Here is a 61,649-nt window from a genome sequence, read left to right on the forward strand (position 1 = left end):
AAACCCCAAAACCACTCAAAAAATTGATGTCTCCATGAGCTTAATTAGATGGTTACATGATCATGATCATTGCATTAAGGACCATGTAATAAAGATCAAATATGATGCAGACAGATTTATATTTACAGAAATCAAACACACATCAACTATATAAAACTTGAGAATAAAATTAATAACTATCCGGGCCAGATCCTAAGGGGATATGTAAGAACTGAACCTGTTTCCTATAATAAACTGAATTTAGGTAGTAATTAGTACCAGACAGCATTAACTGTGTTCTCAGCTGCTCAAAGACTTTATTCCATTATAAAAGTATAACAGTTCTACCAAAAGCATGCATAAATTTTGGAACTTTTCTAGTTTGCTCAGCCAAAGGGTCCAGAACCAATGCCAGAGCATAAAACCAGTCTTTGAAACCCTTCTTGAGACTTTACAAAGAATAACAGGAAGTAAATGTCAGAGGAGGGAGTTAAGAAACATCTCTCCTCAACTAGCCTGGTGTGCATGTTTGTAATTCCAGCACTTGGGAGGCTTCATGCCAGTCAAGCACTCTACCACTGAGCTATTCCCTGTACAGAAGGGAAGACTTCTTCTTCTTTCAGCTCTATGATGGATTCAAATCTTTAGTAACAAAGAGGACCCACCAGCCATTGCCATAGGAAACTATTAATGAACTATTAAAGAAACTACTGTATAGATATACGATCACATGGAAATGTGGTACATTATGTATTCAATTGAAAAGCTAAAAAATATAAATAAGGGAAAAAAGCAAGCTCACATATTATTTTCACTATGATCTTGTTGCTGTAAACAAACATATATATATGCACACAACTGCACCTATCTCCACATATACAAAGATACACGCTGAACTATTGTCTCTAAATTGTTGCTTATAGATTTTTCTACATACTATGATTCCTAATTTTATTTTATTTATTTATCTATTTGTTTATTACTGTTTTGGTCAGTCATGGGGCTGGAACTCAGGGCTTGGGTGCTGTCCCTGAGCTCTTTTTTGCTCAAAGCTAGGACTCTACCACTTTGAACCACAGCACCACTTCCCGTTTTTTGAGTAGCTAATTGAAGATAAGAGTCCTTGGGACTTTTCTTCCCAGGCTGGCTTTGAACCATGATCTTCAAATCTCAGCCTCCAGAGTAGCTAGGATTACAGGCATGAGGCATGTACACTCAGCTATTTTTGTTGTTGTTGCTGTTGTTGTTGTTGTTGTTGCTGTTGTTGTTGTTGTTGTTGCTGTTGTTGTTGTTGTTGTTGCTGTTGTTGTTGTTTCAGTACTAGGGCTTGAACTCAGGACCTGGGCACTGTATCTTAGCTTTTTCCACTCAAGGCTAGCACTCTTAGTACTGTGCCAGTTGAGTCAGAGCACTACTTCTGCTTTTTTGTTTATTTGTTTGTTTTGATGGTTAACTGGTAATAAGAATCTCAAGGATTTCCAGAAAATTCCAGTGCTGGCTTGGTACTGCAATCCTCAGATCTCAGTCTTCTGAGTAGCTAGGATTAAAGGCATGAGCCACCGGAGCCCAGCTCCCATTCCTAATTTTAAAACCAGAAACTTTCTTTGCTTTATCTCATTGAAAACATTCAATGTTTTTAAATCCAAGAAATACTATTTTATTTCTGCATGGACATGGTGTCTTCATTTAAAATAAACATAAAAGGCTTTCCTTCTTGTCTCCTAAAGTGGGGAGAGATTGGTAAGCAATTTAGTAATCATTCATGTGTCCATGCCTCAGGTGTCAAATGTAGGAACCTAGGCTAAATAAAGCTGAACTGCACCCCAAGTTTTTCCCTAAGGAAGACTGAGGAAATTTCTATAGGGCCAAGCTGCCGGGCAGAGTTTCCAATGGCAGTAGAGGCTACTGTAGTTCTTTTTATTTAGCTCTGGACTTGTGTATAATATCAAGCTGTCCTTTGAGGTAGGACAGTCCTGGTGGCATCTCTTAGGTCATTTCACTGGGTTCCTGCTGTTGTTGGCCACTGGGGCCAACTCCGACACTTTAAAATTAGTTACTGGCACAGATTCCTGAAAGCATCCACTGACATATTAAAGTCCTTTCTGAGAAACAAAGTCAGTGCATTCTGAAGACCAAGTTAAGAGGTTGTGAACTAGCAGACAAAGATTTATGTAACACTTTGTCTTTGTTCTTTGAGCCTTGTGTGACCTTTCTACTCCTTCCTGCTGTCACCATCTCCAACAGAAAAATTGAATCTGTTTAGCCCAATGTTCCTCCTTTCCTCCCCAGCCCTAGTAAGAGAAGAATAGCTGCAGCTGCATGACTTTTACATAATGTAAATACTTTATTTACTTTGGTATTTAATTTATGCATGTGGCCAATGTTTGCACAGCTGTTTGATGTCTTGTATGCCCATAGATTAGCCCTTGTTGATTTCATCTCTTAAACTCTAAGCCATTGAGAACGGGAGGGCCCTCCCTCTTGGTTTTTCTTTGCCCAGCCTCCTGCATGGTATCGTGCAGATGAGAACTCAATCGAGAAGGATGCTTTGCAGTGAGACTTATTCGGCTCCCTGAAGACACCATTCTCCTTTGGCTAAAGAAGAGGCAACATGTCCTGGTCTGTGCAGGGAAAATAAGATCGTTGGCTTTGTTTTCTCTGTTAGAGGACATCTGTGATAGATCAAGGTGATACTTGGGAGGATTTTATCTGTTCCAAGAAACTGTACCAGGAGGTTGTAGAAAAAGGAGAGACTTTCTATTTATTTATTTATTTTATATATATATTTTTTTATTATCAAACTGAATTACAGAGAGGTTACAGTTTCATACATTAGGCACTGGATACATTTCTTGTACTGTTTGTTACCTCATCCCTCATTCCCCCCTCCCCTGAACTGTTCAGTTGTTCAGTTCATTTTCACCAAACAGTTTGTAAGTATTGCTTTTGTAGTTGTTTGTCTTTTTTTACCCTGTGTCTCTCAATTTTGGTATTCCCTTCCAATTTCCTAGTTCTAATACCAGTATACCCGGTTTCCAATATACTCAGATAAGATACAGAGATAGTGTAGGTACAACCACAGGATGGTGATACAGGAATATCATCAATAATAGAGGGTACAGTTACATATGGCACGTTGAAAGTAGTTACAACTGTGATATAACAATCATTTCCATAACCTGGAGTTCATTTCACTTAGCATTATCTTATGTGTTCATAAGGGCATAGCTATTGGGCTCCTGTGATCTCTGCTGTGACCTGCCTAAACCTGTATTAATTATTCCCTATAAGGGAAACCATATAGTCCATGTTTCTTTGGGTCTGGCTCACTTCACTTAGTATAACTTTTTCCAAATCCTTCCATTTCCTTACAAATGGGGCAATGTCATTCTTTCTGATAGAGGCATAAAATTCCATTGTATATATGTACCACATTTTCCTGATCCACTCATCTACTGAGGGGCATCTGGGTTGGTTCCAGATTCTAGCTATGACAAATTGTGCTGCGATGAACATTGTTGTGCTGGTGGCTTTAGTGTGATTATGTTTGTGGTCTTTTGGATAGATACCCAAGAGTGGGGCTGCTGGGCCATAGGGGATCTCCATGTTTAGCCTTCTGAGGAATAAGGAGAGACTTTCTAGAAGGGCTGGTCATGGGATGGGCTGGTTGGGAAAATGCCCTCTTAGCTAGGCATTACTTGTACATGGAGAATCACTAAGGATACTTAGTGCGTCACATGCCTGTAATACCAGTACTTGCAAGGCTGAGGCAGAAGAAATGACAGTTCAAAGCCAGCCTGGGCTACATAATGAGGTTTTGTCTCAGGAAAACAAAATCACCCAACCAAACAAATATCTCTTGCCTTTGCAAAAAGCAAAAGGATGGGGCATATGAAATACCAGTGGTTTCCTAATCAGCATACTAGATCTTACCTCGAGTTCTTGTATTCATCCAAATGTGCAATTGGGGGCACAAGAAGAGTCATGGCCAATTGCAGCAGGTGCATTAACAAAAATGGAAGATTTTCTATCCTCTAATGGTAGATGGAAAATGGGTATTGTCTTTTGGTGGGCTTTATTCCTTGAGGTATAGGAAACCAAATACATGGTAGCTAAGTAGCTTTCCATTACTATATTGGAATACTTGAGAGGATTCACTCATTAAGAGAAGAGGTTTATTTTGGCTTAGCTTTGGCTGTTCTAGCCCATATCCATTGGATCAGTAACATTATTTTTATTTTATTTTATCTTTCCTTTGGTAGTGGAGTTTGAGTCTTGTGCTTACTAGTCAAGCACTTTTGAGCCATCCCCGCCCCACCATAGCATATTTTTTGCTTTAGTTATGTTTTATTTATTTATTTTTCTCATAATGTCAGATCATAATCTTTCTAATGTTTACTTACTAGTGGAGATTACAAATGGTTACCATCATGTTCAATTTAATGGTTGAGATGAAGGTCTTCCTGTTTTGCCTTGACTGGCATAGAACTGTGATTTTCTCAATAGCCATCTTCCAAATTGCTAGGATTACATGTATGAGCCATTGCACCTAGCCACATTATTCTTGAAATCTGTTCTTGTTCTGCTTTGTGGGATCTGGTCATCAACATATATTTACCAAGAGGAAAAAAAAATAAGAGATTTCCCTTTGATTATCATAAACTAGGGGCTATTTATTAGACACCTTTTGAATGGCCTGATGCTTCAAACTTCCTCAAAGTCAACTTGATTAAGCATTAAATATGCTGCTGACAGGTACCAAGAAATGACTGAATTAACTAAGTCACAGTTTTCTCACCTGTTTAGCTCTATCACTTTGGTACAATTGTTTCCCAAACTTTTCTGTTGCTATAAGAAATGGTTGGGTTGCTTCTTTTTTATTGTTTAAGGTAAGAAAAAAAATCCATACAGGACTACAGAGAAATACTTTAAAAAAATGAGACCATGACCTGAGAAAGAAGGAGTGAACTAGTAAGTTTGAATCTGTTACCAGCTCTGCTTGAGACTGGCCTTAATATCACCCTCAGGAGCAGTACTATTTGTTTCCAGTATGAAATACTAAGAGGAAAAATTGAGTGGGGAAGAGGGGAATAATATTTTGATAGGATAGTTTTATTGTTTTGTTTGATATACTACAGCCCCTGGCCCCCAGTATATCTAGAGGTCATCTATACTTAAAGTTAAATACAAAATAACTCCCCAAGCCAAGCACAAGTGATTGAAAAAATAATAATAAAATGTCATGTAGGATTATCTAGTACTGTTCTGCAGAAGTTGCCTAGAAACATCCTTTCTACCACATTCACTTTCAGAAACATAGGTAAAATTTCAGCCAATATGTATTTTGAACCTAGAAAGAAAAACGCAGATGTTTTAAACCTTCTGAGATACAATAAGTTCTGGAAGCTTTAAAAGACAGAATCTGTGGGAGGGACTTGAAGAGAGCACCCTGGGAAAGCAGCAGCCCTGGGGAGCTGAGTGACCTCTCTTTGATCTCTTGCTTTCCCAAGTCACTTTCCCATGCGTTTTGTCCAGGCTGGTTTCAGTTCTTTAGATGGAATAAAAGGCTTTGGGGTTGGGAGCATCACCACGTGTCTGAGCAGAGTGCTGATTCTGAGAGCTTAGAGGGAGTACTCAAGGGGTTTACAGAAATGTCTGTATGTGGTGTGTGTGTGTGTGTGTGTGTGTGTGTGTGTGTGTGTGTGTGTGTGTGTTCTAGGAAGAGTAGCAAGATCTCATATCCATCATAGACACCAAGGGGAGACTACTCTCTCTTTAAATATAGCAACATGCGTGCTGGATATACAGATTTAAATATAAGCCTTCACCCTATTTCCTCTACAGATATGTTGCTGCCCTTCAAGACTTATATAGAGAAATGTATAACTAGGGCTGGGAATGTAGCTTAGTGGTAGAGTGCTTGCTTAGCAAGCATGAAACCCTGGGTTCGATTCCCCAGTACCACATAAACAGAAAAAGCCAAGTGTTGCTGTGGCTGGAGGAGTGGAGTGCTAGCTTTGAGCCAAAGAAGCTCAGGGACAGTACCCAGGCCCTGAGTTCAAGCTCCAGGACTGGCAATACATACATACATACATACATACATACATACATACATACATACATACATACTTTGGAGGATTGGAGGGAAATGGGGGACTGGGGAAGGTGGAGAAAAATGAGCTGGGGCAGGGGCTAAGTTGGACAAGAAATGTACTCACTATTTAATGTATGTAACTGTAACCCCTCTGTACTGCAGCTCGACAATAAAAAATAATATAGTTGCCTTTAAAAAATTTTTTCCCCTGCTGTTAGAGCTTCAACTTAGGGCTGGGGTGTTGTCCTTTAACTCTTTTGCTCAGGGCTTGTTCCTCTATCAGTTAAACCACAGCTCCACTTACAGATTTTTGGTGGGTAATTGGAGGTAAGGTTCTCAGGGTGTTTTCTGCCCAGGCTTGCTTTGAACCTTGATTCTCAGATCTCAGCCTCCCGGGTTGCTAAGACTATAGGTGTGAGCCTCTGGTGTCCAATGATACCAGCTTCTTTGTCCATTAATTCTTTCACAAGACTCCATCTAATTTTGCATGATATGAAACAGAATCAATGCTTTGTACAAATGTTTACATTTCAGGCCTGTTCATTTCATTTCTAAAATGAAACCTGTTGTTCTCATGAATCTACAGAGTATAGAACCACATGTAGAAGAAGATGTGCTTGGTTGATGGTACAGGTTGCTTTGTGTATTAGTGTGTTTTCTATTGCCATAATGAGGCACCTAAGGCTGGATGATATGCAGAGGAAAAGAGTTTATTTAGCTCATGGTTTTGGAGGATGGAAGTCTAAACAGCATGCAGTGGCTCTGAGAAGGGCCCTACAATACATCAGAGTATAGCAGATGGCATCATGGCAGAGGCAGGTACGAGAGGAAGAGATCACATAATGAAACAGGAAGCCAAAGACTGGAGCTGGACCAGGCTTCCATGGGATTCAGGGTACGATCAGAATTACCTTAATTTAATCCTTCCCAAGGGCAGTGTTTCCAATGCCCTAACTAGGTCGTACTAAGCCTCACCCCTTAAATGGCCCAGTCACACAAAGTAGTGCATGTCTGTACTTCCAATGACTCGGGAGGCTGAAGTAGGAAGATCACTTAAGCCTACAAGTTCAAAATGAGTTCAAGATTAGGTGACATAGAATGAATGACCTTGTTTCAAAAAAGAAAGTGTCGTATCATCGCATAATATCTCCACACTGAAGACCAAGATCTCAGTAAATGCACCTCTGGAGGCGCACTAAAATCATATCCAAATCACAGAACTTGGCTATGTTAGGAATTTTTTCTTGATAATTTTAGAAATGCTAAAACAATCATTAACTTTAGCCTTAAAATTAATGTTGAAATTAATTAGTGTCATTAATCTTTTAAAATGTGAATTTCTTCATCATTCTCAAAATGTTACACAAAACATTAGTAATGACTGTTAATTTCCAAACTTTCTTCCAAAGCATTTTATAATAATTACATCATCATATGTTTCTGCTGGTTGTACAGATATAAACAGAGATATTAACTGACTTTCTCTGGCTTACATGTAGGTTAAGATGTAAAACAAAAGGTAGAACTAAAATGTCCTTTATACCTTTTTAACATGGTGATGATTTCATTTGGGAATGAGAAGGCACTTCATCTAATTTGACTTTAATTTCTTGGTGCCTTTATTTCTACAAATCAAAACCTAATTGCAAGGTTAGGTTTGATAAGCCTTAATTACTCATTTAATCTATACCTTTCTACTCAATCTTGATATTTTCTTAGATTTTGGAATAGTTTGTTTTTATTTGATTTTCAAATTATATAATTTTTAAATTTGAAGTTGTTCCTATTTGCAGTAGGTATAAAGATAGTTCCATGGCAGTAATCAACAGCAGAAAAGAAGTAAGTAGTTGGGCTCTGATGGTCACACCTGTAATCCCAGGTACTCAGGAAACTGGTATCTTATTATTATGGTTTGAAGCCAGCTTGGGCAGGAAAGTTCCTAATACTTTTATTTCTAATCAACCAGCAAAAAGCCAGAAATGGAGTTGTGGCTCAAGTGGGAGAGTGCCAACTTTAAGTGGAAAAACCAAGTGAGAACCAGAGGCTTTGAGTTCAAGTTCTAGAATTTACCCCCCACCCCACCCTAGGTGGAGTAAATTAGTTTAAACTTTCTTGGTATTCCTTTACTTAGTAATATGGATACAATGGAGAATAAACAAAGCCTCAGCCCCTGTGGACCTTATATTTTGGTAAGAAAAACAAATAATAAGTAGCAATCACACAACATAATTACATAGTGACTAGTACTATAAGGAAAAGAACAACAACAAGAAGAAGACTAAGAGGGCAGATGAGGTGGAACCATTTTAGATGGTTATTTGAAAGGCCAGGAAGGTGGAAGTGGCTCTCACAGATTGGAAGGGACATTGGGAGGGGGAACCCAGTGAATGGCCAGAGGTAGAAACTGGAGAAGTGAGCCCTCCTGAAGGGTCAGGAAAGGATGGGGAAGGTATTTTGGATTTTGTTGTTAGTGCAAGGGTAGAGCTCTGGAGGGTTTTGAGCAAAAAGAATGACATTATCATGCTAACCTTTTGAAAGAAATTCTCTGATGAACGTGTTGAGAATAAACCATAAAGAGGAAAGAATGGAAGCGGGGAACCAGTTTGCAGACAGTTGGCAGTTGCCAAGAGAGAGGTGATTGGGGCCATATGTGGGTGTGCATAATATCTAAGAGGGAGAGAAGAAATTCTGTTCCGTTCTGTGGGGTAGAATTGTAAGGCTTAGCTGCTAAAACAAATGTAGTGGTTGGGAGAAAGATGTTTTAGTCCTGAGATGGGAAAGATTGAGAGAAAGCCATTTGGGGTTTTGCTTTGAATAAAGACAAACCTCTGCTTTAGATCTGAGGATGCAGCAACATCCTAGCATGTGCAAGGTTTGGAGTTCAATCCCCAGCATGATGGGGGCACAAATATGTATTCCTTGACACTTAGGGGATAGAGGCAGGAGGATCATTTCAACCAAGTTTAGGGGAAAAACAATCAACAAAAAGGAGCCCTGTTATAGACACATACACACAACAAGTTTAAGATATCCAAATGGAGATGCCAGGGAGATAGCTGGATGTATGAGCCTGGAGTCCTGGAAGAGGGTTAAAGATGAGCATCCCTGTGTGGAGGTTAGTTAAGGTTTTAGGCTGGGGGAGGACATGGAAGATGGGAGAGTAGAAGGAGAGTAAGTAGGGGCCCAGGGCAGTGAACAGTTAGAACTGCAAAAACAAAGGGCCCAGTGGAAGTGCCTTTATAGAAGCTGTGGGTTGAAGGATTCTAATTTGACATGCAGATAGATGTTAGGTTTGAAGATAGGTGTTAAGGTTTGAAGACTGGGGCAGAATTGCCTGGGGATTTACACCTTAATCCTAGCTACATAGATGGGTGAGATCTAATGATCACAGTTCCAAGTTAGCTGGGACTGAAAAGTCTGCGAGACTCTTATCTCCAATTAACCAGCAAAAATGCCAGATAGTTTTGTCTTAATTGATAGAGTGCCAGTCACCAGTGAAAAAATTGAGCAGCAGGACAATGCCTTGAGTTTAAGTCCCTCTCCCCAGATATACACTTACTCTCTCACACATACTGACACACACCTGTACTCTCACACAAACACATACTCTCACAACACATACATACAATCTTCATGGGAAAAATACTAAAACTCCTCAGTTGCTATGATAGGACTATTATATATGTTCGTTAAAATGCTAACAATAGTAGTTTTGTTGTTCTTGCAAAGTGTTTGGTTTAGGATGGCTAATCCACGGGCTTCAACATTATCTAAGAATATGTTACAGATTGAGAATGAATCTTTTCCAAAGTCCTATTTCATCATCTTGTTTATGTGTATGCAATATGGTGCTGGTCAAAGGGCCAGGAAAAATAAATAAATAAGCAAGACAATGTCAGTGGTCACACTGGAAAAGTGCTCTATGAAACCTGGACAACTGTCAGTAACTCACGTTTTTCTCAAGCCAGCTGTTGAGCATTTCTGTTTCGACATGCAAATAAGCTGCTTGTGTCTCCCTCACTCAGATCCCAGGCTTTCTCTAAAACTCTAGGTGAGGTAAGGGTTGCAGTCATCTGTGTGGCTGCCCTCTGGCTGGCTTTGCTTGTCTGCACTGTGATTTTGCTTCAGTGCCTAGAAGGGACTGCAGTGCAACAGACCTGATATGCAGCCAGTGAGCCCGATGCCACCTTCCAGAGGACATCCTGCAGCCGCGGACAGCGCCAGAGGAGGGAGGGGTTGCTTCCCTCTCTCTGCCCTCACCTTGTAAATCTTGAATCAAGCCAGCAATATCTAACACGTTCAGTAATTTAGCATTATTTTAACAGTTTAACTGACTTTTTTTTAAAGGAATGTTGGCAATATTTGTGATTTATGTATTTAATCACTAGAGTGTTATTAGGACAAAAGTAATTGATTATCAATATCTGAAACACCCAAGGTCAGAAAGACCGGAGTTGCCCAGTAATGGCAATCGTCTGTTTATTGGTCCTTTGGATAGCTATTCAGTGACAGAGATGGCTGGCTCAGAACAAATTATGGAGTTATCAGCACCAGGGAACATGCTCAAACTCCTCTGGTATTTGGAAAACACACATGAGGCTGGTGGCTGGTGGCTGAGGAAACTGTGATCTGTGGAATGCAGCTCCAAGCTAGTCCAAGCAGGAAAATCCATGAGACTGTGTTTCTCCAAAGAACCACCAGGAAGCCAGAAGTAGAGCTGTAGTTCAAGTGGTAGAATGCCACCCTTGAGTGGTAGAATGCCACCCTTGAGCGAAAAAGCCAAGGGACAGTGCCCAGGCCACAAGTTCAAACCCTGGAACTGGCACAATAAATAAATAAATAAATACATACATACATAAGTAAGTAAATAAGAAAACACATGTGGAATCCATTTATTCTCTCACTAAACACAATATAATACAAATAGAGGGAGAGTTCCCAAAATGTTTTAAGGATCTAACAGGAAAATATCTGTTAATCTATACATAAATCCTAGCTCCTTTACATGCCACTCACCTCCAAAATACCAAAGTATAAACAATTTAACATTCAATTGCTGTAGCAACTGTGAAGACTTTCTGCAAAGAATGAAGACTGTCATGATCTTTTCTCCCCCTTTCCTCCCTCCCTCCCTCCTTCCCTCCCTTCCTCCCTCCCTCCCTCCTTTCCTTTCCTCTCCTTCGTTCATTCCTTCCTTCCTTCCTTTCTTTTTGGTGGCAGTCCTGGGGCTTGAACTCAGGTCCAGGTTGCTAGCCCTGAGCTTCTTTTGCTTAAGACTAGGGTTGTGCCACATAAGCCACAGATCCATTTCTTTCTTTCTTTGTTTTTTTTTTTTTGGAGTTTAGTGGAGATAAGCGTCTCATAAACTTTCTTGCCCAGGCTGGCTTTAAGCTGTGATCCTCGGATCTCAGCCTCCTGAGTAGCTATGATGAAGTGAGCCACCTATCTTTAGTTGTACAAAGCAGCTTCTATTCAACATAACAATTTATGAATATAATACAACTTGACCAATGTCACCCCTTCTATCATTCTCCCCTTCTCTCCCAACCCCATCCATTCCCTCATTACCTGCTTCTTGAGACCCCCATATATCACATGCTGTAGCTTCCATGCTTTTTTTTTTTCTTTTGCCATCCTGGGGCTTGAACACAGGGCCTGCACACTGTCCTTAAGCTTCTTTTGCTCAAGGCTGGTGCTCTGCTTCATGAGCCACAGGACCACTTCTGGGTTTTCTTTTGAACAGTTTATTGGGGATAAGGGTCTCATGGCCTGGGGTGGCTTTGAACCACAATCTCAGATTTCAGCCTTTTGAGTAGCTAGTATTACAGGCATGAGCCACCAGAGCCCATGGATATATGCATATTCAAATTGTCATAATCTTATCTGAGGGTAGCCAAGAGCCTGGGGCCTTGGACAAAACTTACTACCTATGGTTTTGTGTCCCACACAGAGTGCTACATTTGCGGGACAGTTACACCTAATGCTCACCAAACCCTGAGAACAACACAGGTTATCAAATCCATATGGGTCCTCTTCTGGAAGAGAAGTCCCTCTATGGCCCAAAGGTGAACTCCAGGGGATGCTTATCATTTGAGAAAAGAGTAACTTTACAACTATAATCGTAAGTCCTTGAGACTTATTTCCAATTGGCCATTCAAAAGTCAGAAGTAGAGGTATGGCTCAAGTGGGAGTGCCAGCATCATTTAATGTTTCATTCAAAACAGGGTTCTGGGGGCTGGGAACATAGCCTGGTGGTAGAGTCCTTGCCTCCCATACATGAATCCCTGGGTTCGATTCCTTAGCACCACATATATAGAAAAAGCCAGAAGTGGCGCTGTGGCTTAAGTTGTAGAGTAATAATAACCTTGAGCAAAAAAGAAGCCAGGGACAGTGCTCAGGCGGAGTCCAAACCCCAGGACTGGCAAAAAAAACAAAACAAATAAACAAAGCAAAACATGGTTCTTCAGCATCAAAGGAGTATTCTGAAGACCATTACTGATTCCAAAGGAATCTAACAATTTTCATTAGGGAGTTGAGATACATTTATTGAAACTTGGCTCATTTCTAATTTTCCCTCCCCAGTTTATGCCTTGCAATTAATTCTTCACATTCCATCACGTCTGTGGTTTTGCGCTAGAAAACATCTAGAACCAGTCTCTAAATCAAACTTGGATTCTACCAAAGCTGACCAGAGAATGGGTAATATTGCACATATTCCCTCTAATTTCTCTCCAGGAGGTGGTGGAATCTGGTGAATTTCATGTATGCCTTGAAATGTTGCTGATTGTGGCCAAGGCCACGTTTTACATTCAACAACTCCTATTGATATGACTAAGGGCTGAGTGGACCCAATCTCTGCATTGACATTAGATGGTGCAATATTTGTCGTTTTACAGGCTAGAGAATAAGAGTCCATTATGTAGGTTAGCCCTATGGCTCGCCCACGTTAGTTAAATACAGAATGAGCCAGAAGGACTGAAAGGAACCAACATAAAAGGAAGAAAAAGATAGAAAGAAATGAAAAAAGGCAGAATGTTAACATATCTTTCCTGCATTCTGCCACACAGATGATGATCTTTGCAGGTGGAAACCCAGCACCCCCTTTTGGAGGCGCAACAAAAGGAACTGGGAAAGAACCAAGGGCCTTGCCATCCACAGGGCCTGGGGGAATCCCTGTGAGAACCCCCAGCCGAAAATCTTTCAGCCTAGCCACGCAACTTCACGTTTCCTACTCACTCATTCACCCTTTCGGGCCTTCCCTCTTCCCGGCTATGCCTCTGGCAATTTTCTGGCCCATAAATGAATAAGAACGCCAAGTGAAGGAACTTTTAGCCCCCCCCCCACCCCCCCCCCGCGCGCCATCCGGGATCTAGATTCCAGATCCAGAGGAACAAGGGGGAAGAGAGGCGAGGATCTTCCTGACTTTTGCGGCAACGCCCCCTCTCGTGCTCCGCGCAGTGACTGGGGTCGGGGGAGAAGCCCAAGCCAGAGTCTCCGAGGGTGCCTCTTCCTGGTGTTGCTGCTGCAGCACGTCTTATTCCACCACCACCCCCCCCCCCCCCCCACAGCGCCCCGCACCAGGGCACAATGCGGAGGCCGAGGCCAGGGAGCACGTCCAGCCCCCTGGGGGCAGCGTCTGGGCCCCCTGTTTGTACCGGGATCGCCCTCACCCCGGGAGGGATCCCGGCGCGCCCGGCGCAGTAGCCTCCCCTCCACCCCCTGCAGCGCACGTGCGTTTCCCCGGACAACAGCAGGCGAGGCCTCGGCGCGTCCCCGCTCCGCGGCCGCGCGCGCGCTCTCCGCCCGCCCTCCTCGCGCGTGCTCGTGCTCGCGGTCGCGGCGGCGCGCCTCTTCTCCCCGCTGCGGGCGTCGCGGGTGCAGGAGGAGGCGGAGCGGAGGAGGCGGAGGCTGGGCGGGCGGCGGGCTCCGGCGGGGGCGCGCGCCGGCCAGCGGGGCGGGGGCGGCCCGAAGGCTTCGGGGTGAGGGGGGGGGCTCTAGAGCCCGCGGACCCACGTCTTCCCCCACCCCAGGGGGTCGACTCCGCCGCGGGAGGGCGAGCGCGGGGCGCTCCAGCGGTGGGGACTTCGAGGCCGCGGCCCGGAGCCGGCGCCCCCGCCCCCGAGCCTGACGGGGCGTTGAGGCGGGATGAGGCGCTGGCGCTGGGGGCGCCCGGCCGAGCCCTCGCGGCGGCCCCGGGCAGCCAGGCGTTAGGCTCGGAGGCAACGGCGGCAACGGCGACCACGGCGGCGGGTGAGGGCGCCGGGCCGGGCCCGCGGAGGGCAGACACGGAGCGGCGAGCAGGGCGCAGCGACGCCGTGGCGGCGCGGCGGGGCCGCGGGGCTCGGTAAGGCGGGGGGCGCGGGAGGGCCGGGGGGCTCCCAGTGACGTGGGCCGGCTCCGCTGGGGTAAGGCTGCGGGGCGGCGAGGGAGGGGGGCTTTCCTTTTCCTTTCCAGAAAAAAAAATGCGGTTGAAAGTCAAGGTTCTGGATCGAATGTTCTTGGAGGACCATCTCGGGTTTCCCTGGGTCTCCTCCCCTAGACTCATCTCTCCGGCCTCCCCGGCCACAGTGTGGCGGGGCGGGGGGTTGGGGGCACGCCGCCTCCCGCGCTCGCATCCTGCGTTCCCCCACGCTCTCAGCGACCGGGGCGGGGAGGGGGGGGTTTGCCGGTCTGCTGCAGTGCTCCCCGCCGCAGGCCAAAGTCAGGCCACAGCTGCGGCGCCCCCGGGAATGGCCAAGTGGGGTCCATCGCCGGCCCTGCAGCTGCCCGGCGGAAGACCTGTGAGGACCCGATGCCTGGTGTGCTTAGGGGCCACTGGAGCAAGATGTCATCGCGCCCCCTCCCTCCCCACTCGCGTGGAGTTTTTCCTCTTGTCTTCTCTAATTGGCTGAAGTTGCTGCTACATATTGGACTATCGTGGTGACAGAGCCTTCCTCTTCTCCCCCCCCCCCCCTTGCAGGGTGCCTTTCTCATTTTGACGACTAGAGTAAATATTTATGTTACACATTTTCAGCACACACTATGGGGAGACTGTCAAGACCTGTTTTGGGGTGTGTGTGTGTGTGTGTGTGTGTGTGTGTTAGCATTAGGCAGCCTCTGGGCCCTTTATAACCTCACCTTCTGCATCTGATGGGATGGACTCAGGAGGAAGAGGAGGCAGAGGTGCAGAGCTGGCTCAGTGCTTGGGATGCAGTTTGAACAGTTATCTTTTTAGGAAATAGAATTTAGATAATTATAATTTTGATCTGCATGCAGAATTACTTTACAATCAGCATTTAAAATGCTCGGGGCACTGCATGATGCTACATGGGTAAGCTGGCAGCTGGGCTAAGGCATTGTTGTCAGCATCTCTTTTATTTTCCATTCTTCCAGAGTTTTATTTGGCACTGATTTAGACCTCTTAAGTACATCTGAATGGGAATAACTTTGCTGATACATTGGTTGCTTTTGTAAACATTGCCCGCATTTGTGTTTCTTTTGGAAGAGGAAAAAGCAAATGGTGCTGTAGTATAGTGGCTCTTACAGTCTACAAAACGTGTTGGTTTGATTCAGTGTCTGGATTTGTTGTAAATTTTTGAGTAACGATGGTTGTGGTTCTTTTGTGTGTTGTCTCTTATTGAGCGAACTGAATTCTGAGAATCAAGGTTTGTTTTTTGACTTGAGTGGGAAGGAAGTAGCATCAATAATTGGCTGCCACAATCCAACCTCAGAGTTTTTTCAGGTATTTCTTGGCATGTACTTCTTTTCACATGGTTTTTGGTGGAAATGAGGTATTATTATGTTGTGATGTCCATTTTGAGGAATACCTGGGGTCTGCTCCATTCTAAAATTGGACATGTGGGGATGTTTTACAGAATAATTATGTATAATGGTGTGAGGTTGGGGCTGTGTTAAAGCCCAGTTATCTTCTTGCCATGGTCCTGTAGCAGTCCTTGGAATAAAGCAGCACTTTGGACAGAGGCTTGTCCAGCCATAGCTGGGGTGGCAGTCCACATTACTCATGATCCTGCACATGGGGGACAGGATGAAGTAGTGAGGGGCCAGTGGAAGTGAGAGAGAGAGGCTGAATGCTAGTTGAAAAACCTTGTTCAGTTATATAACTGTTTTGTTTTTGAGGGAGAGACTAAGAACCAGCAAGGCAGGCTCACTACCTTATTTCCCAATCACCAGCTATCCACACTTGGGCCAGAGTCTTTCATAGCAAAACATTCATCCACACTATTTGCTGTGTTTCACTGCCTCTTTTTCCTTTTTCGTTTTTGGTGGCACATCAAAGATGGTTTTCTTATTGTTGCTCAGTATGTCTGAATGATTTTCTTTTTCTTTCTTCCTTTTTTTTTTTTTTGGCCAGTCCTGGGGCTTGAACTCAGGGCCTGAGCACTGTTATTAGTTTCTTTTTGCTCAGGGCTAGCACTCTACCACTTGAGCCACAGCACCACTTCCAGCCTTTTCTGTTTATGTAGTGCTGAGGAATTGAACTCAGGGCTCTGTGCATGCTAGGCAAGCACTCTACTGCTAAGCCACATTCCCAGCCCCTGTCTGAATGATTTTCATCAGAGTTTTTCCTACCCATGCTGACCTGGGCATATTAACCGCATAGTATATGTAGATTCACTGTTGCCTGTAGATGCATTTAATAAATGTCAGGGATTAGCAGCTGTTTCCTTCATAACACTGATAGCAAATGAAAAATGAAATGAACTAATAATACTTTTATCTTTAAAGGTAGTTAGCATTCTTGAGATCTTTTAGCCTATGAATGTACAGTCTGATGGCATCAAAGACAGCCAGGACTTGAGGTCAGTCCATGGCTGTAGTTCTGTCACTTAATACCTCTTTAGTGGGCACAACATTGACATATCTGAGCTTGTTTCCCTTATTTATAAGCTAGGGGTGAGAAAACTTGAAGAGTTTTGTTTTTGAAGGATGAGATGATAAGAAAGGATGTGGAAATGCTTTGTAAAACTGTTTCAGTGTGGAAGATATTAGTGTTATTCCATATAAACTTATTATTAAATGCAGACCTACTTCACTTGGCAAATTGACCTGGCAAAATGTTTTACTTTGCTCTCAAGTGGAACCCAGGGTATGATATATGCTACACAAGTACACTGCCATACATACATACATCCCCAACCCTTGGCAGTTTTTTTTAAAGTTTTTATTATAAAACTGATGTACAGAGAGGTTACAGTTTCACGGCAGTTTTTTTTTTTTCCTGCTTGCTGAGATTTGAATTCAGGGGCTTGGTGATGTTGCTTAGGGCTGATACTCTACCACTTAAGCCACAGCTTCACATCTCGCTTTCTGCTAACTGACTTCTGATCAGAGTCTCATGGACTTTCTTGTCTGGGCTGGGTTCAAACCAGGATCTTTAGATCTCAGCCTCCTGAGAGCAACTAGGATTCTAGCATGAACCATCAGCACCTTGCCCTTGACAAAACTCTTTTTAATACTTTAACAGAAATGTGAAAAATGTTGCTAAATAACAAGAATGTGCTTGATTTCTTCCAGTTCCAAAGTTTTGTGATTCGGTGTCATTTTTTGAGGAAATCCATAATGTGTCACTTAGAATTTTTGAGTCAGGAATTTTCTGAAACAAGTCAAGTTTGTCGAGACTTTGAGTTTCTTTAAAGTATTTCAAAGTACTCACAGAAGTTGCAAGTTTGGATTTGTGAGTGGCAATTTTTTTTACATTTGTTTACATTATTAAGGATGTGTTTGGCAAAATAGAGACTACAGGACCTAAGTGGCCCATGAGCTAAGAATAATTTTTAATTGGTTGAAAAAAATGAAAGGGAGAGTAATGTTTCATGAGAAACTTTAATGTCAGTGTCTTCAAGTAAAGTTTCAGTGGGACATAGCCCCACTCACAATCGTCTGTGTTGTATGTGGCCACTTTGGTGTACAGCTGAAAATCTGAGCATCCTTGGCACGCATGGCCTGCAAAGTCTACAATGTGTATTTTTTGTCCCTTTACAGAAAAAGTTTGCCAACTCCTGATTTAGCACTTGACAATTTTTACTCTAATTAGCACAAGTACTATTTCCTATCATAGCATTATAAAGTTAAGACCTATGGAGATGTACTAATTTTTGTTTTAGAGCTAGAGAGACGTAGGTTCAGATTCTCCTGGGCACCCTAACATCTTGTGCTTTGAGCACTGCCATTGGAACCAGGATGAAGTAGTGGTTCTACTTTACACTGGTGTAGAGAGGGTTAAATGAAATGATACTTGTTAAGGCTTAACCCTGTATCTGCCATATAGCAAGCATTCAGTAAGTGACACAGGAGAGGGCTACAAATTCTGTGTTAAAAATGCCTAAAATATTCTACATTACATCCAACCTCAGATTCTAGCATTTTTCTCCTGAAAGCTTAGCTATTTGTTATGAAATTTTCTCTTTTATTGAGACCATTTGTTTGGCAGCATTAAGTAGAACAACTTGAGACATTTCCTGTGTGTCTCACTGTATGTGTAGTAAATACCTGCATATTTCAGATAATTAAGAATGAGAAGAAGGGGGGGTACTTCTGTTTTTTGTAGATTATAGTTATTGATCACTGCTTGAGATGTTCTTATGTTTTCAGGGTGAATTTAAATACCAATTCTATTTTGGTACTGACTTTAAAAAAAAAAAAGAAATGTGTGAGAAAAACCTGTTTTAATTAGGTCAGGGTTAGATAACTTTCCCTGTGTGTATATTATACTCTTAAGTCTTTCTTGTGATTTGCAATAACATCTCTGTTAACATTCGCTTCAGAGCTAAAATAATAAAAGCTTATTTTTTCCCCTAATGGTACATGTAGCTTACTACTTAGAGACTATGATATTAAACTACTTTTTCAAGTATTTGGTTTAAATTATCTTATAGCTGAGAAATTTGGTGTGCTTCTCAACTTCAAGTGCTGGTTTATTTAACACTAATCCCAAAGGAAGACTGAGCAAATAAAAAAAAGGCTATTGTTCTGACTGAGTTAAACAAAACAGAATTGGGGTCATTGTGACTCTTGCAGTCTGGCAAATTGTACAGTAGCATGGCCTTGGATGATGCTTAAATACTGTGGATAATTAGGGGAGCTGGGTAGGGCAGAGAGTTCTCAGGCCATCCTGTAGAACTGTAGGGTGAAGGAAGTGGGCCCTTCCATTACAGCCATAGCACCCTGACCTGGAAATCTGCAGGACTCGAGTTGTAGCAGGCTTCAAGAAGGCTCTTCTCAAGATGAGGTAGTATTTTATTTTGAGGTTAAGAAAATGAACAAATGAAACCCGAGATTTCCTGTCTGGACAGATGCAGAAATATTGATCAAGGTAGTAAAATGTAGGATTTGACCAAGTAACTGCAATTTCACAATATATCTGGACAAAGGAGCTTTTCCTAATCTGGTATTTAAAAGGAACTTATTTTAGGACAGGTAAAAGAAAATAAGAAACTCATATTTCTTGCAATTTCTCATGAGGATGATATATAAACTAGAAGACTCAGGGATTTCCAGCTATTTGGCTTAACCTTTGCTAGCTTCTCTTATACCATGGCTTCTCTTACCCTTACCTATTAGATCTTGGAGGTTGTGGAGATGGAAAATGTTGAAAGAATGAATGTATGACCTATTCATTATAGAAATACCATGACATGCTCAAATTGTCTCTATAGGCACCATTCTCTGGAAGAGAACTCTAAAGTAGATGGTTTATATCTGTTTGCTCTGACACTGTAAGATCTTTATAGAGTTTAGCCTTGTGATCTTCAGTTGGTCATCTGACCATGCTCTTTGCATTTCTTGTGTGTTAAGGTGGCAACAATAATTTATTGCCCTCCTTTCAATGCAAGGATATATGATCAGTGGACTCTTAAGATGATCAGAATTTTTAATGGTTGGCAAAAACACAGCATGTGAAGTTCAATAAGTACTCAAACTATTCAAACATTGACCGGAAATAACTTTTAATAGAGAAAGGAGTTTTGAATTGGGGGCCAGAGGACTTGAGTATTTGTTTTGGCTGTGCTGTAAATAGTCTGTAAGTAACCATCTTTCTTTCTTTCTTTTTTTTTTTTTTTTTTTTGGCCAGTCCTGGGCCTTGGACTCAGGGCCTGAGCACTATCCCTGGCTTCTTCCTGCTCAAGGCTAGCACTCTGCCACCTGAGCTACAGCGCCCCTTCTGGCTGTTTTCCATGTATGTGGTGCTGGGGAATCGAACTGAGAGCTTCATGTGTAGGAGGCAAGCACTCTTGCCACTAGGCCATATTCCCAGCCCCTGTCTTTCTTAAAACTCATTCTCCTCACATATAAAATGAGAGGTATGATTGGAGGTTTCTAAACTTCCTTCTTGTTGCAAAGTCAATCCCTCCCTCCCTCCTTCCTACCTTTTTCCCATCCTTCTTCCCTCCCTCTTTCTTTCCCTTTTCTTCCTAAAACAACCTAGGTGGAACCTACCACTTTGGCTATTCCCAGCCTCCTTGAACCAAAATTCTATGAATCTCTGATTTATATAGTTTTAAGTGGAGACTATCAAGCATTCACCTAGTTTCTACAGATTTAGCCCAGGATAATCAACAGGACTTATTTGTTTTTCAGTAGTATTCCATATTGAGTAACAGTCTTGGGCCCAGTTAAGGTGAGAGGGAACCAAGTCATTGAATAAATCTGTACTTGTACATCTTGAGTTAATCTTGCTTTGTTCAGGCAACAGAAAGCAAATATGAAAGAATCTCTGCTCTTTGGAGGTGGTCATTTGGTTGTAAAGATGAACTCTGTTAGGAAAAAGCTGTTATAGAACAGTACACAAGGATATAGTAGGATAATCTGGTAGTTTGAGGACTTGGGGTGTAGTATTGAAGAGAACACTTTGTGACACCGGTGTCTCTGAACATACATAGGAGAAGCTGTGTAGACTCCCTCTAGCTCTGAGATTTGATCATTCTCAGAGGAAAGGCTGAATCAACCCGTTTCTAAAAAGCTTAATGAGAACTGTTCAATCCAAGCTATATGCGTCATTTACCAGATGGACAGGAAGGAGTTACATTAATTTACGAGGCAGCCTTTCTAAAAAGCTAAGCGTCTGAGAAAGTGACAAGAGATCAAAGTGACCCTGTTCCTTAGGCAATCAGTTTGTGTCCTGGATCTCATATCTTATGCTTTCCTACTTTCTTAAGGGGTTTTATTCCTGTGATCATTTTCTTTCCTAAATTATCACTCTGTTTTTACTGGATCATCTCTTAGTAGGTACACATGGCTTATGTTACTGGCAGCCTAATAACTGATTGTCCACCAGATGCCATTCTCCGAAGCTTCCCTCAGGTTTTATCTGGGCACATGGCTTCCCAGTCAGAGACTACTTTGTATAGCTGCTCTCTGACAGGTGTATGTGGCCAAATGGGACTCATTTCTGGCTAAATGGATGTGAACAGAAGTGATGTGTGTGATTTCTAGGTCATGGCCTTAGAAGGGAAGCTAATCGCCTTCGACTGCTTCTTTCCCTCTTTTTGCCAACAAGAATATAGGATTTTAATGCAGTGCTGAGTTGTAGTACTCTAGTAAATGAGAGAAGCACCTTAGAGGAAAAGGGATGAATAAAAGGGATTCTTGGGTAATCTTGTGAAGTAGTTACATATTAGCTTGAGACTGCTCATTTTCTGTGGTTGGATAAATTGAAAGGAATGAATTTTTTATTTTTGAGCCACTTGTACCTCAGCTGAATAAATTACTTGTCTTTATCTCCCTTCCTTACTATGTAGCTCAGATTGGCCTTCAACTAGTTCTTCCTGAGTCTGCCTCTGGACTGCTGGGATTACAAGTGTGTAATTCCTGGCTGATCCCCTGTTGTAAACTACCTTTGCTTCTACCCTGACTATCCCTACTGTTACTTTTCAATTTTTTTCTTTTTAGCAGCGGAGATTTTCCATAGTCTGTGACATTTGTTGTCTCTTCCTCACTGTTCATTGTCTTTTTAGCTTGATCCATTTGATCTTCCACCACTCAGTGTGTCCTTGAGCTTCTTTTGCTCAAGGCTACCACTCTACCACTTGAGCCAGTGCTCTACTCCTGGCTTTTGGTACTTTATTGGAGATAGGCATCTCATAGACTTTCCTGCTTGGGCTGGTTTGGAGCCTTGGTCCTCAGATCTCAGCTTCCTGAGTAGTTAGGATTATGGATTGTGGGCATGAGCCCTGAATTTTTTTTTTTTTTCAAATCAAGGTTGCATTATCTTCTATCTTGGCAGAGCTAAGTAAGGATCAGCTCAATGTTGCCATCTTATTGATTTCTCATCAGCACTGGCCACCTAGTACTTATTTTTATTTTCTGTATCATTTTTGTGAGCTTATCTCTACTCACTCCCTATTCTCACTTGAAAATTTGGAATGTCTTTGGGTTCCCTAGTGAATCGTCCATTTTTATGGTTTTAAACATCATTTGTATCCTGATAAGACTCAGATTGCTGTCAATATTTTCCCTTTGGGTGCTAGACTCATCTGACTCCATGTCTTAGCTTGATGTCCACTAGAGACCTTGGAGAAAGCATGAACAAAGCATAGCTGTGGTTTCTTTTATTTACTCCTTCCTCCCATCCTCAGGTCTTCCCCCATTTCTGTGTAATGCCATCATCTGCTTGTGCAGATAAAACCTCCTGGAGTCATCCTTGACATTTTTTCCTGTCTTACATTAAGTCCAATCAGCTCTGTCCTCAGAATATTTTTTTCATTGTTAAAAAACTAGGCTAGTCTAGTTTCTTTTCCGGAAAAACTTTGAACAGACTTCTCTGCCTCTGCATAAATTTCTCTTCTCCTTCATACCCTGCCCATCATAGGATTGCAGGATTTCCAATATGCTTAACACCAAAACTAGACTTTAATATTTTATTATGGGAACAAAATCATCTTGATCTGATGATCTACCAGGGGAGATTTTTGTCCCATAGGGCATTTGGCAGTGTCTGAGGGACAATTTTGTTAGTGAAAAGTTAAGGAAGAAGTTGCTAGCGGCATCTGTGGATTGAGGCCGGGAATGTATCCTACAATGCACAGAACAAAAACCCCCACAAAACTATGTAGTCCAAATGGCCATAGTGAATGGGCTGGCTTCCAACCCTATCTTCCTCTGTTGTCCTTTAGTTTAGTATAAAGACTTCAGTAATAATGATTATTTATTCATTTATTTATTTAGCACTACAGATGGAACCAGGCTCTTGCACTTGCTAGGCAAGCACTCTACCACTGAAGCCTCTGAAGACTTTACTATTTAAATTCACAAAGAACAATAGAAGGTGCAGAGATTTCCCTTATACTTCCTACCTATACAGCTTCACATTCTCCCTGGGGTGGTACATTTGTTAGTTAGTAGACCTGTCCTAACAAGTCATCATCACCTAATGTCCATAGTTTTCATTCTATGCACTTGGATAAATATATAATGATATGTATTCACCATCATAGTGCCATGAAGAGTAGTTTTAAAGCTGTAAGAAAAAGTACTCTTACGTCTCTCCCTGCCTTCTGATTCCTGATCACTACAGGCTGTTTAACTCTCTCCATGGTCTCCCCCTTAACCCCCAAATGCCGTGTATTTGGAATCATGCACGTAGCCTTTTGGGATTGGTTTCTTTCACTTAATACTGTGTAGTTAAGATTCCTACATATCTTTTTCATAACTAGATAGCTCATTTCTTTTTGGCATTTCCATTGTCTGGATGTACCACAGTCTGTTTATTCATCTTCACACTGAAGAACACCTTGGTTTCTTCCAGGCTTTGGCAATTGTGACTAAAGCTGCTATAAACATCTTATGTGCAAGTTTTATGTGGATATAAGTTTTCATTCTTGTAGATTATTGTAGGATCATGTGATAGAGTATGCTTAGATTAGCCAAACTGACTTTCCAAGTGGCTATACCATTTGTATTCCCAGCAGCAGTGAGTGAGGGAATTTCCATTGTTTGCATCCTTGTTATCATTTGTTGTCAAATGTTCACTGTTTTGGCCATTTTGATAGTTGTGTAGTAGGTGATTTTTTTTCCCCTTGAGCAGTGTGAACACACACTTTCTTAGGGATATGTGTTTTCTGTTTGTTCCCTTTGCATAGAGTGTACTTCATGATGTGGGCATTACTGCTTTCTTCCATCTCATTAGAATCGTTCACATTGTTGCATTTTATCTTCTTTGATTTATTTGCTTATATGTTTAATTTTAAATTCCCATCCCCTCCATAAGTTTCTACATTGATTAAGGCTTGTTTTAATAAATATTGTTGATAGAAAGGTGCTTGAGTCTGTTGTAGGAATGAACAGGGTTTCTGTGATAACAGCGAAGCAGAACATCTCTTTGTAAGCAGTAAAGAAGATTGTTGTTTTCTGAAGATGAAAACAAAGAATCCCCCATAATTTAATAATTAATTTTTTAGAATGGATAAATCACCCCTCATGTTTGTGAAGAGGCTTTTTAAGAAGAATAAGCTTTTTTTGTTTTTGTTTTTTTGCTAGTCCTGCAGCTTGAACTTGGGGCCTGAGCACAGTCCCTGGCTTCTTTTTGCTCAAGGCAAGCATTCTACTACTTGTGCCACAGCGCCACTTCTGGCTTTTTCTATATATGTGGTGCTGAGGAATCGAACCCAGGGCTTCATGTATACGAGGTGAGCACTTTACCACTAGGCCATATTCCCAGCCCCAAGAATAAGCTTTGTAAAGAAGGAAATTTACTTCAGGGTGTAGCTTTTATCTTCTCCATGTCTGATAACATGTGTATATCTCTGTATTACTTTATCTTCATGAGTTTAGTGAATAGTGACTACAGTTACAGAGGCCCTTAGAGAATATATGGCCTTACCGCTCCATATCAGAATATTACTTCCACCCATCCTTGGGTAATGATCACCTTTTCTTCTTTATATTCAGTGTCTAAAAACTTTAGTATTCACATGACAAACTCCTTTAAAAAAGTTCTCACTTAAAAGAAATCCTCATTCTTTTAAATTGAAACACATCTCCCTGAATTTCTAACACTATAACAGATCTGGTGTTTTTTTTTCACAAGATAGCTCTTTAGCTGTCATGTGAAAGATGGCTGGCTGGCTGTTACGTCTTCTCACCACCAGCCCTGTCCCTTTCTAGGCTTCCGCTATTCTTCATATGACAGAGTTTTTAGACCCTTTTTTAAGGCCCATCCTAACATTTTGGGACTGGGCCAGGGTACAAATAGAAATCCACATGCTATATATCTAAAAAATTACAAGTTATAAGTTAGACTGATTGAGAACGATGGCCCCTTGTACTCTGCCTTAGCGAAACCTGGAGCAGCTTCAGAGACTTTGGATTCCTGTTGTTCCATTGAGAACGTGGTGAAATACAGAGAACCAGCTTCTGACCTCCTACCATGAGAGACTTAACGTATGTGCCTTGTGAGCACTCAGCCTACATATCCCCACATTCTTCAGACAGCAGTATTTTGGCCATCCCTTGGTCTAGAGGTGTATTTGCTAGTTAGTGGTGGGGTTGTTTGCCCTTGGGGCAACCAACTCAGGGAAGAGGCCAGAGCAGATCCTGGAAGCACTTAGGAAATTCAGGGATCTTGGTCAAGATGAAGGCATGTAGGCTACTGATAGCCACATCTTTAAGGCTCTGAGAATAGTTGGCCCCAGGGTCAGTGGTGTGGCCAGAGGAAGGCCAATGCATGACTTTCTAAAGCTTGAGATTCAGGACAACTGTCTTTGTTGCTTAGATTCAAGGAAGCATGGTTCTATTCTAGTCAAATATGAGTTGATCCCATTTGCCAGAATCAATTACTGGGTAAAATGCTTATGTCCCTCTTAGCGTACCCTAAATAGACCTATATTTTAATTAGCACTATCTAACAAGTATGCCAGTACTTTGAGAGTGATAGAGATGGACTAGAAGTGCTGATTCCCTTGTCATCAGAGGGCAGAAAGGGAGAGAGTGGCAAGAAGTAGTCAGATCATGTTTGGAGTCTGGGAGCATGACCTATTTACCTCAGGGTGTCTGCACCCGGACTGTCATTTTTCAGTATGTGTTATTAGTTGAAAAAGACTAGAAACCCTACTCTAGACTGACATGTGAAAGTCTCAGTATCAAATATTCAAAGAGCATTTTTACAAACATTATTTGACCAGCCTGACAATGTCAGAGGTGTCAAAGTAGGTTTTAGGCCCTTCTTATTAATGAGGAAATAAGTTGAAGTTAAGTGACATACCTTGCAACACATTCCTACTCAAATAGGCCAGCTGAAACTAGAGCTCTATTCTTCTGATTCTTATTTTGGTATTTTCTCTCTACTAACCCAAATTGTATTCTTTGTCCTTTTTTTTTTTTTTTGGACTACTTATTATCTATGGCTCATTAAGGGACTGCAAGTAATTAAACATATATGTGTATATACATATACATATAAATTATTTTGCACATACATATACTTATATTTCTCTTTATATAGATAGATATGTATATATTTAGGACTTTACTATCCCAACTTTGATGATGTCTCTGTGTTTGCTATTTTACCTAAATGCCTTAAATATTTAATATTTAATCTTTATTAAATGCTATTGTTTTTACAAGATTCAACCAACTTACCTTGTATGTTGAAGCTTGATTTTGTACATTACTTATTACTTACCTTGATCTTTTCCTTAGATTAATGTTTTGTTTAGTTATTATAGTAATATTTGTCTGAAATAATCATTTTGACGTCATCTTTCGATTATATTAGGTCAGGAAAACATGCAGTACATATTTCTTATACAGAAGTGATTATAAAGGGTAAACAAATACAGCAGTGGTACTCAGTAGAAATGGTGAGACAAAGGACAGAAGGTGAACCAATGCAACAGTGATACAAGACTCTGTTGGAAATGAACTTTACAACTTGGAGGGGCAGTGAGGAGTTTGGGGGCGGGGAGGTGGTTACAATTCTCTATAAAAATTGTAATCATTTCTTTGCTTATGTAACTGTAACCCCTCTGTACATCACCTTTACAATAAAAAAAAGAAAATGAATTATATAACTTAGAGATGGGGATGGAAAAACTAGGAGAAAGTGAGGGAAGGGGTGACATTTTCCTAAAAGAAATATATTCCTTACCTGACTTAAGTAACTGTAACCCCTGTGTATGTCACCTTTATAATAATAAAAAAATTATTAAAAGTGATTTATAAAGTTTTGGCACCTAAATGTAAATTTCCCCTTTTTCGGTGCATACTTTGTACTTGTCTTTGCACAAGTCTTTTGCATTTTACAATGTTCTTGCTTGTCTCACTGTCCATGGGAAGCCAGCCCCAGAGAAGAGTGGTTGCTCGGTCACTTTACTAGGTGGTGGACTGTTTTTATTTTAGAATTCAAGTCTGAGGTCATTTGGCCTTCACGTGCCTGTGTTTTCTATATTGAACCTGTTCTGGAAAAAGACTTTTTCTAATTTATATTTTCAGATTTAGAATTATGAATTCTCTAATACTACTGGTCAGAAATGTCAGTAGTAGTCATTGCTTCATACCTGTAACACTAGCTACTCAGGAGGCTGAGATCTGTAGGATCTTGATTTGAAGCCTGTTAGGTAGAAAAGTCTACAAGACTTCATCTCCAAAAAATGACCAGAAAAAAGTCAGACTTAAGTGGTAGAGTCTTAGCTAAGCCAGCTAAAGTAAAGCAGGTGCAAAGCTCTGAGTTCAAATGCTGATACTGGCAAAACACACACACACACACACACACACACACACACACACACACACACAGGCTCATACATAGTTACATACCTTTCTCAATAGTGGTAAGGTCAAGAAATCCTGCCCGTCCAGCTATTTGTTTGTTTGTTTTTTTTAATCAGTCATGGGGCTTGAACTCCGGGCCTGAGCTCTGTCTCTGAGCTCTTTTGCTCAAGGCTAGCACTCTACCACTTTGAGCCACAGTGCCACTTCTGGTTTTTGAGTGGCTAATTGGAGATAGGAGTCTCATGGGGACTTTTCTGCCTGGGCTGACTTTGAACCGTGATCCTCAGATCTCAGCCTCCTGAGTAGCTAGTATTACAGATGTGAGCCACCAGTGCCCAGCTCTGCCCCTTGAGTTTTAAATAGAGTTTGAGAGAGGAGTGAGATGGGAGGAAAGGGCAAGGGAAAGGGAGAGAGAGAGAGAGAGGCTTTAGTTTTTATCATGGTGATAGATATTAGTATATTGGAGAATGAGAGCGACTCTTCATGATTACAAAGTTGTGCCTCCAGAATATATTTATTTTTGAGACATGGTCTTGTTATGTGGCTCAAGCTGGGTTGGAACTTGAGATTCTCCTACCTTTGCTATTCTACGGATTGAAAGCATGTGCTGTTGGGTGCCAGTGGTGCACACATGTAGTCCTAGCTACTCAGGAGGCTGAGATCTGAGGATCCTAGTTTGAAGCCAGCCTAAGCAGGAAAGCCTATGAGACTCTTATCTCCAATTAAGCTCAAAAAGCCAGAAGTAGAGCTGTGGCTCACGTGGTAGAGTGCTAGCTTTGGGCAAAAAAAAGCTCAGGGGCACTGCCCAGGTCCTGAGTTCAAGCCCCAGGATGGCATTCAAAAAATAAAAAAGCATGTCCTACCATGTCTGGCTGCAGAGTTCATATCCTCAGTTTGTCTACCTTCCTCTCTCTGCACCTGAGGATAGTAAATGAGAGTGTACAGCACAACACTTTCCCATTTCAATTGTCTGTCTATTGCTTGTAGAAAAGCAGAGGTTTAAATTATTTTTGCGGGGACAGTATTGAATTGAGAAGGGAACCTAGGGCCTCACATGTACTAGGCAAGAGTCTGCTACTGATGTTTATCCTTAGAATTAGGGACCAAATGATAGAAACTTTGGTGAAGTGTTAGCTTTAATACTATTTTTATCACTATTTTTGGGGGGTAGAACTGGGGTTTGAATTCAGGGCCTTGTACTTGCTAGGCAAGCATGCTACCACTGGAGATAACTGCCATCCACTTTTGTTTTTATTTATTTATTTTGAATAGGGTCTCACATATGTGCTCAGGCTGGCCTAAACGTTGGTCCTTTTACTTATGCTTCCTGTGTAGCTTGGATGACCGGTGCACATTATTATAACCAGCTTCTTCTTTTTTTTTTTTTTTTTTTGGTTGGTCATGGGGCTTGGACTCTGGGCCTGGGTGCTGTCTCTGAGCTCTTCAGCTTAAGGCTAGCACTATACTACTTGAGCCACAGCGCCACTTCTGGTTTTCTGGTGGTTAATTGGAGATAAGAGTCTCACAGATTTTCCTGCTGGGCCTGGCTTTGAACTGAAATCCTCAGATCTCAGCCTCCTGAGTAGCTAGGATTACACATGTGAGCCACCGGCACCCAGCTAATAACCAACTTCTTATTGGTTGAGATAGGGTTTCTTGAGCTTTTTACCTATCTGGCCTAAAACCACAATCCAGTTTCATAAGTGGCTTGCATTGCAGGTGGGAGCCACTTCACCCAGCTTACTTTTAGAACTTTTTATAGGAAAAAAGCTGATTTGAAATATGCAGCCAAACTTGGCCTTTGTGTGTTGACTTGGTAACCAACCTTCTTCTGTGAGAAGTTGTGTTTATTGGTTAGAGCTTAGATTAAGTCGTTCCACATTCTAATGTCAGTCCTTTTTCTGGCTTTGAGTTCAAAGCCTGACCAGTGTAGTACTTTCCTCAGTTCTTTCTAGCCTAGCTCCCCCCTTGATTTGGTGTCGCTTTAGTCAGCTTATCTCATTCACCTACTTAAATTCCACTTTTAAATTCACTTTTATTGTGTCATCTGAAGGAATTAGAACTGTGATGTTTTCTGCTTCTTAGGATGCTTATTAAATCCTCTTATTTGGTTTCCAAGGGAAGCTTTTAAAAATAACCCATCATGATTCAGGATTCAGATTTATTAAGTGAGAAGTATCTAGTTAGTATTAACCAGAGTTCTTAATGTTGCTAACGTTTCTTTATTATTGATAGACTAGGAACAATTCTTCTCACAGGTATTATTGTCTGAAATAATAGGAAAAGTCTTCAAGATATCTCTACTGGGGCAGGCTTCGAATCAAGATCCTCCAGATCTCAGATAATTATCAACATCTTCTCAAGTACCTCATGAGTTACTTTATACTATATCTTTTTGTAGTGAAATGTATCTAACATAAAATTTGCTATCAGGCAGTTTCAGATACTCACTAGTGTTAAATATATGCATATTGTTGTGTAGTAAGTAAAATTCTGTGACCATTAAATAACATCCCATTTCTCTCCCCTAACATTCTCCTTTCTTTTCTTTTCTTTTTTTTTTTTGCCAGTCTTGGGGCTTGAACTCAGGGCCTGAGCACTGTCCCTGGCTTCTTTTTGGTCAAGGCTAGCATTCTGCCAACTTGAGCCACAGTGCCACTTCTGGCCATTTTCTATATATGTGGTGCTGAGGAATCAAACCTAGGGCTTTCATGTATGTGAGGCAAGCACTCTTGCCACTAGGCCAAATTCCCAGCCCCAACATTATACTTCCTGTGTCTATGACTGACTGCTTTAGACACCTCATATACATAAAATCAGACAATATATTTCTTTGTGACTGGCTTATTTCACTTAGAATACTATTTTCAAGGTTCATCCATGCTGTAGCATGTAACGATTTCTTTTCTAAGGCTAATATTCTGTTGTATGTATATATCCCATTTTTAAAATATTCATTCATAATCACTGTGTCCACTTGGTTATTGAGTAGTGTTCCTAGGAAAGTGGGTTTGTAATTACCTCCTGAATATCCAACTTTTCAATTGTTTGGGTATATTCCCAGAAATAGAGTAGATTTGGTGGATCATATGGTAATTCTCTTTTTCTTCCCAGTACTGAGAATTTTTCTTCTTAACAGTACTGAAATTTGAACTCTTGGCCTCAAACTTGCCAGGCAGGTGTTGTACTATTGAGACCTATCTCCAGACATTTCTTGTTTAATGGTTGATTTTGAGATATGGTCCCTCTGTGTACTTGGATTGTAATCATTATCTTACTCTTTCTGGGATGATAAGGCATACTCCACTATGCCCAGCTTCTTCTGTTTGGATGAAGTCTCACAGAGATTCCTGCCTAGACTGCCCTAGACCACAGTCCTTTCAGTCTTAGACTCCAATGTAGCTGGGATGATAAGCACTTGCCAAGTGCCCAGCTGTTTGTTGAGAAGTGGTTTTATGTGTGGGCTGCAGTCTTCCTCATCTTAGCCTCCTAAGTAGATTGGATTTCAGAGGACCCACAGGCAATGGCTTTCAAAGTTATTATTATCATTGTGATGTACAGAGGGGTTACCTTTTCCTAAGTCAATATTGAGTACATTTCTTTTTGGGAAATGTTACCCCTTTCCTTGCTTTCTCCCAGGTTTTCCCTCCTGATCCCACCCACAAGTTGTGTAGTTCACAGTGGCTACTGAGTACTACTGCTGCATTTGTTCACTCTTTGTCCCTTCATTCTTCTCTTTAATAATTTTTTAAATATTTTTTTAATTATCAAACTGAATTACAGAGAGGTTACAGTTTCATACATTAGGCATTGGATACATTTCTTGTACTGTTTGTTACCTCGTCCCTCATTCCCCCCTCCCCCCTCTCCCCTTCCCTTCCCCTCCCCATGAGTTATTCAGTTGTTCAGTTCAATAATTTTTTGAGAAAAAGTTGTACTGTTTCCTCCTATGACTTTATATTTCATGTGTCCATTAAAGAGTGTCCACACGCTTCACTGTTTGATGTTCTCTCAAAGTGCTTACTATTTTCATCTTGAGGTATTAATTAGTTCAGCTAGTAACAATTCTGATCAGTGTGAGGTGATATCTCATTGTAGTTTTGATGTGTGTTTTCCTAACAATCACTATTATTATTGTTGAGCATTTTTCATGTTTGTTGGCATTTATATGTCTTTTTTTTTTTTTTTTTTTTTGGCCAGTCCTGGGCCTTGGACTCAGGGCCTGAGCACTGTCCCTGGCCTCTTCCTGCTCAAGGCCAGCACTCTGCCACCTGCCACAGCGCCCCTTCTGGCCATTTTCCATATATGTGGTGCTGGGGAATTGAACCAAGAGCTTCATGTGTAGGAGGCAAGCACTCTTGCCACTAGGCCATATTTCCAGCCCCTTATATGTCTTTTGATTGTTGAGTTATAGAAATTCTTTATATGCTCTGGGTGTTAATCTTGGTTATTAATCAGATGCATGATTTCAAGTGTATCCTCCCATTCTGTGGAACTGGGTTACTCTTTTACTTCATTTTTTTTTTTTTTTTAAGTCAGGCACTGGTGGCTCATGCCTGTAATCCTAGCTACTCAGGAGGCTGTGATTTGAGGATTGTGGTTAAAAGCCCGCCTGCATAGGAAAGTCCCTGAGACTTCTATCTCCAATAAGCTACTAAGAAAAAGCTGAAAGTGGTGCTGTAGTTCAAGTGGTAGAGCGCTAGCCTTGAGCACAAAGAGGCTCAGGGAAAGCACCCAGGCCCCGAGTTCAAGCCCTACCACCAACAAAAAATAAAGTATATACAAAAAAATTAGGTAAGAGTTTCTATATGTCAACATTACTTCCTCCTGCCTCAGCTTCCCAAGTGCTGAGATCATAGGTATGTACTATCATACCTGGCCTTCTTTTCTTTTTCTTCAGATCATTGATGTACACTATTTTTATTTTTTAATGTACGGTTGTATATCTGTTTTTTTCTTTTGTTGCCTTGTTTTGGGTATCATATCCAAAAGTCACTGCAAAATCCATTGTTATGAAGCTTACAATTAGTTCTTTTGCTTCAACCAACCCTTCCTTCCTTCCTTCCTTCCTTCCTTCCTTCCTTCCTTCCTTCCTTCCTTCCGTCCTGTCCTGTCCTGTCCTGTTCTTTCCTGTCCTGGGGCTTGAACTTAGGTCTGGAGCTATCTCTGAGCATTTTTATGCTGAAGGCTACTTCTCTGCCACTTTAGCTACAGCCCTACTTCTGTGTTTTTGATGATTAATTGGAGATAAAAGTCTCATGGACTTTGCTGCCCAGGCCAGCCTCAAATCTCAACTTGCAGATCTCAGTCTCCCATAAGTAGCTATGAGATTAGTGGTGTGAGACAGCAGTGCTGGGATCATTTATTCATCTTGTGGTAATTTTTAAAAAAGTTCTGTTTTATTTTTGTGTGCTCATACTGGGGCTTAAATTTAGGGCCTTGGGCTCTTACTTGGCTTTTTTTACTCCCACATGGCACTTTTACCACTTGAGCCATGCCTCCACTTCTAGCTTTTCATTGGTTAATTGGAGATAAGAGTGAAGGATTTGCCTGTTCTGGCTGGCTTTGAACTATGATCCTCCAAATCTCAGCCTTTCGAGTAGCTAGGATTGTAAGTGTAACCCCACTAGGCTTTGAGTTAGTGTTCGAATCTGGTGTAAGGGTTCAGTTTTATTGTTTTTCCTATGAATATACAGTTTTCCCAATACCATTTGCATAAAAATATTCTTTCCAATTTTAATTATCTTAGCACCCTTGTAAAAATCATTTGACCATGTATTTTAATATTCACACTGATTTTATAGATGAAGTGGTTGACATTAGGTTGTGATTGATAGTATTTAAAATACAATTAGATAACTCCAAAAGGTTTTATATTTGGTACAGTATAATAAAGGAGAATTTTTAAGGTTGTCAGGTAAGTGTGTGTGTGTTCTCCTGAGAGTATCAGTAATTTAGTATCTCATTTCTGCTTTTGTAGACCCTATAGACTTAGTTTGTAAACTCTATAGTTTGTAAACCCTATAGATTTAAGCCAGTGATTTTCAAACTTATTAAAAAAGTTTAAAATATACTTTATCTCGAGAGTCTTAGATGGACCTTCCATGTTCCCTCTGATAATAAGATTTTGTTAGAATATTATTTCATAAATCATTTTGTTGCTTACCTTTTCTTTTTTTTTCTCAAATTTTTATTATCAAACTGATGTACAGAGAGGTTACATTTTCATACGTTAGGCATTGGATACATTTCTTGTACTGTTTGTTACCTTGTCCCTCTTACCCCCCTCTCTCCTCCCCCTTTCCCTCCCCACCCAGGTGTTCAGTTCACTTACACCTAACAGTTTTGCAAGTATTGCTTTTGTAGTTGTCTTTTTTTTACCCTGTGCCTCTCAAATTTGGTATTTGCTTACCTTTTCTCTCTGTTTGTGAGCGCACGCATGCGCGCATGTGTGTGTGTCTGTGTGTCTGTGTGTTGTGCCTGCTACAGTTTTTCTTTTAAGATAGGATCACTGTGTAACCCAGGTTGACATCAAACTCATGAAATGAAGCATAGGCTTGCGTCAGACCTGTTGTGTAACCCTTGCCAGCACTGAACCAGTCATCCTCCTGTATCAGCCTCTGGAGAGCTAGGATTACAGATCTGTACCACCATGCCTGCCTTGTGCGTGGTACAGTTTTAGAAATACTTATAATTTATGGAAATGAAAGCAGAGCTTTAGATCCTAAGCCCAAACTTCTAAGGGTTCCACATGTCAGATCTGGCCACTCATTGCAATATGCCAAGTAAAGAAACATGGTGAAGGGCAAAAAGGAGATTTATTACATGGCTCAGGCAGCCAAGAAAGGGAAGACAGCTGGTAAGTACATCTTTAGGATACAGATATGAGCTATATTTTTAAACAGACAAAGAATTAGGGACAGAGTGAAAGAGGTCTGGTTGAAGGTATGTCACAGTGGCTAGAGGTGGTGACAGATAGTCTGTTAGTCCATTGTCTCAGGATTGGTCAGGTGGGGTCTGGATGATCATTATGTTAGTCCTTGTGGAGAAGTTAATACTGTTTTTTTTTTTTGGCCAGTCCTGGGCCTTGGACTCAGGGCCTGAGCACTGTTCCTGGCTTCTTTTAGCTCAAGGCTAGCACTCTGCCACTGAGCCACAGCACCCCTTCTGGCCATTTTCTATATATGTGGTGCTGGGGAATTGAACCCAGGGCTTCATGTGTACAAGGCAAGCACTCTTGCCACTAGGCCATATCCCCAGCCCAAGTTAATACTGTTAACACTTCAGGAGAACAGTCTTGTTCCCTTCTGTCTTGCTCTAAGGTACAGCCTCATCATTATGGATAATTGTCCTAATTGAAGGTTGCCAAGCTGTGTTGTAGGGGTAGTTTCAGTCACTTGGTCAAAAATGTGTAATTAGTCATTTCTGTCCTTTATTGGATTCTAAGGTTACTGTAAAGTAAGTGGCCTAGAACAAAGGACATAGATAGGAAATGGGATGATAAACTTTTCTTCTTATTTTAGTTAATTCATGGGCCCACATTAGTCTTTTGTTGTTGTTGTTCAGCCATGGGGCTTGAACTCAGGGCTGTGTGCTGTCCTTGAGCTCTTTTTGCTTAAGACTAGTGCTTTACTAGTTGGAGCCACAGTGCCACTTCTGGTTGCTAATTGGAGATAAGAGTCTCACAGGCTTTCCTGCCTGGGCTGGCTTTCACCCACGATTCTTATCTCTCAGCCTCCCGAGTAGCTAGCTTTACAGTTGTGAGCCACTAGTGCTTGGCTACATCCAGTCATTTTTTAAGGAAAAGCAAGGTTAAGTACCTGTTAAAGGAATACAGGCACCCTGAGTATTGTATATATGTTTGTCTGATAGGGAAGGAAAGAGGAACATCAAAATGGTGAGAAAAAGGGTAAAAGGCGAACCAATACAACTGTATAACTTGAAGGTGGGGGGTTGAGGAGGAGGCAGGTGGGAGAAAACGAGGGAAGAGGTAACAAGTTTGACAAAGAATGTACTCACTACCTTACATATGTAACTGTAACCCCTCTGTACATCACCTTGACAATAAAATTTAGAAAAAAAGGAATACATTCAAGTCAACTCTTTGTAGACCACTTGAAGTTCTGTCATAGAGGTCAGTGTAAAATTTTTTTTTCTTAGTTATCTTTGAGGTTCTACCCATGATTCATTTTGCTTAATGTAAATTTAGCGACATTAACTTGGGAGTATCAAGTATGCTAAGGCCTTGACTTCTTTAGTGCTGAAATGTGGGCTCCTTGAATAGCTTAACAGCAACTTGGATGGACACTTTATTCTTTGTTCCTCTTTACTAAGGATCTGAGGATACCTGTCTAAAGATAATTTCATTTTTCTGTGTCTGGAGTGGATTAAGTAGGATAAAAAGATCATACATATTTTTGTAGTTAGCATTAGAGTAAGAATGTTATTCTTGGAAGTTTGATCTTAATTTGTGCCAGTAGCATTTGTTAATTTTGTAATGAAAGATAGTGATTTTGTGATTTAGCATTGTTTAACGTCTTGTAGACATAATTTATCTTTCTCTTTGCATTTCTCTCTCTCTCTCTCTCTCTCTCTCTCTCTCTCTCTCTCTCTCTCTCTCTTTCTCTTTCTCTTGTTTTGTGTTGATACTGAAGCTTGAACTCAGGGCATTGAACTTACAGGTAGCACTCTACCACTTCAGCAGTGCCCCCAGTTGTGAGTGTTTGCTGGTTAATTGGAGGTAAGAGTTTGATAGATTTGTCTGTCTGGACTAGCTTTGAACCTTGGTCCTCAGAGCTCAACCTCCTGAGTAGCTAGGATTATAGGCATGAGCCACTGATACCTGTATGACTATTATCTCAATGCTGTGCAATGAAATTAAGTGACTTTGTAGAGCCTGGGATGTTTAAAACCTGGTACATCTGGTTAGTGTTTTCTATTCACCAGTAGTAATGAATAGTCTTATCCAGGGTATATAGCACAAGTCTTAAAAAGTATCTTATTTTTGTTTTGTTTCATTTATTTTGTGTGTTCTTATTCTAGTCACATGCACTGTATATTAGTTGGCTTTAGGAAAACATTCTCATGTGTATTTCACTATTCTCTCTTGGGGGATTGCTAATGTAAAAATGTATCAAAATGTGCAAAACTGTTTTGAAAAAATAGTTGTAGATTTAAAAATAGTATCTTCAGCTATATTTTACAGAATCTCATAGTGTATAAAACTATTTTGATAAGATTTTAAAATAGCAAGTTTAGCTCTGTTTAACAGCTTTTTATTTGGAAGTTGGATTAAACTAATATGTGCAGCTATTCAACAGTTATTACTGCCTACCTATTAGGTGTGCTTTGCTTTTGGGCCTCACACTTGCTAGGCAAGCACTTTTCTTCTTGAATCATGCCCTAGCCCTCCTGTTTGTACTTTATTTTTCTTTGTTTTGTTTGTCATGCTAATTTCTTCTAGACCAGCCTCCAACTTGTGCTCTTCCTGGGATTTACAGGTGTATAAATGTATACTCACCATGCCTAGCTTGGAAGTTGTTTTGTAGTATCTAGAAGAAGGACTTCTTTTATGCTATTTCAAATGTTACAGCTTAAAACATTGTAAGAGATCTGGAATGATTTAAAGATAATATGATACAACATTTTCTTGAAAAGTAAAAAAATAAGAGGTAAAAACATTAAAACTTGAAAGATGTATTTTAATTCTAATTTAGTCTAGTATGATCAGTTTTTCATAAGTAAATATTATTAGTGACCATTTTGTCAGATTTCTATGTTTTCTCTTGGTTTCTGTGTTGTGAAGAACAAACATGTTTTCTCCATTTATATGAAGCTTTTTCTTGATTTATCATATGGTGATTTGTTTCTTCGGTTATACAAAAACATCGCAATTTTAAGATTTTTTTTTCTTGTTATAGCAAGGAAATATGTGTGTACCATTGCTAGTAACATTGTTTGCTAAATGATATTCTAATAGATCTCAAGTTGCCTTTAAAAATTGTAGCATTAATATTCTGGGATCATGTAGTGAGATATTTAAAGTAAAATTGTTTGATTAACAGAACAACTTGCTATTTCACTTCTTTGCTCTTAGTAGGAAACAATTTTCATATCTTTGTTTACTTAAGAGCATTTTCTGAAAATTATCTGATGAACACTGCTCTGTTCCTGAATATAGGAGGGAATTGGTAACAGAAAAAAAGGCATGGTTTTTACAGACTTTATATCTTTTAGCATTCTTGTATTAGCAAAAATGGGTGCGTGGAAAACTGATTTATGTATCTGAAGCTTTTCTGCTGTCAGCCTGAAAGGTAGAGAGGGAGGTCTGAAGAGTAGTTAAGTTTTAGAAAATTCTTCAGGTTAGTTTTAGCTAGTTCAGTGCCATGAAAAAAAAATGAGCTGGGCATCGGTGGCTCATGCCTAGAATCTTAGTTATTTGGAAGTTGAGAGCTGGAGGACTACAGTACAAGAGCTACCCAAGCAGAAAAGTTTGTGAGAACTTATCTTATGAAAAACAAAAGCAGACCAAAAAATAATCACAAACAGAATGTCAGAAAGTAGGGCTGCAGTTGCAGCTCATGTGGTAGAGTGCCAGTCTAGCAATCTTGAAGCCCTGAGTTCAGATCCCAGTATTGCCCCTCCCAATGTATATTAGATATTCTTAGTACTTTAAAGTTACCCATTTTAGCAGAATGAAAAATTCTTGGCCTAATGAATCAATAAAACCAACTGTGGTTTGGACATACTTCTGAGTTACTGAATTTATGCAATAAATCTGGAATAAGTTTTCTTTTTTTTTCTTTAGACCTTATGTTTTTTTAAAAATTCAATTTTCTCTAGAGCCATGAATGCCCAATTTCAGCAATATTTCTTTTCTTTATTTCTGTGGTCTTTGCTATGTAATTTTTGTGTCTTTGTTTCTCCCTTTCAGCTTTCAGCTGTATTTCTCTTCACTTTGACACTTTGAGCTCATTAAAATAAAACAACATAAGGTAACTCAGCAAGTTTTAAGTAGTACTTCCAACTTTGTAGATGTGTTTACCTTGGTTAAAAAATCATTGCGACAAGTGAAGGAAACTGTTCTGACAAAGCTCTTTCATCCTCTCAGTGCTGTGATTCATCTGATTTTTGTTCATGTAGGTGTTTGCAGTTTTGCTGCCTAAAAAATGTACTTCCATGATGCTTATATAACTCCCCCTTTTTTGATTGATTGCAGGTTAATGTGTTATGAGGCTATCCATCTATGCTAACAGTGTGATATTGGGGCTAAAATAGATGTTGAAGTCTGCTATAAGCATGTGAAATATTAGGTATTTACTTTAAAATGTGCTTAATTAGTTAAATGTTTGACTTATGTTTTAAGATTTATTAAAGTGTATAAACAAAGGCAACATTTTTTATTCTAAATTATAGTAAGGTATTTATTATTGAATGAAATGCTATTTTCTTGGGTTCTTGATTGTATGATAAATTTCATAACTTAAAGACTTCTTATCTACATACGTTTATCATTGCACTTAAAGAAATAGCTTTCAGGTTTATAGCTCTGTATAAAAGCTTCTAATACATTTATTTATTTTATCATGTGTGATTGAAATAGAGAAACAAGGATAATAAAAATTCAGAGAAGGGAAGCTAACAAAGCTTTCAAAACATTACAAGAAGTGTGATAATTTTATAGGAAGTCATAAGACTGTATCTTTGATACTGTTTTGTGTTTGGCTAGGATTATCATTCTAATATATCCAAGTAAACAAATTAATTTTATTTCACAAAAGAGATGTAATAGTTTATGGCTGAAACGTACATAACATGTTATAGCCCTGTTGAATAAGCACAGTTAAGTCAGCACAGTGTGGATGACCATTTCCTTGAAGGATCAGGGACAAAAGTCTGTTTGTAATGACCATGGAAATGAGTACAAAGATCTCAGTGACCTTTGAACTCTTTTTGGCTGTGTAACTGAAGGAGGAATTGTTTGAGAATGGGAAAAGCTGCCGGTAAGTACATTTAGGGTAAGCTTTTTCCTTATTTTATGCAGAATGGTTGCCCTACAACAAAAAGCCTAAAAAGTTTTTTGGAAGAAATTACTGTTGTCTTGGAAGATTCTCCTGTTTGCATTGAAAATATTCATGTTCTAAGTGAAAGTCACTAAAAATATTATTTCTACTTACAAAAATTGCTACAGTAGTTACTGCCATTCTATGCACTGACAAGGCTGATGGATGCCTATGGCTCTTTCCTCAGTAGTTCTTTTTAGGGTTGCATTATCAACTGTCTTTTGGCCAGAGTGGTTGTGTTTTGTATCTGGGTCACTAATTCTTTACCTTTTTTTTTTTAAACTTTGTGATGTTGAACATTTTTTTCTGAGAGTAAAACTCATACGTATTTGTTAAATAAATGAGTGACTAATGACATTTGCAGTATTTTTTCATTTTTAATGTTCTGATTTCCAAAGTGGTTAATGTAACCATAATAACATGTCTATATGGGAAGATACTATAGATACAGTATCTCTGGCAGATATTGTTATGTAAATAAATATCCACACAAATGATAGTATAGCTCCACTTTTCAATGTAATTCTTTTGCGTGCACTAGTTAGTGATCAAACTGGACTCAGACAACAAGACTTTAGTTCAAATATGCTTTCCTTGTAAATAGCTTAGGTATTAAAATACTATGCTTTCCATTTTGGAGATGAGCTGGTTCTCTTTTATACTGACTCACTAGTAATTCTCTTTCCTGTGATTAGCAAAATGAGGTGTTAGTATTTGAAATTAATGTACCAATTTATCATTAAATAATGCATGTGCTTTGAAGTGGTTCTTCGTTGCCATCTATAATGTGTTTTTTTCATGTAGTTTTAGGTAGTTCTTTTTGTGACCAGTGGCAAACACCATGTTTTGATGTGTTAGGATTGAGTCTGTGATTTCATTAACAAGTGGGATCATAGGAATGAGACTGTGACTTCATTAGCGGTTTTGTCTTTGTGAAAAGGGACAAGGTGAGAGAAATTAGTATGATAAAAAGTGATTGAATTTTGCATAAGTTCAAAATGTGTTGATATACATTGGATATTATCAAAATTTAATGTGAAAACAGGTTGATATTTGGAGAATTTGATTGATTATAAAAAAAAATCAGTAGAAGCCAGGTAATGGTGGCTTAGGCCTATAATCCTGGCTACTCAGGAAGCTGAGATCTGAGGACTGTGGTTTGAAGCCAGCCCCAGGCAGGAAAGTCTTCAAGACATACTTTATTTCCAGTAAACTACAAAACAAACAAACAAAACACCTGGAATTGGAGCTGTTGCTCAAATGGTAGAATGCTAGACTGAGTAAAAAGAAGCTCAGGGACAACGCCCAGGCCCTGAGTCAGGCCCAGGACCACCAGCACAAAAAAAAAAAAAAAGTTTAGCTTTAGCTTTGAGTCCTAATTTTCTTAGTTAACTGTATATAACAGTTGATTATTGGCAAAAAATAAAATTAAACCCTTCATTGCTTCTGTTTTAAAAGTCTAAGACAAGGAGTCAGTTAGCTGAGACCAGATTCTCAGAAGAGCATGTGAAGTGGAGGGGACTGTTGCTTTGAAAGGAAAAAGTTGGCTGCCAAGGAAAATGCTAGAAAGAGCAGGGGCCAGGACCTGGAAATCGATGTACAGGAGTCTAGAAGGTTCACAGTGTTGCTGCTGAGTAGCCTTTCCAACCCAGGCTGAAGGAAGTTGGACTTGAAATAGCTTCGCAGGGGCTTTAAATGGCAGAGCAATTGATCCTTAAATCACTCCCAGCTTTGAAAAATTAAACTTATCAGCTTTGTGGTAATTGATGCATGCTTAATTCAGTTCTAGTTTGGGTTTATTTAGAGTTGGTCCTCATATGTGCGTAAGCTGGTTTACATTTTAGTGTGATAGTTGTTAAAAGAAAATAAACTGTAGCACGTAATAAAGAATACATGGATAAAATGTTGTCAAAATGCTCAAATAACATTTAATGAATTGCATGTTCTTTTTTTTTTTAAACAAAATTTTACTCTTTCCCCTGTCCTGGAAATGAATCCAGGGACTTTGCGAATGCCAGGCACATTGTCTTCCAGTGAATTACATCCTCACCCTCTGAATATTGCCTTGTAAAAATTGTGGAAGGGAAGAGATGTAGCTCAGTGGTAGAATGCCTGACAAGTGTGCTCAAACCTCTGAATTTGTTCCACAGTACCTCAACAGAAATTAATATGAAATATGTTAACTTTTCAGACAAAAATGAGTCCTCAGAATTGTATGTTTTATTAAAATAAATGGTTTTGTATATGGAAAACATAGGATGGAAGACTATTGGAAATAGGTAAGCCAGCACTATTTATTAGAGGGTGATCTGAACCTCTTTGTGCTGCATGTCTGCTTTGTGACACATAGGTAACTAAATCAAGTCGGTTATGTGTGGATTATTTTTATTGTGTTCTGTTAGTCAATTTTCTACCCATCTGCAAGCTACAGTTAGAATTATTATAGTTTTATGATAACCTTGTTAACTGTTAGTGTTAAATTCTGCATCTTTGTTTTTTGAGATAGGGCCTTACTGTATAGCCCCGGTTGGCCTGGAACGCTTGATTTTCCTGTCTTAGCCTCCTGTGATTAAAGGAGTATACCACCATACCTGCCTGGATTCTATGTTCCTCTTCAAGATGACCTTAGCTAACCTTTGAGATTGTCAGCTGACATGATAGAGTTAATTTATACTCATTTTTCTTGCTTCTGTTTTCCACCCATACATATATCTCAGCCAGTTGAGTAACATACTGGCATTAATCCACTCACCTATCAAAATAACTCATTTAAGGATTAATGTCTTAATGGGTTTACATTATTATTGAGCAAACAAAATACTTTCTGGGTGTTGCAGATTATATATAACATTAAAAAATCGACTTTTAGCAAAGATCACTGTAGTGTGCAGCAATCAAATATTTAGTTCAAATGTGTGTATTTAATTGCACTGATACTTAATTTTCTCATTTGTAAGTAATCAGCTGTTTTGTATACATCATGACCAGCTCTGTAGATGCTGTGTTTGGAAATTAGCTTGCTTTAGAAGATGAAGCAGGAATAGTGTGGCTGAGTCCATCTGGAAGAGTGAATCATCTTTGCTTGACATTTGAAAGGAGTGATCTTTATTAGTAACAGTCTGATTTTGTCAATCTGAAAGACATTTCTTTTCAGTAACCTGCCTTCTTTTCACCTGTGTTTCATGTAGATTCAATTAGGGGAAGTCATTTAAGGTTTTAAAGTTAGACTAGTTACATTTTATCTTCCAAATGGACCTCTGTCATTTTAATTATTTTATTTGGGAAGAGAAAATAGGAAGAAGAGAGTAGGGGACCTATGGTTACTTTTTGTTCTAAATTTCTTTATTTCCTTCATGCATGGAATGTTATTTAAAATTGAGACTATCTTGGGAAACTGGAAATACATGATCACTGTAATAAAAGTTTGGGAACTTCTTGGTTTTTTTTTTTTTTTTTGCCAGTCCTGAGGCTTGGACTCAGGGCCTGAGCACTGTCCCTGGCTTGTTTTGCTCAAGGCTAGCACTCTGCCACTTGAGCCACAGCGCCACTTCTGGCCGTTTTCTGTATATGTGGTGCTGGGGAATTGAACCCAGGTCTTCATGTATGGGAGGCAAAGTACTCTTGCCACTAGGCCATATTCCCAGTGGGAACTTCTTACTTTTTATAGTGGAGGACTAAATTATTAGATTGTGTGCATACAGGTTACCTTAGTGTTTCTCCTTTCCCTTTCAGCTAAAGAGTAGTGAATTATTAAAGGAAAGGTTCATACTGGATTCAAAAGTTAGAACTGAAGGTAAATCCAAGTATATAATGCTTTAACCATGCTTATCATTCCTTATTTGTAAACAAGGAGTGCACTCTGCCTTATAATGCAGTTTTGGTGTAATTAAGCTTAAAACAGTTAAAAATCAAAATCACATAATCATATTGTGTATCAGTTAGCTTAACAACCCAGATTTGCTGTTGTACCTGACACAGTCTGTTTGTACAACTCTTTATGCAATTGTGGACAAAAGTTCTGTGTTAGCAGATCAGGTATGTGCTTTTGTCTAAAGAGCTCAGCAATAGTATTTAACAGGTATTTATTGAGTTCATATTAGATTTTCAAACAATGTAAGCACATAGAATAGAAAAGTGTGCAAAATACATGTGATTGCTGCCATTATAAAATCTTCTACTTAAAGAGGTGAGCCCCAGGTTTATAACATACCTTTGTGTGTGTGGTGAATTTGCTTGCTGGTAACAATATAGTATCCCCTTATGTGTGTTGGATACATTCCAGTAGCCCTGGTGGATGCTTGAAACATCAGATAGTATCAGACCTTCTACATACATACTCATAATAAAGTTTAATTTACAAATTAGGCACAGTGAGAGATTAGTAGCAGTTATAAAAATAGAAAAGATAACAGCAATGAACAGTGATAGAAGTTATTACAGATAACAGCAATGAACAGAGATAGAAGTTATTTTATCTTTCCCAAAACATCTTATTCTCTTTTCATACTATTTATGATATTAAATAATTCAATGCCAACATGATTTAATGATAAAGACATTATGATGGGATGAAAGGCTGCTGTGTAAGGATTATTTAACACTAGCACTGTGATACTGTGATAGTTGATCTGGTAACCAAGATGACTACTGTATGACTATAGCAGATGCGCTGAGCCAAAAAAGATGATGTATATCCTGGGTGTGACCGAGCCAGACAGCATGAGACTACATTACAATAAGAGCACCATGAAATGTAACATTTAGGACATTTCAGGTGCTGATTACTCATGCCTATAATCCTGGCTATGGCCGAGACCAGCCTGAACATAAGGTTCATGAGACTCCATCTCCAGAAATAACTAGTAAAAAGGCAGGGCTGGAGGCAAGGCTTCAATGTTAGATTTCCCGTCTAATAAGCACAGGCCCTGAGTTTAAACTGTAGCACTTAAAGAGAAACCGCCCCCCCCTCAACTTTTGAATTGTTACTGGAATTTCCCTTTTAATATTTTAGGACTGAAATTGTGGAAGACAAAATTCGGGGAAGGGGTGTGCTATACCATAAATAATTTCTGATTGCTCTATGAAGATTCAGGCTTTCTACTTTATTTAAATATAAACTTCATCATATTTTTGCATGCACTGGCTATTTTTCCTCAACATTAAATATTGTTAATAGTGTATAACCTAACTACATTTTGCCTTTTGTATTCTCCCTGCAAAGCACATTTTGTCTGAAGGTATTATGGCTCTGTTTATGAGTGCTGTGGAAACAAGAACTGAAGTTTTCAAATGAACATGCATGAAATGTCATGTGTCTTACTCACCACTCTCTACAAAGTGAGAATATGTGCAGTTAGTTACAGATTCATACATTACAGCCAAATTTAGCAATATAATCTGTGACTTTGTTGCTAGATGTGATTGAGCTATTTTAAATATCTCTTATGATCCCATTTAAGAAGCAATCCAAGAGGGGCTGGCCAATGTAGAATGCTTGCCTAGCACACACAAGGCCCTGGCTTTGAGCTCCAGCACCACAAGAACATAAACAGGAGCTAGAGCAAAACAAAAAAAAAAAAACCAACATCTATGCAAAGTAATTAATGGAGTGGGAATAGGAATTTTTATCTGACAATCACTTCTCCATTTTGGTTTACTTACATTTTCTTTTATTTTTAGTTTAATTTTCTTGCCAAGGTGATGTACAGAGGGGTTACAGTTACATACATAGGTAGTGAGTACATTTCTTGTGAACCTTGTTACCTCCTCCCTCAGTTTTCTTCCACCTTCCCTCCTCCCCACCCCACCCCCCAAGTTGTGCAATGCTATTTTATTGGTTCACCCATTGTCCTTTGTCTCACCTTTTGATGTTCCCCTTACCTTCCCTAATTCAGATAAATGTATATATAATACCCGCTTTACCAATATCAAATACAATGACAACAGGGGCTGAACCATAGGGAAGAAAAATGCAAGAAAAAGGAAATAATCTTACATAGTACATTAAAAATAACAACAATGAAAAACCATTTGTTTCCATATCTTGTAGTTCATTTTGTTTAGCATTATCTTATACAATCATATATACAAAGTCATTAAGCTATTGTGATCCTCTGCTAGGGCTGTCCTAGATATATACTAATTATTACCAATGAGGGAAACCATAGAGTCTGTGTTTATTTGGGCCTGGCTCACATCACTTAGTATGATTTTTTTTCAAAGTCTTTCCATTTCCTTACAAATGGAGCAATGTCATTCTTTCTGATAGCAGTATAGAATTCCATTATGTATACAATATACATTTTCTCGATCCATTCATCTACTGAGGGGCATCTGAGTTGGTTCCATATTTTAGCTATGGTAAATAATACTGCAGTGAACATGGTTGTGTTGGTAGCTTTAGTATGGTGTTGTTTGTGATTCTTATATGCAGAAGAGGGATTGCTGGGTCATAGGGGAGCTCTGTTTATTGGCTTATTTTCTTTGTATAGATATACTTTAATACCTTTTAAAAATCACTGTCAGCTTTCCTCTATCTCCACTGCTACTACCCGAGTTCTGATAGTCTCTCTTCCTGTTACTGTAATTCTCTCCTAGTGATCCCTCAGTCCTATTCCTATTCATTCTAATGCCTCTGAATTTTGTTTAGGAGATTGGGGCTTTGCTATGTTCTTCTTCAACATCTGGGATGTTCCCAGGTGGTCCTCTTGTGTGAGCCTTCTTAGTAGTTAGATGTGACTACAGGTATCCATAACTATATTGGCTTCCTTCATTTTGAGGACAGAATAATGTTACTGAGGTGCATATCTCTAGTTGATATTTCATGGGTAAGTTGGGAGTTTGTGAGAAAGAGTGCAACTTGCTTGAGGAGAGGGGTTTACAGCAAGGAGACAGCCTCTCAGCTAGACTGTGCTTTCGTTTAGGCTTAATGCTTACCTTATAGTTGGCAAAAGTAGTCATATTATTTTATGAAGCATAGGTGTAGTCTGAAAATTATCATAATTATATGCCAAGATACCTTTGAACCTAATTCCTCTTATATCGTTGAATTTGGATTACTATTGCTACCTTTTATGTCTGATAGCTTCTTTATAATTGTTTCCCTGTAGTATTTGCTTAACTGTGTAGTGTTTGTTTAGTAATAGAAATAGCTAAAAAAAAAATAGCTAATTTATGTCCCCTTTCTTCCTCCCTGTTTATTTCCTTTCCTTACTTGGTCCCTCCTATCTGTTTTCCCCGTTCCCACTCTTTCTCTCTTCATTTCAGTATGTTGCCCAGGCTGACTCTGAACTCCTGGGTTCAAGTGACCCTCTTGCCTAAGTCTGTCAGGTAACTAGGACTATAGGCATGTACCACTACACTTCAGAGACTGAGATTAAAAGCCAACCTGGGCAAAAAGTTTTCATGACTACATTTCAACAGAAAAAGCTAGTTGCGGTGGCTTGTGCTTGTCATTCTAGCTATGCCAGGAATTTTACATAGAAGAATTGTGGTCCAGGCTGGTCAGGGAAAAGAACAAGACCCAGTCTCACAAATAACCAGAACAAAGAGTAGGTAGAGCTGTGCCTAAAGTGGTGTAGCACCTGCCTAGTGCATAACTCTGACTTCAGACCCTAGTATCCAAGCAACAAAGAAGTAAGTGGGGGATAAGAAAGAGTAATAGAGGAAATGAATATGTTCAAAATACATTGTGTTTATGTGTAGAAATATCACAGCAAAGCCCACTGTACAAGTTATACACACGCAAGAATTATGCATGATTGTAGAACAAAGTAAAACTAAAACGAGATAGATACATTAGTGTCTATTTGTAAAATTAGTTTAGAATTTGTTCTAAACTGTACATTTCCTTTTGTGTGGTATTAGCAGTATAATCATATAACCACATAATCATACTTGCTCATCTGTTGTCATACCACTTCTTCCCCTCTTCCCCCTCCCCTCCCAGTCATGGGCCTTGAACTTGGCCTACATGCTGTCCTTGAGCTTCTTTTGCTCAAGGCAAGTGCTATACCACTTCAGCGCAGCACCACTTCTGGCTTTTTTGAGTAGTTTATTGGAGATAAGAGTCTTGTAGGATTTCTTGCCCAGGCTGGCTTTGAACCACAATCCTAAAATCTCAGCTTCCTGAGTAGCTAGGATTACAGGCATTAGCCACTGGCACCTGGCTGGCTCCACTTTTTTTATTTTCAATCTTCAACATCTTTTCTGTGTAATAATATTTTGGTGACAAGCACATTCATATGATCATGAGTCAATGGATATGTTCATTCAGTATGATCATTAGGAAAATTTCTATAAATATATTATTTAACATATAAGTTGTATTTAAATTTTCAAATAAGCAAATTAGATGTCATTTTCTGTATTTTTATGTCTATGTTTTTAGGTTTTTATGTAGTCTAGTTATTAAAAAATATTTTGGGGGTGATACTGGGGTTTGAACTTGACAGGAAGGGATTCTACCAGTTGGCTCACCCTTTTTGTCTTTTTTTTTTTTTTTACCATTGTATCTTTGAAACAGTCTCTCTCTTTGTCTTGGCTGGCCTGGACCATGCTCCTCCCTATTTATGTTTTCTCACTGTTGCTGGGATGAGAGGTGTGCCCCACTACCCTACCTTTTCTGCTGAGAATGAGATATTGCAAATGTTTTTTGTTTGTGTTTTTGCTTGGTCTGTTCTAGAACTATGATCCTCTCAATCTCAGGCTCCTTCTTAGCAGGGTTGATAGGTGTGTCAACCCACAGCTGTTGATTAAAACCTATAGCATCTTGAAACCTTTTGCTTGAGTTGGCCTTCAGCCACAATTCTCCCAATCTCTGCCCTCCTGAGGAGCTAGAATTATAGGTATGAGCCAATGGCACTCATCAGCTTACTGTTTTTCATTAGTTCATCTGTCCATCTGTTTGTCTGTCTTTCCTTCTCTCTCTTTCTTTCTCTCTCTCCACTCAGAGGCTCACATTCTTAGTGAAACTGTGCTATGATATTGAATGTAATTTGGTGGGAAAATGACTTATTTAACAGAAGTTGTATTTCTAGAGTCAAGGTTCTTATTTGAACACATCATATTTACTGGACAGATTTCTAAGAATGAGGAGCCACAGTAGACAGAAACTAAGCACATCTTGTCTGACTTTGTTATCTTATCACCATCTTCCTAGTTACTTAATCTGCCTGACCAAGATTGGATCAGTTTGCTTTCTCCTCTTCCAGAATTTTCTAATCAGTATATAAAAAATCACAACTGGCTGATTTAAATTAATTAGGGAATGAAAATTCAAGGTTGGTTGAGTTTTAGCATCTAGCACAACTTTTATACAGATAGTATTTGAATAAATCTGTAATTATAAGGCAAAAATAATGTGATATTATATACACTGCTTGCTGAAATGGTATACATTTTTGAAGGACATATTTTGTAGGGCAAAGTAGCAAGTCATTAAATGTTACTTTTAAACTAGTAATTACAGTTTTAGGACCATACTTTGTGGTCAACAAAGGAAAATCTTGAAGATATCAAACTAGAATAAGTATGAAGAATTCTACAAGAAGGTGAACTCTGAGCAACTGGTAGTAATTACAAATGTAAGTCATGAGGCTGAATATGTAACTCAGTGGTAAAACATTTATGCCTGCATCAGGCCCTAGATTTAGTTCCTAGTGCCACAAACAGAACAAACTCCAAACCCTAAAAAACGTACAAAATAAGTTAAAATTGCATATCCAGACTGGCAGTGATCATGAAGGCACGTTGAATGTAAAATAAGAACAATATTTGCACTTAGATATTTTAGGTTACATGCATACACAGGCATACTTTGTGACTCGTGCATATTCACTAACGTACATAGACAACATGTGTGTGCAGAAAAATTATATATGAAACCAAACATAGTAGCCCAGTCTGGTTGTGCACATTTATGATCCTGCTGTAATCCCAGCTTCTCATAGGTAGGGAGTAGCCATTGTAGTTTGAGGCCCTCCTAGGTGAACTAAGCAAAACCCTAACTCAAAAGCAATCAGGGCATGTTGGTTTGCACACAATCCCTTGCAGCTCAGGTAAGAGAATAGTGGTCTGAAGCTGGCCTTGGGAAAATTTTGAAACCCTATATAAAAGCAAAAACAAAAGGACTGACTTGTCTCAAGTGGTAGAACACTTGTATAGCAAGCACAAGGCCCAGAGTTTAATCCCTAGTACTGCAAAATAAACCATACAAAGAAACAGGCCCACATGAGCTTACTTGAGTTTATATGTAGGTGTATACAAGTGTAAAAAGTCTATTTAGTCACTCTATTAGTAGAAATGACTGGATTTGGAGAAAGGATAGGTGCACTTTGAATCTGACTTAAAATACCTGAACAGTATTTTTATAAAAGAATAGAACCAGGGTTGTAGTTCAGTGGTAATATGAAGACAGGGCTTGCCAGATACAATCGTAATGTATCTGTAGCTCCAGCAAATTGGAAGGTTAAGGTGGATCATACATTTAAGGCCAGCCTTGGTAACTTAGGGAGGCCCTGTCTTAAAAATAAGAAGACAGAAAAAGAAGAAAGGGAAAAAGAAAAGGATGTTCAAAATGGTAAAAAAATAAATGGTAAAAACACTCCCTGAAACTTAAGATTCTGTCTTGAAAAGAAAAACATTAAGATATAAGCACTGATTCTGTCTGAGTCTGAGTTCAAATAGCTTTAATTATTTTTGGAACTTTTCCTATATTTTCCAGACTGTTAGCAGTGAACAAGACTTTTTTGTAACCAGAAAAAGTAAGATTTTTTTTTTTCTGGTAGTAGTAGTTGAACTCCTGCCTTATGCATGCTAAGTACTTGTTCTACCACTGACTGGACTACTCTTAAGATTTCTTTTTTAAAAAAACCAACAAAACAGCCAAAGTCACAGGTAATTGCATAGTCTAGTATCAAGATTGCTTTGATTCAGATCCTGGTTCTAATGTTTACTTGCTTGTGTGAGTCTGGAGAGATTGCTTTACTTTTCTTACAAGGTGTTTTTGAAGATTAAATAAAGATATGACATGTGCAATCTAGTTAATTGCCTTTTGTCTTTAATGCCATAATAGTTAAAACTTTTCAAAAGTATCAAAAATGAAAATGTTAACAGACAGATGTAATAAAAAAGTGGATGGTTGGAAATGAGTCTGCTACAGTGTAAAATGAGAATTTGGGTTAGGGAAAACAATGCACATGGCTTGTGCTAAGAATGATGGGAATGAGGGCTCAAGTAGTTGTTAATCTCCAATAACAGTGTTTCTATTAAAATAAAACAGAAACGAAAAAGAAAATTCCTCAGAGGTCCTACCACCTCCTTAATTTTTCCAGGCTGTTGTGTAGATAAGTGCTGTCTTTACCATGCGTCTCATCATTAAAAAATGAGTATTTAGGTTTGCAAGTCTACAGCAGGCATTCATCCTGTAAAATGAGATGTCTTTGTAAATTTCAGAGATTGTTCTAGTGGTGTAAAGTAGCAACAACATAAAATTCTACCTGATGATAGAATGATTGCATTCTTCTTGCACACATTTAGTGGAAGTAATAGAAAATTCAGAATTCCCCAGTTTACAGAGGAGGTATGTGTCACAGGCTAAACCAGAACATTACTTGATATCAAACAGCCAGTTACGTGACACAGCAGGGATCTGCTCCTGGCAGTCTTGGACTTTATTGCTGCCTCTATGTGTTTTCATAAAAAGGAACAACTTTCTTTTAAGGGGCTGATATGTTTTGTGGGTAAATATTTTCCTTATTCATGTATTTCCTTATTTAGTCATATTTTTTGAATGAGCAAGTTGGATTTTACTTCTGGTTCTCTTAGTCTTTTTTTTTGTCTTTTTTTAATTGTAACCTTTCAAAAATACAGATACTCAGAATGGTTTGGGGTAGATTTTCATGTGGTAGAGAAGGAGTCTACTTTGGGAAACCACTTTCCTGTGTGAGTGTGCGTCAGCTCTAAGTGTCTCAGCTTGAGAGTCTACAGTTGTTACTCAGCATCAGCAGCTCTCTTAAAGATCAACCAGTGATAGAAAACTTTAATACTGGCTTAAACTTCCTTTCACACTTCTGGGAAATCCTTTGGGATTGAGTTCTTTTCTACTCTGGTACATGGTTTTCTTCATGTAGTATGAATTTTCCCCCCAAGTCCTAAACCATCAGTAGAGCTAGATCCCCCTCATATTTTTGTCTGATCAAGTGTTTTGTTTTGTGTGTTTTTTTTTTTGGTTGTTGTTGTTCCATTAGTGTCTTTCTACATTTAATTTGCCACAGATGGATAAGTCCTTGCCTGAAGAGTTTTGGACTCTGCCTTTAAGTATTTTGACTTTTGGATGGTTCAAATACTATGCACGGTTGGAGAGAAACTGTCCTTTGAATTTGGGTATTTCTCAAGCAGGTTGATTGGCAGTAGGATGCCCTCTTGCCTTGCTGTACTACATTGAGTCTCACAGCTCCCAACCAGCCATGTTGGAGAGGAAACAGTGGATGATGCTCTGCCACGTGCTGTGTTGCCAGCGTGTTGAATACTGCATTTTGTGTTTTACATGCCATCCTGTCTAGAAATATTCCCATCTGTGTGTACACATGATAATCCAACACACTTAGAGAGTTGGCTCGTGTTAGGCTGGTAGGCTACAGTAAATGTTCTGAGCATGTTTAAGGTAGGTGAGCTTAGGCTATGATGTTCAGTACTAGGGACAGTATGGGCATGTTTTGACAAAATCACTTTATTTACGATGGGTTTGTCAAGGCTCCTCTGTGGTTGCTTATTAACTCATGATAACTTGCGAGGAAATTCTTTGCTGTTTATAAGGAATTACAAGTGTTTTTCTTTTGAATGTATCCTTCTATCTTTTGGAAATCTAATAACTTTATTTCAGTGTATTATTGGCATTCTTGAACTATGTAACGTATTATAAGAGCTAATATCAGTAGTATTGTGTTTTGTTGGTTTCCTTGATGACATGTCAGAGAGGAGGACTGACATCGTGGGTGTTTTATACACTATACTGACTTTGTACAATATCTAGTGCACTCCAGGCATATACAGTAAAGCTGAGTATTCAAGGTTGTGATTAATCATAGGTACACTATGGAAAGCCATGGAGTAGTTGTTAACTGCAGTCTCAGTTATTGGTAGCATTTGTAGGGGTTGGGAAAAAAGACTTGGGAAATGCATCTAGATTTTTCAAAGTATGTAAGAAATTAAGTAATAATACCTTTTAAAAATTATCAATTATATAAAAAAGTTCAATTTTAACATGGGCCTTCATATATACAGTGACACTTTTCATTTATTAGTATATATAATTAAGGGAGTTTTCATTGCAACATCTCCATACATGTATACAATGTATTCCCATCAACCGCCTTTCCTCTGTCACTTTCCCATAATCCTCTTCCTTCCTAATAGAATTTCAGTAGGTTTTGTTTTATTTTCATACTTTCCAACAACACCTATTTTGACTATATTTACCCCTTTTCACCCTTATTAGCTTAAACCCTTCTCATTAGTAACTAACTGCTCAACAGAGCCTGTATCTCTTTTCTCTTGCCACAGCTTCCTGTTGATAACAGTTCTTGAGGTTCTTTATGCTGTTTTCATGTATAGTTACAGTGTATCTCAAAATTATTTGCCCTCTATCCTTTTCCCTCTCCCTTCCCCTTCTTCTGAGTATTTAAGCTATATGTGTTTATACATTCACCTTCCTACTCCCACACACAAGCAAGCACATGAATATGTATATAGATATCCATATATACATATATATGTACATATATGCATACATGTATGTACACTTACCTATTTACCTCTCTTATCTACCAACTATTTACATACACAAACACCTGTATGTATGTAAGCTGAGGGAGCTAGAGGTAATTTAGGTGCAGAGAGCTTATAAAAATATTTTGTACAATTGTTAGATGGTTGAAAATAAAATGATGTTTAATTAGATTTTGAATAGAAGTAAACTAAAAATATTCACATAATGTAATTAAAATGAATCCAAGACATAAAATAAAAATATTCTTTGGATTTCATCCCAAGGAACTCATTTTTGGTATAAAATGCTATGAGGTGTACTTTGTAAAGTCCTAAGTTTATACAGATTCTGGAAGAGAATAGTTGACTAGGTAGACTGTATCAAATAAGCTTTCAAGGTTTCTTTTTAATTGATTCTACAGTTTGACTGCATGTAAGCCATTTTGAGGAAGGACATTTTGTTTTTTGTTTTTTTTTTGTCTGTATTGGGACTTAAACTCAGAGCCTCACACTCAGCTTGCTTGGTCACCCCTGGCACTGTAGCACTGTACTTACTTGAGCCATATCTCTAGACTGGCTTTTTGTTGGTTAATTGAAGATGCAGATTCTTGGACTTTTTGCCCAGTCTGGCTTTGAACTTCCATCCTCCAGATCTTTGCCTCCTGAGTAGTAGTTAGGATTACAGGTGTGAACCACAGGAATCCAGCTTTCCGTTGTCTGTTTGTTTGTTTTTAAACATTAACTTAGAGTTTATTTAAATTGAAGAGATTCAGAATGAATAAAAAGGAAAATCTGCATTAATTTAGTTCCATTGTGAAACCTGTACTTAGTTGTAGTTTATACCTATAACTTTGCCTCTGTTTTACTTTTACAAGTGAATTAGTTTCTTAGAAAAAAATTTTACTAAAATACAAAGCTTGTGCTTATAAATTTTGCTGTTTTAGTGTATTTAAAATTCCCTTCAAAGGATGGAAGAAAAAAATTTTAAATGTATTTTGCATTTTATAAATGGAACTTTTTCCTCTTTTACTGTCAAGTTGGAACATGAAGGAAACTGATTTTTTTTAGATAAATTTCTTTTGAAAGCAGATAAGCAAAGTATTACATTTTTATTCTGGAGGAAGTGTTGTCAGAATAGTTGTGCTCTCCTCTTTTGATGTATGTGTGCTGTTTGTGCCGTCTCTTTAATATCCTTAAAAAAGCCTCATAAGTTACTTTGAAGTAATGAGACAGGAAGTATGAATGATTGAGAAGATAAACCTGTGAATAAACTTAATTAATCAGTTAAAAAATCTTAAGACTGCTTGGCAGGTTGCCTTAAAGATAACTAGGACTGGAGGCGCTGCACATTATTTTCATGGCTTTTCTTTTGAGACAGGGTCCACCATGTTTCATGGGCTGGCCTTGTATTTGCCCTGTAGCTTAGGCTGGTTTAGTACTTACTGGCCATCCTCCTGCTTCAGCCTCTTGAATGTGCTGCCATGCTCGGCCCACATTTACAATTTTTAATTACAGGTGGGTAGTATTGGGCTTTGAACTCAGCCCTTGCTTGCCAGATCTGCAAGTGCTCTACTGCTTGAGCTATGCCCCCTTACCTTTACATTTTGTTGTACAAATACCCTTAGTAGTTAACCAAGGCTTACTTATGTGGAATGACAAACATTTATTCTACTCACTCTTGAGAAGTGATGAAGACAAACATTTTGTTGCTTATTTTGATCAAGACCTGCTTGGTCTGCAGGGGAATGTGGAATAAAACTTTAGCCCTGGAGCTTCCATAAAGTGTTGAAAGAGCTGTGAGAAGAGGGCGGCATTTGTTCTGGAAGAAGCTGTCTTTGAGCTGAAGACAAGTCAGCCACTCCCAAATCCAGATGTTCCTATATATGTGCTTTTAGAAGACACATTTTAGTAGCAGCATTCATAGTAGAGAGGAGTTTGAGAGGAGGCAAACAGACAGAAGGATAGGCACCTCTTCAAGTTCCATCTCAGTGGTATGATTGAATTCCTTGAAAAGCTTGGAATGCTTACAGAGCTAGAGCATTGAATTAGAAATTGCTAAAAATGGATCAGTCTAAAGGTTTAATCTCAGTATTCAATTGCTCCTGTGAATTGTTGTTTATAAAATAGCTCTACTTAGAAGGGTGAGCATGATTTTCATCTGTTTCTTTCCTTACAGTTAAGTATTTGTCCTGTTTGTTTGTTTCAAGTTTTTCCAGAACCTTTTTGATTCACTTAATATGTGTGTCTGCTCTGTTGCATTTTGAGGTATTGGTTTTCATAATTTTATCTTTTGCTATGGGAAATAGGACTTACTTAAGAAAAAAACCTATATATGTTCAAAGGAGCCTAGAAATTTAATGATTTCTGATTTGATAACCTGAAGTCTGTAACACTTATGTTTCATAATTTTTGTTGTTTCACCTGTTGGCTTTTCAAACTGAAGACCTTTGTTTTTGAGTTCACGATTTGATATTTAATTGAACTTCTTTGATCTTTCATTAAAATTTGTGCATTCTTTGGGTATTCCAGTAAACATGAAAATAGTAACATGTTTTGTTTGAATCAGCATTACAACTGACCTGAGAGCGTCTCCATAAGTGAAATTTTAATTCATAGACCAATTTCTCTAAGCATATGATTACTCTAGTGTTTCAAAATCTATTACCCTCTTGAAGCCAAAGGTTCTATTTTACTGATTTATTCCCAAGGACTGGGTAGTACCTGATCAGGCTGAGCTATAAATAATGTTTTGTTGACTAAATGGATGAATGAAGCATTATCAAAGGTTTAATGAATATCCAAGTAAATTAAATACTTAATTTCCTTTTATCTCTGTAAATATGAGATAACTTTCAATAAATTAGACATAAGTTTTAGAGCACTGTAAACAGTAGCAATGTCCTCTCAAAACAATGACCATAAACCTGTTGTTGATAGTACAGTTATGATCAAGAATTATATGTATCACTTTGGCTTTATTGAACTAAATGAATAATGGTCCCACACCAGGGTGAGGTAGAGCCATTACATTTATCTGATATATTATTGGTGGCTTTGCAAAATGTTAATTCTTCTCAAAAGAAATAAAAATAAATATGAACAATCATAAGAACACCTGTACTATGTTAATGTTAGGTTTTGGAATTTAATGAAACAGTTCAAATTAGGGAAGTAACTACATACAAATATATTAATTACAGAATTATTTATATAGGTTGAATCATTTTAAATTATTGAGTTAATTATCTCTCTGCCTTCATTTTCTTTTATATGTAATAAGCATCTCTAAAGTGCTCTAAAACTTAAAACCTTTTTGAGTGTCAATATAATGCTCCAGGGGAAAATTGTATACCTGACCTCATGCTGGTACACTAAAATACCAAACTCAGTTATGTTTATGGCATGTGTAAAGGTGTGTATGAAACATAATGAATTTTATGCTTAGATTTGAGTCTTACAGGTATTGTATGCAAATATTTCAACGTTTGAAAAACTATAAAATCTGAAACACTTCTGGTCCTAGGCATTTCATATGATGGATATATACAGAATGTAACTCCTAATAGGAGTATAGTGCTCAGGATAGTGCCTGGCATGTGTACAGCACCCAAGCTTGGGTGCTGCTGCTATTATTGTTTTTGTTATTGTGATGTTGTTGTTGTTGTTGATGATGATGATAATGTGGTGGCTGGTGTTTGAATTTAGGGCCTTGCCATTGCTTGACTTGTTTGTTTGCAGGTATTCTACCTCTTAAGCCATGTTTCTTTGCTAGTTATTTTTATCAATGGAGTATAGAGGACCTTTCTGCCTGGACTGGCCTTGAACTGAGATTCTCTGGATTTCAGCATCCCAAGTAGCTAGACTTACGGGTGTGAGCCACTGCCACTGGGCTCATATTTTATTAATAGTATTGATGCACACATCTCATTTCTTGGACAGTTTATTATGGTATTGTGCCAGGAATTGTATTAAGAGAGATAAATAAAAGTGTAGTTGTGGGTCCCAGGAACTGACAATTCATTTGGTGGTTGTGTTAGTCTTTTATTGCTATGACAAAACACCCAAGATAAATTTGCTTAAAGGAGGAAAGATTTATTTGATTCTGCTTGCTGGGATTTTAGCCCATGGCTGTCTGGCTGCATTGTTTCTGGGCCTGTGGTGAGCCTGAATATCATGGCAAAGGGCATAGTAGAGCAAAGCTGCTTACCTCAGGGAGGTTGAAATCTGAGAATCGTAGGAAAGGTTTGGGGATAGGGCATACTTTTTTTAAGGCAGCCTCACTGCCTTGGAAGGTCACCTTCTTCTAACCAGTAGGGTATTCAGTTCATCATGAATTCATGAATGGATTAACCCACTGATAAAGTTATTACTCTCATGACACAGCCACCACTCAGTGTCACCAGCTGAGAGCCAAGCCTTCCAACATCTGAGCCTTTTTGGGAGGCATTGCATGTTCAAACTGTAACAGTGCTACATAGATTGTATGGAGGAATGTAGTTCCACAACTACACATGTCCTTCTTGTGATAAGTGGCATAAGAAAGGTACCATATACTGTGAGATAGAGGAAAGTACAGATCACTTGGGGTGTGAAGGGAGATGATAAAGTTTTCATTGAGCTTTAAAGGAAAAATAATTTTGAGAGTTTAGAGTGTGGAGGATGGCATTTCATGGGACATCAAGAAAGACACAAAGTAGTTAAAAAGCAAACAAGCTGTATATATAAAGTGGCCTAGAATTAATGGGATATAATGCCAGTGAGTGGACTGGGGGAGGGAATTTGTTGGGAGTTATTTGAATGCCAACCTGACAGATTTTATTTTATTGATGTGAAGTTGGGAAGTCAAGATTCTTGTAACCTGATAAGAGCTAGTTTTAGAGGACTGAATAACTGCAAAGTGGTTTGTTAAAGTTAGCAATGATGGGAAGTGTGAAAACTTGGCTTTTCATTCACTTCACTCTCTTACTCACTCACTTGCTCACTCAAAAGAATGTAGTTGGGGCTGGTGATGTAACTCAGAGTAAGAGCACTGTGTACCATAAGGAAGTTCTCGAGTTTGACTCCAGCACAGAAAAAAAATTGTCCTCACTTATTCTTTGCTTTATGCTTTATATTGAGGAGAGTATTATATCATATTTACTTCTATAATTGTTAGTAAGTTTTCAGGATATACATAATGTAGACATAAACCAATATGGTGTTTGTGTGAATGAAAGGTAGATTAGATGTCAAATTCATTAGGAGGTTGGGATGACAAGCTTGCTAAATCTATGTGTGGGGTTAGGGAAAAGTAGAAATTTGGTGTATTAAAGCTGAGTGACTTGGGGTGCAAGTTTTGTTTTATTTGTTTTTGTACTGGCAATGAATGTAAGCCCTCCTACATACTTGGCAAGTGTTCACCACTTAAGCTTGTCGTTTTGTTTGCTTGATTGTGTTTTGGTGGTCCTGTACCACTAGGACCTCATGCCTGATAGGTAGGTACTCTACCACTTTAGCCAGATATCCAGGTCGCTTTGTATTAATTATTATTCAGATAGGCTCTCTGGTTATTTGACTAGGTTGGACTGCAGTCCTAATTTCACTTTTTCTGGAGGTGGGATAAGAGACATGTGCCACCATGTCCCATCTTTTTATTGATTGAGGTGGGAGTCTCATTAACTTTTTGTTCTGGCTGGTCTTGAACTGTAATCCTTCTGATCTTTATCTCTGTGTAGCAAGGATTACAAGTGTGAATCATCAGTACCCGAATGAACATTTTATTTAAAAGAAACCACTTTAGCTTTTTTAAAAAAAAATAAATTATATGTACCCATGGCAAAAATAATTCAGATAGTTTTTGTGTATGTCTGAATCTTATTCCTCAGGAGAAATTACCATCAATAGCCAAGACAATCATTCTAGATTTCTTATTATGCATAGTCACAGAAAGGAATAACTTTAGAAATACATAAATGAAGTATGTGAATGGTAGTTCAGATTTCTCATTTGTTTGGGTTCCTAAAACACTGGCCCCATGAACAGGGCTGTGTGTGAATGGTATCTGACATGACTCTAATCAAATCCCTGCCTGTAAAGCAAATGAAATAGTAAACATTTTCTCAGAATTAGTTTGTATTTTTATCAACTAAATTGTGAACATAACATTAGAGAGCAGTACTACTGCCAGACTTTTAAAGAAAAACAATCTCCTGGCCCTTCCCATATCAGCTAACTTAATCATACCTTGCTTCCCATTTCTATCTACTCTTATTATAAGTGACACTTTTCATCACTCCCTTTGCTTTCCATTTTGAGATTTGCCACCATGTCTAAGTACTTGTATATACAGGTTAGTTCTTTATGTATTATATTTAGACATCATTTAAATTTCGTTTGGACATCATGGGATACCTTTTCTCAAGAGGTGGTACTTTGTTCCTCTGCCCACTAGTTCTTTTTTATTGTTGAGTTTTGTAGCCAAAATGACTATATTGTGAGTTTGAAGGGCTTTTTTTGTGAGAAATTATTACAGGATACTATTTTCAATAAATTCGGTAGGATATGCAATCTCTTCAACTTTGTAGGATCAAAACTGGCTATCTTAACTTTGTGAAGATTTTTCATAGGCACTGTAGGAAAGGAAATCTAACAAAGTATTAAATTAATTTATGTCTGTAACCCTTAATTAAAATGTTTAATCATTTTCCCCTGAAGGTTTTTTTATTCACTGTAAGTTACCAAGTGCTGACATAAGCCTTTTGTATATATGATGTCCTTATTCTTTACAGCTTAGAGGTGCCAATATCCCCATGGTGTGGGGATGAACTCAGAGCATGAGATGAATTAAAGCCTATCTAGCCTCTACTTCAAGTCCTACTTTCACATTGGCAATAGTACCAAATGAATGTTTCACTGGCCATTTAAAGTCAGTCAGATACACAGCATTGTTTGTTCACACACTGTCTTAAAAATTCACTATGTCTCACTCCTAAATCCAAGTTCTTAACAAAATTAAATTTAAGCTGCATGTAGTTTCCTTTGGTATCCAGATTCCTCCTGAAATGTTTCCTTTTATTTCCTCTACTTAAATGTTGCTTTTATATATTGTCATTACACAGAAATTAGGCTTTTGCAGACTCAAACTTTTACCTCATTCACTCACTCATTCATTTGTTTATTTAATTTTAAGATAGTCTCATTACACTTCCAGGCAAATCCCAAACTCCATACTGCCTTCTAACATGTAACCCTACTGACTCAGTCTCCTTTGTGTTGAGATTGTGTCATGAAAGGATAGTGAATTTTGTCAAAAGGATTTTTTGCATCCATTAAGATGATAATTTTTTGGTCTTGATTTTTTGTTTATATGTTATATTATAGTTATTGATTTGTGGGTATCCAAATAATTGTTGCATCCCTAGAATGAAACCTACCTGATTTTGATGTATGCTCTTCTTAATGTATTATTGAATTTCGTTTGCAAGTGTTTTTTATTGAGAGTTTTTGCATCTGTGTTCATCAGGGATCTTGGTCTACAATTTTCTTTCATTGTATGGCAGTAAGGCAGTACTGGTTTCCTAGAATGAATTTAGTAGTATTCTGTCTTATGGAATAGTTTGAGGAGCATTCCCATTCTTTAATGCCCTCATATAATTTATCATTGAGTACAACTCATCTTGGGCTTTTTTGTTGTGGTTTTTAGGGGATCTATTATGCCTTCAAATTAATTGCTGATTTTCGATCATTCAGATGGTTTGTATTCTCTTGGTGCAATATTGGTATGTCGTATGTGTCTGGAAATGTATCTATTTACTCTCAATTTTCAGTTTATTAGAATATAAGTTTTTAAGATATTCTCTGATAATCTGAGTTTTATTGTTATTTGTGTGAGAGCTCCTTTTTATCTGTAATTTTATTAATTTGGAATTTGTCAAGCTTGTATATTGTTTTAAAGAACCAACTTTTTATTGATTGTAGTTTTTTTAGTTGCCATTTTGTGAATTTCTGCCATGATTTTTATTATTTCTTTCCTGTACTAATTTTGAGTTTGCTGTGTGTTT

The 61,649-nt window shown here is 38.8% G+C and overlaps 2 long non-coding RNA genes across 2 annotated transcripts; both read left to right on the plus strand.

Annotated features, from left to right (window-relative positions):
* The first annotated feature begins 46,209 nt into the window (after positions 1-46,209).
* LOC125349478 lies at positions 46,210-60,728 on the plus strand. Its single transcript, XR_007210517.1, has 3 exons — positions 46,210-46,718; positions 59,939-59,942; positions 60,715-60,728. It is a non-coding gene; the product is annotated as an uncharacterized LOC125349478 (long non-coding RNA).
* On the plus strand, positions 47,208-47,830 carry LOC125349481. Its single transcript, XR_007210520.1, has 3 exons — positions 47,208-47,241; positions 47,358-47,749; positions 47,792-47,830. It is a non-coding gene; the product is annotated as an uncharacterized LOC125349481 (long non-coding RNA).
* Positions 60,729-61,649: the final 921 nt, after the last annotated feature.

The sequence above is a fragment of the Perognathus longimembris genome, chromosome 3 (genome assembly GCF_023159225.1).
Source record: "Perognathus longimembris pacificus isolate PPM17 chromosome 3, ASM2315922v1, whole genome shotgun sequence".
NCBI lineage: Eukaryota > Metazoa > Chordata > Mammalia > Rodentia > Heteromyidae > Perognathus > Perognathus longimembris.